Consider the following 64,791-nt stretch of genomic DNA (forward strand, 5'->3'; position numbering starts at 1 on the left):
GTGAAACTTACCTCTAAAACTTTTCAATCAAGTTGAATATGTTATGGTTGATAAAGTCGACAACAACTAGGAAGGTGGACAGACATTAGTATAAAAGAGTTGATTAGGGGTATTTTATTTTTTTTCCTTGTTATCTAACTTTACAAAAATATTACTTCATTTTTCTTTAGGGTTCGGTCTGTTCGGTTTGGGCGGTTTCTAGAAACTCAAATCGAAGCCAAACCAGACCGAATTAGATTTGATCGGTTTTTCGGCCGAACCGAGTCGAACGGTGATCGGTTCGGCCCAAAAACCGATCGGTGCGGTTCGACTTGGTTTGGTTCGACTAATTGGTTCGGTTTTTGCTCACCCCTAGTATTTTCTTTTCCTTTTCACGATGATATTCTTCACTAATAGTTTATCAATCATGGTATTCACTAATAGTTTCTCAACTTCTTTCTGAGTTTTTGAAGGTATTAATATTTCTGGAAATTGAGAATTGAGAGTTTCTTCTAATAGATTGGTTTCATATTTGGATTTGATTGTAAGTGAGAGGTTTGATGAATACAAGAATCAAAAAGGTTTGGTTTCTTCATCTTCTTTCTTAATTACTTGTTCTTGTTGTATTACTTTTTCTACATTTGTTGTATATGTATGAATTTTTTGGTGAAGGTGAGAGATTTGTTTTAGGTTCGTTGATGTTCGTACCAATCTATTTGGTGAGAGTTATGAATGTAGCACTCTCACCCAAGGATGCTGCCGCTTAGAATGTATGTGACGTTGATCCTCAACTAAACTGCATAAAAAGGGTATAACTTCATCTTTGGCTTTTTTTATTCTTAACAATCTGGCGCAGCGAAGGAAAAACAGGTTTAATTTTTTTCTTATCAAAGTTGTTACATCGTTATCTGATTTCGATATTTTTAGTTCAACTTTTTTAAGTCGTCCGGTCTGATATTTAGGTGGGAGATCTTCAATTTTCATTTATTTCACTTTGTTGAGGCCTTTGGTAATTTCTCGGCCTCTCCATCTACTTGCAACTGTGGTGAGTTGTACTTCTATAGCTTTGATATCCATTTTTTGCTTTTTCTTCTTTACCTGAAGATCATATACTTGCAAATAGTTGCGGATTCTTTTTTATTTAAGACAAAATTGAATTTTTGCTTAATATCCCATTGAAGTTTGTTGATCTAAGTTTGCATTTCAGGGCTTATTCCTCGAAAAATATAAAACCCTTACTTTTATATAAACAACCCTTTGACTGATTATAAGTAAGTCCCATCTTGACCGTAAATAGGGAATATTTGGTTCAATCTGCGTTTTTTTCGATCTTTTTTTTTTCTACTTACAGTAATTGAGATATTTGTTTTTATTTGTTCTTTTTTTTGTTGTTGAAATATTTTATTTGTTCTTTTTTTTTGTAAATGTGAACGAATTTCTATTTAAGTCTATGAACAATGTCAATTTTCTTGCTTTATCAATCTAATCCTAAATGAATTTATTGTTTGATGATTTTGATCTCCCAAATGTGCTTTTGGTGGTAAAATATCGTATCAGATATTGCTAACGAGTTATATATCATATCAGATCAGATAGTGCAAAGATTCATCTAGATAAATTGTAATTGAACTCTTTATAATGCTCCCTGTTTCTAACTAAAGACTGTAAAATATCATATCAGATATTACCACTGAGTCATATATAAACCATAAAAATACATTATGCAAAACTTGAATAAACCAAGGAAAAGTGAGCGAACATATGCAATCTAAAGTAAATTATAAAACCATCAAGATTAGAAAACGAAACGTCCACCTCTTTATTTCCAATTTTCTATTCTCTTATCAAATGCTAAGTAAAAATTGATGTACAATCCACTATCCATCCCTTAGCAATGCATGAGAACTTCGTTTTAACTTTGATCTCCGTCTACCGTTGGATTTACAAAATTAGCAAATTCTCATAGACTAATCCCAGGAAAGAAAGAAAGTCCACATTTGTTGTGGACTCATGGCCCTTGACATGTAAAGTTAGTTTTTTTTTTGTTGAAAGGAGATGTAAAGTTAGTTACTCAATCTTCTTCTTATTCCTCGAAATCATTAACCACAGTAACCCATTATTGTTTAATTTGGAGACCTAGATCATCTAGTTTGGTTCAACTATGCACTCCCCTACCAGTATCTCAAGACCTAATAGTAAGTTATTTGTGTCAACTAGGAGAAAAACTGTCTCAAAATTCAAGCATAGATTTAAGAGTAACTTATTTGTTTACACTTGACTTAATTTAAGCCTAAATATAGCTCCTCTATTAAAGGGTTTATGTAAAACATGAGTTTCATCATAAATGAGGACGGTTTTCTATGAACATTGGTAAGTTAAGCATTTTCCACAAAAAAGATTGCTAAGTTTTAGGGCATTCATTAGCCTCTAAACAATAACCGGTTAGTGTGGTTACCATATTTAAATCATTGCAGTCTTGCAGACAATGGGTTAGTTAGTAAATGAGGTAATTCAAAACCACATATAAACATAACTAAACGGCATATACATAATACTTATTTATAGAAAGAAAATAAAATGGAGAAAATATCTGAGTCCCGACATATCAAAATAGTAACAAAAAACTAACGGCTAAAGCGAACTCTAAAACGGCAGAACCAAGGTAGTCAGTAAAAGGATTTTCCCTTTTCCTTTCTTCGTTATCTCTCTTTCTCAGCTATAATTATTGAACTACTATATTAGTAGTCTATGTAGGAAATGTGAAAAGAACTCTTTTGTAATGGTTTATGTAAATTCGATTATATATTGACATTTGATTGAATATTCCTTCATCCATGAAAATATGCAACTATTATCTTCAACTCAAACCTAACCCCATAAGTTTGATATCAAAAATCAAAAAGCTTTTAGAAACTTAAAAGAAGTGTAAAAGGTTAACTTTGAGAAAAGGACCTCACACACTAACCTCGTACACAAACTGTCAGAGTCTAGAGCTATGTAGGTCTGCAATATCCATAAATGTCAAGGGTATTTTGGTCCTTATAATTGTGGGGATCATTTTTGCAAAATATAACCGTTGAAGTGGCGCTAATAGATAATCAATAGGGTCCCATACCCAAAGAGGGAAACCTGAATCTGGTTTTTCCAACCAAAAACTTTTTATATTTTGTCTATCAAAAACTAGCCGTTAGGTTCAAATCTTGTAGAGCCTCTGAAAGTCTGAACCAACCCACCTGACTCCTGTCCCCAATTTATGTACCCAAAACCCTAGATTCCTCTCTCTCACTACAAAACCCTCTCTTGCTCAGATTTCTTACCAGTTTCATTATCCCTCTCCAAAGCTGGAGAAATCTAGTTTCTCTCTCTTCAATCCTTCCAGTTCTTCAATTCTGCAGCTTCACTAGTAGCTATGGTGGATATCTTTGCTGGGTTTTACGAAGACCCATTTCAGTTTCTGAGATTTATGAAAGAAATAGGAGCTCAAGGGCATCGAAATTCGACAAATAAGAAGGAAAAATGGAAGAATCAGTTATATAAGAATAACCCATTTTGGTTTTTTGGCTATCTAAACAAATCTTTGATTACTAATTACCTACTTGTGCTTCTTCAGTTACTTCTTTTCGCTTTTCAATCGGTTTCGAGCCAGCAATGGGATGGGATTATTGTAACTGAAGCTGATTATCAATCACTTCAAGCTTTCAAACACGATTTAATTGATCCGAAAGGGTTTCTAAAGAGCTGGAATGACAGTGGTTATGGAGCTTGTTCAGGTGGTTGGCAAGGAATCAAATGTGCTAAAGGTCAAGTTATTATAATCCAACTTCCATGGAAAGGATTGGGTGGAAGAATCTCGGAGAAAATCGGACAACTTCAAGGACTTCGAAAGCTTAGTCTTCATGATAATTTCATTACTGGTATGGTTCCTTCATCTTTGGGTTTCCTCCCAAATCTCAGAGGACTTCAACTTTACAACAATCATCTTTCAGGTTCAATCCCACCTTCAATTGGTTCTTGTCCTCTGCTCCAAAATATTAATCTAAGTAACAATTCACTCACAGGATCGATACCGATTAGTCTAGCTAACTCTACTAAGCTTTATATAGTTGATCTAAGCTTTAATGGGTTGTCTGGTTTAGTTCCAATTAGTCTCACTCAGTCTCCATCTCTCACTTTTCTTTCTCTTCAACACAATAACCTCTCTGGATCTATTCCTGATACTTGGGGTGGAACAGGAAATAAAAACTCTTATCAACTTCAATCCCTAATCCTTGACCGCAACTCCTTCTCTGGGAGAATTCCTGTTTCATTTAGCAATTTGGGTAAGCTCCAAGAGATTTCTCTTGGGTATAATCAAATCAATGGGACCATACCGAAAGAACTCGGCCAACTAAAAATGCTTGAAAAGTTAGATTTATCTCACAATGCCATTAATGGAAGCATTCCTACTTCAATTGCTGATTTATCCAATCTCAAATTTTTCAATGTTTCTTACAATAACCTGTCTGGTTCTGTTCCTGTTCTTCTTTTGAAGAAATTCAACTCAAGCTCATTTATAGGGAATCTTCACCTATGTGGATACAGTTCTTCAACTCCATGTCCTCCATCTCTCTCGCCTGAAGTATCGGGACCGACCCATCATCGACATAAACTGAAAACCAAAGACATCATTCTCATAGCTGCAGGATCTCTCCTTGCAGTACTACTTCTGCTATGTTGTATTCTACTTATCTGTTTGATCAGAAGAAAATCTGCTACAAAATCGAAGGACGGAGAAGCTGGAGCAGGAAGAACTGCAGCAACAAGAGGAGAAAAGGGTGCAGCTGAAATGGGAACTGAAGTTGAAACTGGAGGTGAATCTGGAGGGAAGTTAGTACACTTCGATGGACCATTAACATTTACGGCCGATGATCTTTTATGTGCCACGGCAGAGATAATGGGAAAGAGTACTTATGGGACTGTTTACAAGGCGACGTTGGAAGATGGAAGTCAAATTGCTGTGAAGAGATTGAGAGAAAAAATTGCAAAAAATCAGAAGGAATTCGAGGTAGAAGTTAATGCGCTTGGCAAGATTCGACATCCAAATCTCTTAGCTCTTCGAGCTTACTATTTAGGCCCCAAGGGAGAGAAGCTTCTTGTGTTCGATTTCATGCCTAAAGGAAGTCTTGCAGCTTTCCTTCATGGTAAACCTTTCTAATTCAACTAACTCTTTTATGTTCTTTCTTCTTAACTAAAATTTGAATTTGTTTCTTCAACGACTAGTTTTAGATATATTATGTCATTGAGCTAATTTTGGATCCATTTATGCAGCCCGCGGGCCTGATACACCTATCAATTGGCGGACAAGGATGAACATTGCAATCGGAGCAGCCCGTGGTCTGTGCTACCTTCACACCAATGAAAACATGGTTCACGGGAACTTAACTTCGGGAAACATCTTACTAGACGAACAAACAAATGCTAAGATCGGAGATTACGGATTGTCAAAACTCATGACTACTGCTGCTAATTCGAATGTGATAGCAACTGCGGCTGCTCTCGGTTACCGAGCTCCGGAGCTTTCAAAACTCAAGAAGGCAAACACAAAAACTGATGTTTACAGTTTAGGAGTGGTCATATTGGAGCTTTTAACAGGGAAAACTCCAGGAGAAGCTATGAATGGAGTTGATTTACCACAATGGGTAGCTTCAATTGTGAAAGAAGAATGGACTAATGAAGTGTTTGATGTTGAATTAATGAGAGATGCTTCAACAACCGGAGATGAATTGCTTAATACATTAAAATTAGCCCTAAATTGTGTTGATCCTTCGCCTTCAGCACGGCCGGAAGTTCTGCAGGTACTTCAGCAACTCGAAGAAATCAAACCAGAAGTTGCTTCCGCTTCTAGTGATGATGGAGTCCGTGGCGGAGACGATGCGACAGTTCCCGGTACTAGTGGGGTTCCATCTACAAGTGATTGAGAATAAACTTTGATCATCATATCACTTTTGTGGTTGGTGTATGTTGTTGTTATAATAGAGTAAGCATTGAGAGAGAAGGAGAGCAGAAGTTAGTTAAACCCTAGAGATTAAATTCTTTTATTCTTGAAGTTTTGTGCTTGTTTCAGTCTCTGTAAATACAAGTTTACCTCAGAGCTGATGAATGCTTAAATATGGGTTTTGTCATTGAATTGTGAATGCTTTACAAAACTCAGCTCCCTTCTGCCTTGTTTAAATCTGAATCACTTGTACTTGACTTGTTTTCCTATGAAACATAATAGTCATTTGAAGTTATTTCAGATGGTCTCTTGACTACGAAAATCCGATTCAAGTCAATTCTGATCTCTAGCAACATTTCATATTTCGCTTTGACAAAAAACAAAGACAACCTTAGCGACAGCTCTAAAGAAAGACCATCCATATAGTAAGTTTCACTTAATCCACATTCTATATTATAATAAAATATCATTTATATGTTAATTTAATTGACTAACCTTATATATTACTATAATCATATTAAGCAAATGATGGGTGAAAGTAGTTCCATTTGAATTTTATACATAAAGAAAAGAAACAAGCATTTTATTAGTGTTTTGAGTTTACACTAATCATTATGAAATGGAACTTTTTGTTCATCTAGGATTAAGATGATAGTTGGGGATTTTCTTTGACATATGTACCTCAAAAGAGATGGATTAAATTGTCATTTGATGTTAAAATGATCTGACGTTTCCTAATAGTATACACAAACTGAAATATGAAAAACTCACTCCTAAAAAAAAGAGAGACAAAACCGAAAAAAAAAACAAAATTTTATAGTTCGGCTTTTCTGTATCCATTTGTCTCTTCTGCAACATTTTCCCACACTTTCGCTACCTTTTCCGCATACACAACCTGTAATGATGCACAAGTTCATCAGGATTACTCGAGACAGAGAGTACAAACCCATGGAAGAACGGGTTTAACTAGTTTTGCCTTTTCTACTTTCGTGAACAAGTATTTCTACTGAAGTTTGAAAGGAAACAAATAGTCATTATTAGAGCCCTAAATACAGAATTCTCCTGTAGCTACACTTTTTTTGTTTTGCATTACTCCTGTAGCTACACTTAGGTGATACTTTCTAGCATTCTTAGATAATTGAACTACTTCACTAACATGTTAATCCCTGTATGGAATACAATGTCTGATAACCGTAAAATTGCTAGTACGAATATGGAGAACAGTTAGAAATTTATACTTCTTCAACAATTCAACTATCTTCAATGCAATTGGAAGAAATAATACCTGATTAGATACAAATCCTTTCAACATCTCCACGAAGTCATCTTGTCTTTCTCTATCAAACCTTTCGAGTTCAGTCCTGTTGTTTTCCTGCAAAACTTCTCGTCATCAGTTCATTTTCTGTACATATTTGCTGTAATTTCTGTACAGGTTTCTTCCACATAAAGGTTCAAACAAAAAATATTCCTGTTGCTGTGCTTCTTATTGACTACATATTTTGTTGGATATCACACATCATTCAGAAGTCCAGGGAAGACAATGCAAATCATAATCAATCAAAAGAAAGTGTGCACCAACAATAAATAGTCTTCAAAGATTTAAGTGAAGAACAGAAACACTATATACGAGGAATTAGCCTCAATTTTTTATCCAAGGTAAACGTTTGAAACCAATATAATTTTGGTGAACCCTGATAAGGAACGGTACAAGACAGATATAATAATCTTTAGAAAATAATTCTCCATGCAAACTGAAAAACTACAATAATGATAATAAACAAAATATAAACGTAAATATGAAACGTGAACACGTGATGAAAGAGAAGGCAACAAGAAAGGCAAGTGTATTGAAGTCAAAAGTTCATCATGATCTACTATAGACATGCGGCACCTACCATATTTAATGAAGATGACATTTCTTGCAAAATACGATTCCAACACTAAGAAACTGTATCTTTATCTATCATGCCACGAGTTTTGTTTTCGGAAACTCATATCATGATTCAAACAAAATGGATATTTAAGGTAGTCTCCACGAACTAATCCATCTTCAAGATCCTGATCGTGCATGGCCATTAATTAAAAATGTATTAATCTACGCAACCAACGTAACTAACACTTCTTGTATGGTAATTAATTGTCTCCATGTTCTAAAAGAAAGTTTATTGCTTGAGGTGGTTTGCTCTGTGAGGCGGCACCAAAGCAAGGCATAAGCCTCATTAAAAGCTAACACAACCTAATAAATAACTTCAGAACTTTAAAACTCCTTTTCATTTATATCCTATCGTAAATAGCTTCATGGTGTTGCACTTAAAACATGACGAGAACATAATAAAAAAGCTCCAATTAAAAAACAACTAAATAGAGAAAAAACTACAACGTAACAGACATATCAAGGAGATATGAGGCGCTAGCGTCAATGAGTATAGTGACAAATAGCTTCAAGGGTCGAGGCAAGCCTTGTTGTGTATGCCTTAACACCTTTGTACACATTTGCTACGATCATGTATAAAGCTTGAAAACCTAATGCGGTACAGCAATGTACACGAAAACGAGCTTAAATGGAAACACACCTAGAAGGGGCAAAGTATAAACCGGAAGTGAAAAAACTGTGTCCTGAACGATATGTACAACTTTTAAAACATCTTTAACCTGTTTTATAGTGCCATGAGATTTTTAAATAGCACTAGTATCAGGGGTTCACTGGGAAAGATGAAAGAAAATTGTTACCTTGATCCGTTCATATTCTCTAACAGCACAAGTTTTGGCACTTTCAGTAACTCTGATGGTTTCTTTCAGCTCTTCCAATTTGCGACTCCTAGTCTTGTCACCGCCAAATATTTTGGATGACGCAACTTGAAGTTTTTCAGCTTTTGAATTCATAGAGTCTAATTCTGATAGAAGAGTCTGTACAGTTAATAAAGCACTTGAACGGTCTGAGAATGCTCCATGAGCAGCTAATATTAATCCAAGATATTCATGAAATGGTTCCTGCAAATCATTAAGATAAACTGTGAAACAATTCACTTCAAAGCTTGATTACCTGTAACTTTTATTAACTATTATGTAACTTCAACAACTAGATTTGAGCTAAAATTGTTGGCAAATAAACAATATAATCATAAAGAAAACCCTGAACTTCATTAAAGAGCAGAAATCTCATAACTTACCAAATGTTTGACAGTTTGCGCATTTGCTTCTCGATGAAGTCTACTTGCTTTAACAGCAGCAGTAGCCAATCGTTTCATATCAGCAGCTCGTATTCTCTGGGTATTATACATTGCCCCTTCGGTCTCAAATTTTGTCAATTTAATGAATGCTAATCCTAATTCTCCAAGTGTTTCAGCATACCCATGTTGAGATTTCACAAGTGATTCAGCCTAAACATCAAATAAACAACAAAATAGTTACTACATTAATGTGATTACCAAAACTATCTGTCCTAAATGTTTCGAGATTGCCGAGCACACATTAGGCAAACTAAGGAAAGAATAGCTCTATGTTTTAACATTAAGCGTAATAATGGACACCAGATAGGTTTTACCTGTTGAGATGAATTAGAAAGTTGCTGCTCAAGATAACCCAACTTCTCTTTCTTCTCTAAAAACTCTTTATCTTCCTCAATAACAGCGGGTTTCGATCCACCCCAATCATTCGCCACTGACTGTTTCAATTCCTTGAAAATTCTTAAAAGATCTCTTCCCCCTTTCGCCGGTTGAACAGCTTCATGTGGTGGAATAACATTTACAGATTCACCAAATAATTGTTTAGGGAGATTTACAGCTCCATCAAGCATTCTTGAAGCAACATCAGTAGTTGAAGGTAATGGAAGCTTACCCTGAACCTGTAAAAACACCTTCAATTCTTCACTCTTCTTGATTACTGGATGTGATGCCAATCTACACAAATATTTCTCCAACGCCATTCTTCTCTGCTCCACAAATTCTTGCTTTTGCATGACTTGACTCTCAACCACATTCTTGTCCGGCCGGATCGGTATGAAAATTCCTCTATAAGATTCCGATAATCGATCAGCTAATGTAACCACATCTTTGAATCGTCTTCGAACAACGAAATCTGATCTACCAAATTCAAGCATGTTCGTTCTTGTTGTGATTTGATAGGTTACGTAAGTGTTTCCACCTGGAACTAAAGAACTTGAGATTTCTTGCTCTTTTTGTGGATTTGAAACTGAAATTTTCAAGTACTCAGAACTCGATGAATCCGATCTCGATAAAGATGAAGATAAACTCTCTGTGTCCATCATAGATTCATATTTAGGGCTTTCATTGTCACTAGAATCTCCATTTCCAATTCCAATTCCGAGTGGACTGATAATTACATCAGAATATTCTGGAGGTTCTAGGTAAGAATTATTACCTGATAAATTAGGGTTTTTATGGTCATTAAATGACGGTTTTGAAGAAAGTAAAGGATCTTCAGTGGCGGAGACGCTAATCACAGGAGACGATAACGGATGATAAGTATCAGAGAGAGGAGAAGAAGACATGGCGGTTCGATAATCTGAGAAAGAATTTGAGTTCCCATTATTGTTGTTATTAGAAGATTCATCAATGAGCATTTTTTCTTGAGATGCGTATAAATGAGCTTCATCAAAGCTCTGATTCTCAGAGCCCATCATCTTGATCTCAATTACCAGAACAGAAACCCTAGAAATGAAAATTGAAGTAACAAAAAATGAAGAAGAACAGTGGTGGATGAAGACGATGGATGAACTGAACACGACAAAGCTTCTTCGATTAGATTTGTGACTTTGAATGGTAGGTCAGAAACCTGAAATCGACTGTATATATTATGTATTTCGGTGCATTGTTTTAAATTGTATACGTCTAAAATGAACGGTCAGATCTATATGTTAAGACTAGGATTGTTTGATATTTGGAGAAGTAACGATTGAGATTTCAGAAGTTAGAATGTATATACGGAGAGCAAGACGATGTTATAAAATTTGTTGACTTTTCCAATTGCTGGTTTTGTTTTATACTGTGTACTGTGAATGTGAAGTTTTATCACCCACCATTTCTAATCTAGTTTCTCTCTATAGACCGGTTTTAAAGGCGCATTCTCAAAACAAATTTGTGAGGAATAAAAGCGTCTATAGCACTTAGGCGCCTATAAAACTTTCCATGGATATTGATGCGTACTTTTTTTTTTTTTGAACATTGACTACAATAGTACAATAGATTACAAAGACATTTTTACATCGATACGGTGTGATAAGCACGAGTATATGCACTTACCAACTGGGCTACTAGTTGTTGGCTAAGGGTGGGAATCGGTCCGGATCGGGTCGGTCGGGTTCATGTCATATATCGAGTCGAGCCGGTTGGACTTTGAAACTTTCGGTCCACTCGGGCTTTCGGGTTTGATCGGACGGGTTATTTAAAAAATCCTAAAACTCGTCCAAGTTTGTCAAGCACTTCGGATTTCTCGGGTATCAGGCGGTCGAGTATCGGGTTTTCACCAAAGTTTCAAATCTTAGTCGAAATGACCAAAATATTTCTATTTCGATGGTATCGAAACTAAAATTTAATGAAGTTTCTCTTAACAATGTTGTGTCAAAGGCACTCCGCACTTGAACATCTATATATATATATATATATATATGTCATACATGCATACATATAAGCAAGCATACATATAATGTGCATAGGTATATCGTATAAATGGATGACATTATTAAGCGGGTTATGTCGGGTAAAGATTATCGGGGGGCTCGGGCGGGATGCCAGGTAGCACTTCAAAACCCATACCCGACCCGTTGATTTCATCGGGTCGGTCAGGCTAAACCTGCCTTCGGGTTTCGGGTACCCGCGAGCTCTCACGGACTCGAGTACCCGTGACGAGTTTCAGGTTTGCGGACTTTTTCCCAGCCCTATTGTTGGCTTGGCCTACTTCTTGTGACATGATTGAAGGATGTTTCCTCAGATCTTCCACTCCACGCACCACCGCTACTTCCAACCACCTTTTCTTTTTTCTATCTCTCAATCCTTATTGTTAAGGCGAAAGACAAGGGGTTCCTTCGCCAGAACCCCTTTATCTGAGACAAAAGACAAAGGCTTGAGGGCTTGAGGAGTGTTATAGTTTACAACCCTCCTTACCGTCATATGATTCACGTGAAACCCTTCGCTTTTTTCTCGGACGAAGAGAATTCCGACGAAAGAAAGGATTGTCGACGATGACCGTCCGCCAATGATGTAAGCCCGCACCACACACCTTATTTAAACACTTCATTTTGGCTAAACGGATTATTGTATTTTTCCAGAGAATATATTAATAAGTTAAAGACCTGGAAATAAGAAAACATATCAAAATATTTGATTGAACTAAACATCAATAGTTTTAGAGAGAAATTATCATATAACAAACGGAAAGAACCTGCAGAATAACATTAATGATTGGTGCCGATTGACCTGGAAATAAGCTCAGCACCTCCTAACAATCCTTAGAAACATACAGGAACTAACATTATATATACAGATTACAGAGGATTATGTGAAATGACATGCTTCTAACAGTAACCCATCAGTACAATGATACAAAGTTTTGCAGTTCTAGCATATACAAGAGCAAGGCAGACACAATAACTCCCATGAACTGCTTCTGTCATGAGCTCCTCATAAATTACATCAACACTAAACAACGCTCATTCTAGTTAGAGATTGGCACGGACACATTGAAATGAATTATATATACATAGTTGGATCGCGCGAGCGAAGGGTTCTGATTAGTATTTTGTTTTTACCGTCCGCTGAGAGTGTAGTCCAGCTCAGTAGTGGTTAGAAGTGCGAAAATATAGTTGAATAGGCAATTCTATGCATGAACTTGAGATCTTCCTAAGAAGAGGTATATATTTCGCTCTCGTGCTTGTTCAAGAGATCAACGAGCAACTCGATGTTTATCACTTTGAGTATGTGTTCATTACCTTGATCAGAAAGTTTGAATTCTTCAAGGCGTTTCATTTACTTTTCTGCTCTGTCTGGGACCAAACCGCTTTCCATGGTCCTTGCTTACTGCTCAGCCTAGAAACACCACAGATATTGTGATATCAAAATACCGCTTGGAGAGTTGGAGGAAGTCCCAGAGACTCGGCTACAAGTGCGAGCTCAAGAGCAGTGAGTCTCGAGGACTTGGGGTGGCCTCGTGGGGCATTCAGCTAGAAGTAAAACCCTGTACTCGTAGGGCTTGGCCTTAGGTGGCAAATGCAAGGACAATATCGGTAATTGTTGAGGCTTCGGTCGTCACAGATTGTATGATAGCCAGCAAGGGCTTCTATCCAAAGGTAGTAGAATGTGATATCTTGGTAGAGTGTCGCTGCACTGGGATCTAGGTGTTCCCAGACACAAAAACCCGATACCCATAGTTAGTCTTATACTATTTTGTCTATGCTACTAGTAGGCTCACCGACGAACGGACAAGAGAAAGCTAATAATTTAATTATCGCATTTCCTCTTCGGTCATTTCTATTGAAGTCCGCTATACACAATAAATATTAGATGAGAAAGTCCCCGAGTTTAAGAATCAAGATTTAGTGTACCTCCACAATCCAGCAACTACACGTAAGCTCATGAAAATAAACAGTCCCATCCATACTCCACCGAGACCATAAACGGGAACAGCCACCAACAAGAACAATGAGGAAATCAGTCCAATCAACACCTGAGCAGAATGATCCCATTATCTACTATTAGATTATTTATTTTTTTTGTATTCCTATTAACAATTAAGAGTTTACAAAGAAGAAAACACCATTTTTGATTAATGGCATGATCGAGTAACATACCATTGAGTATGCTGCGAAGGCGAAGTCCGAAACCCCATAGTATAGCCCATCAAGAACAAATGCAATGGCATTCACTGGCTGAGATCCAGCAACAAACTGCAAATTTGTTATGTTACTATTCCAAATTTCAACATGTATGCAAGTTGTTCTCTACCCAAATTAGGATTTTAGTTTTCAGGGACTTTCTAGAAGTTTTATTTCTTTTTACAAAATTCAGTTTTGAAGTCTCTGTTTTACTGCCCCAAATCATCTATCTTTCAGTAGTTTCAGTATTCCAATCACTCAATGAAATAAGTTACGGTTGTTTAGTCGTTTACCAGGATGCCAGATGAGGCGATTTCTAGAACAGCAGCATCTGTGCTAAATAAGCCAGAAAGTGAGTTAAACCCAAGGAACAAGATTATAGACAAGATGACTCCAGTTCCTAAGCCAATCTGATAACAAATAAATATAAGTATGCATAACAACTTTTGCCAAAAATACTCAGAACAAGCGGCAAAACTAATATCAATAAGAACTACTACAGCAGTGTGGACGTTATCGACCTGTAAAATGCTGTAAATCACATCTCGTGCCCGCCCATAATTCCCTTGAGAGTAACAACCAGCAAGAAGAGCCTGTGGAGGAAACAAATCAATAAGTACGTGATTAACTGATTATAATAGTTAAGCATAAGTTAGAAGCAAAACATACGAGAACCTTCAGAATTTTCTTACCTGACCAGCTAATGCTAAAGCATCAGTAAGAAGAGACACTGCCAACCAAACTTCTAAACAAATTTGATAACCAGCCATTGGAATAGGACCCTCTCTGGCAGCTATTGATGTTGCTAGTGTCATGGTTACAAGAACTGCGATGGTTCTGCCAATTAAAAGACCACCTGCGAGATATGGATAGTTTAATTACTATTTAAGTAAATTCATATTTAAAAAGAAAATATAAAGTGTTGTTTCTTCCGCGATTTTCCTTAGTTAATACGGGTATGCTTCCTGGGGTTCTCTTGTTTAAATTCTTTTTGGAACAAAACCATTATCTTAGCATCTGAACTCATCTAAGTATTGCATCTAGTTCCCAAAAAAATCTTAGTCCATGAAAATATCATTCTTTTAGCTCATAAATGTTTAAAAGTTTCTTAGAGAAAGATGGATAAGAGAGAAGAAGTTTATTTTTGTTACATGAAAAAGAGTTCATCTGCGAAACGATAAATTCCAGAAAAAACGTTTTTCAACAATCTCACATAGCAAAAGTTGTCTCCTAATATAAGATAATCAGAATAAAAAAATATGCACCACAAACTTTGATTAGATTGAATATCAAAAGCATACCAGATTTCAGATATCGACCAACTCCCCTCACAACAATACTTGGAGCAGCAAGAACTACTCTCTCATTCAACTTCCACCCAAGGATAAACAAAATCAAATATCTGAAAGGAAAAACAGATAAAACATGTAAGCCATGTAACTATTTTATGACAAGATCCACGGGAAAGCCTATCGATATGACATTATAGTTACTGAATGACATACTCAGAAATCACTGTAGAAATAGCAGCTCCACTGATGCCTAGCCCACATAAAAATATCAAAATCGGGTCCAATATTGCATTCAGTAGGTTTCCTGCACCTGATGATCTAACACAGCAATTTAATACACTAAATGGATAATTCATTATGATTCGTAGCAGAAATAGAGAAAAGCATTAGCATAGAAAACCCCAAACAGAAGCTCAGATGAAGAGTCAATGACAGTTTGTAAATGCTTCATTCGAACATATGGTTCGTTAGCTATACAAGTAATCAATATTGCAATAGAAGGTTACGCCTTTGGGGATGGGAAACTTACTTATAGCATAAAGAGGAGTTTTTGTATCCTTAAGTCCACGAAATGTTCCCTGAGCGGCAAGTGCAATTACTACTGCTGGGGCACCGATAGCCCTTGAAGTAAGAAACTCCTCGGCTGGTGATAGCATTGGTGAATCCTGTAAAGAAACACCTTAATGAATATTTACAAACACTATTACCGAAATAAGACATTTCCGTGCTCATTGTGCAGAATATATTCATGAAAGTCAAGAATCCATCTCTTTGGTTACGTGGCTCAGAATGTTATGGGATTTCGGACTTATGACTGGCTCCTCCGCTTGAACTATGATTCTGATTTAATCGAGTATCTAACTCTAGACTGAAGCAAAAAAAAAGTTATTAACACGAAGGACTTTCTAAGATGGAAAAGCCGTCACCCAAAGACTTTCCACTTTAAGAATCCATTGCTCCAAAAAGAGCCAAATTTTGTTTTTGGAAATTGAAGATAATATCTTGAATTACGTACAGCAGGTATACCCATGATATTCATTAAGAACCCCGAACCGAAGGATAGTGCAATAGCTTCTGCTACGCCAAGGCCAGCTGCCAAAGCCAAAGAAGTTGAAACTGCAGGTACAAGCTTCTTGGATTGCTTCTTACCATTGGATTCTTGAAGCATAAAGTCAGGAGTGCTACCTTTATCATCAAAATAGAAGACCAGTTAGACTAAACCCTTATAAAATTGTGAATGCCACTACGACGATACAATATCCTAAATTCTATAAAAGAACTTAAACTAAAAATAAAAGAGATTAAATTTTTAGGTCATACTTGTGTTTCTAGTTAGATCTTGATTATTACCATCAGTACTCAGTGCTTGTTCTTCAGCAACGAAAGAAGTAGTAATGTTAAGCAATGGAACATTAAACAATTTAGACACCAAATTGAACACCGAAATTGATACCCCAACTGCTGCCAATTCAACCGAACCTAAAACACGAAGTAAATTGAGAGTCAACTACATTCATTGTGAACAGAAGAAGAAAAAATAAATAAAACAAAATCTAGACTACTGGAGTAGCATTTAGATGACCTAATTTTCATTATCTTGTTTCTCTAGCACTAGTCCATTAACTATACTCCAATTTAAGACCCTCTCATGGATTAAATATCTAGGGTTCCAGATTATTGAGTCTAAACACAGGACCAAATCAAGATTTTTCACAAACCTAGATGACCAACAAATGCAGTATCAACAAGTGAAGTAATTGGATCAGCAGCAAGAGCCAATGCAGCAGGCAATGCGATTGACAAAATTTCCAATCCAAGTTCATCAAGTTTAAACCCATTCCTGTATAAAAAAAACATTCCCCTATAATTAGGTTATCAAATCAAACAAAATAATGACCCAGAACTTCTTAATCAAATTAAATACCTTAATTGGCGAAGAGTGGGGGAAATCGAATTGGGAAACGAGGGTTTCACTGGTTCAGGACTTTGAGGTGAACTTTTAAGAAGCTTTAGTTCTTCTTCAGTTGAATTTTGTAAGGAAGTATTAGGGTTTTTTGGGGGTAAAGATTTAGGAAGAAGGGTCCAATTTGAGTGTCTTGTTGTTTTGAGTTTGGGTTGTCTAGAAGAAGTTAAGTAGCAATAGTATAAGGGATTGTGATTTTGATGAAGGATTGAAGAACAAAGGGTAGGTTGAGAAAAACAAGTCATCATTCGATACTTCCTTAATGTCCGGAAGAGAGAGATCCAGTTAGAGAGAGAGAGATCTAGTTAGAGAGAGAGAGAGAGAGAGAGAAGGTTGGAGGAGTGACAGGGGAACCATACATTTTGTTCAACAGATATAACTGACGATGACACTGAAGTTACCACGAACTTGAGCCATTTCGTTAAAGGCACCATCGTCTTAATTACTACAACTTTGAGCAATGTAGGGAGGGGACTCACTCTTACAAATCTCAAACCCATCCGTCTTGAGTCTTGACTAACAACCTACCTAAAGTAAGCCCTCTTGGCACTCGAACCCACGACCTCTTGGTGTTTTAGGGATGCACAATAACTTGACTACAAACTTGTGTGCTTATATAAAGGTTTTTGTTATAAATCTTTGATTTATGGTGGATGACCACACACTTTGTAACTCCCACCACCATAAGTTCACCACTATTTGTATTCAAGCACCATTGATTACATGTAACTCTCGTATTAGATGTGTATCTCTTCAAAGGCCTATATAAGGAGGTCTCTAGCTAATGTGTGAATGTACCAACCTAATGTGTACCAAATACCAATGTACCAAAGTAGAGAATCTCTCTACAAATATAAGAATACAAATCTAGTTCTTCTTGTCTACAATCTCTTGGTTAATATATTTTCATTGTCTTTCTTCTTCCCTCCTTTATTTTTCACAACAGTTTTGTGTTTTTTTCTTTTTTCTTTTTTCTTTTTTCTTTTTTCTTTTTGAGGAAACACAATCGTATAGATCAAAAGGATTACAGATGATTCCAAAGAAAAAAAATAAGACTAATCCAACAAGGATCAATGTATAAAATTAACAACAATAAAAGCTCCCCACTAACGTTGTGAAGGCAGTTGATGTAGGGCTTGAGAAGCAAGTTCGTGCACCAGGTGGTTAGCCTCACGACGCAGAACGTGTAAGAGATGTTAAAAGATGACGCGCGTCCTTTAAGTTCCTCGAGATGCGGTAAAAGCCTCCATGGCACCGTTGAATCTCCATAAGTGCTAAATAAAATCCTAGAGTCTGTTTCCATTATAAAGTCTTCAACATAAATGTTTTGTGTTGTAGTCTTATATATAAGGTTTTAAGCCCTAAGATCTCATGTTCGGGACACAAACACTTCACTTTTGTTCAAAAAAAAAGGTTTTTTGAGTTTACCTCATCAATACTAATTAGTAATTGAGTTTACCACTCTCAATAACTGGTAATTGAGTTTACTTTGTTGGATTTACTACTTTTGTTAGAACACTAAGACAATGTTTGACGTGTGGACAAAGAATATGACTACCACGAATAATGATCGGGTAATGTAGTTTTAGTAATAGTAATACTCAGAATTTAGTGTTAGGTTTAGTCAAGAATATGATTTGTCTTTATTGTGCTACCGATACTGAAACTATCAACCATCTTTTTTAAGAATGTTCGGCGTTTCAACTACTATTAGCATTTTTAAAATTACCTCGCCACCATATATATATATATAATAATGGTTTTTTGATTAAGGATGAAAGACAACTTCTCCACTTTTAATGGAGTTTGTATTCTATGGTCCGAATTTTAGAACTGTCCCAACAAATTGATCATTATTGGTCTCATGATATGTCTTACTATAGAGGATGATACCAAAGATCTTTATTTGTTTATAAACTCTCCTGGGGGATGGGTAACACCCGGAAAATCTCTATCATTGTGTCTCCAATTTATTGTTTGGTCTACACAAAGGAAATAAGGGTTTCTTCGTTAATCTACTCTCACATGTTACACAAAGTCCTCGATGGATTGGAAGGAAATAAATACCCCCGCTGAAGTTTCTTCATGATCAACAACCTTTAACTTTAAGTGGTCTATTCGTCTGAAAGACCAAATTGCACGGCAGTGATTTGTAATAAACAATGAGAATTTTTGGGTGGCACAACATATATAGATACTTAACTTAGGAGATCAAGGTCTTCTCCAAGGTTCATGAGATTATAAGATTATTTATTGGCATAGAGGAGTCAATATTTTGTTTTTGTATTTCAAAACTTTAGTTCTTCAAAAGCCACCCTCTTATTTGAGTAGGTCTTTATCAACTGGCAATGAAAATTAATTGTTAGCGTACATGAGAGGTCAAGTTATCAATCCACTTATGGAAAGAACATTGAGATAAAAGTTGGGGGCACATGAAGGAATCTATTCAAAGATTTTGATAATCAAGAACCCCCTGCCAAAAAGTAACTTAAAAGTTAGGATCAAGAAAATCACTTCAAATACCAAATCCAACTGGCCAATAGAAAATGGACATGTTTGTTTGTGCAAGATACATGTGACATTGTTTAACTTTGAAACCTCCTAGTGAGTCTTAACAAATTTACATCTTAGATTGGGTTCATCTAGAGGATGTCAAAACAAATCTCTATCTATATGTCTTGTTATTCATATTACTACAAGAAGGCTCTTAACAAAATAGGAGATTTCTTTTAGTGTCTTAAATTCATACATCGACCAAGAGATTATACTCAGAGCGTGACAATGTAACTGACTTTTTCTAGTAATAAGTTTTTGGTTATGCAACTCAAATCATTTGACAGTGAGATAGAGCATCTCCAATGCAAGACTCAAAAAACACTCTAAAAATTCTATGTGTCAAGTGTGAAAAATTAATCTCTAAATGTTCCCTTTCCTATTTGGTAATTTAGAGACACTCTATTGCAAAACTTTCTCCAATGCAACACTCAAGAGAAACTCTAAAAACCTATATTTTGGTTTAAAAGTAATTGATTTGCTTATGTAGCACTAGAGTGTCCTCTTCAGGATCTCTAAAATAAATCTTGACACATCGTCTTGACACATCATGTTGAGTTTTGTATTGGAGATGGATTAAAAAAACTCTAAAAAAATCCTATGTGGCACTTTAAGATTTAGAGTTTGAGTGTTGCATTGGAGATGCTCTTAGATGACCTAGATATTAAAGAGTTTGTAGCATCATCAAACCAATATTTTTTGAATGGCATAGTCTTTCTTTTTATAGAAAACCATGAATGAGTACCAAAAAGTTGGATTCGATCCTCCCACGAAAGAGAAAGATATGTAGTTATGATGTAATCGAAACCGACTTGATGAATACAACTACTATGTTCTTCTGTTTCTTTCAAAAATGGGTAGAGAGTTTAACCTAAACACATTTTGAATCTCATGAATGTCGTCGATAGTTGGCCGGTAGCTGGCGACCACTTTTTAAACATAGGAGAAAAGAGAAGAAACATATGATAATCAATTTTTAGAGGAAAGATAATTTGAGTAACAAAAATCAGTTATTAAAGTCAACTAAAAAACGATTATTTTCTGAATTTGTGAAAAAATATGAGAACAAAAAGGAAGTTCGTAACAAATTAACTAGGCGGCCAAAAATAAGGTAATTTTTTTCATTTTCAATTATCAGGGGTCGAACAAAAGTCAAAATCTCATAGACAAACACGATGTAACACTAATACCAAAATCGTCATCTTCAATTTGTGAGTATTGATTTTGTTTCGATCATCAGAACAAGCAGCGAAAAATCAATGAAGTCTATTACAGAGGGCATGAGAGACAATGAAGGACAGCTAGAAGGAGAGTGAAAATGAATCTAATAAACCTAATTTAGTTTTTCTATATACGGTAGAATAGTTATGCCATCATAAATACTCCCTCCGTCCTAAATTGAATGACCTAATTTCGCTTTTGGGTTGTCCCATTTTAGTGTCCTATTTCTAAAAATAAAGAAAAGAACTTTTCGCTCCTTCCAATAATACCCATTACTATAAATTTAATGACAACTTTATTTAAAAGTAAGTTCAACTTTTTCATTGTAAATTAATAAAATTTATGAGGATACAATTGGAAAAACAATGTTATTTTTGAAAGTCAAACTCTAATTAATGATGTTCCCTTAAAAAGTTGGGGTTTCAAAATAGGTCATTTATTTTGGGACTGAGGGAGTATACAAAAAATTGTTCACCCTTGAATGACAAACTTGATATTGTAGAGTCAACACTTGCTTGTCCAAGTGATTGATATAAACTCGAAAATCTTGAAAGTTCCAGGTTCCATTCCCAAAGAGGGTGAAAAACTCCTAGTTTATTGCACTTGAGTTATTACAGTTGTAAATAATGCATTAAATTTGTCGGATTTTAGGCCTCTTTCACGTTGTCGGGTTTTAAGCCTCTTTCATTAATGTTGAACTTAGTCAGTTTTCGTGATCCAGTCGATTTCTCAAAAGAAAAAAAAAGTTGATATTGTAGACTTGTAGTGCATTTTAGGTGTTATACAAACGAAATTGTTTTTGATCGCTTGAAAAAGTGAGTTTATATATCAATAGTCTAATTAAAGATATGAAAGCTATCATCAAAAAAAAAAATTAAAGATATGAAAGAGTGTAACGTGAAAAGCATTCAAATGTGAATAAGAGACAACTCGTTATCACAAAAAGTCATATCTAAACAACCCACTTGCAAGCCAACTTGGTGAACCAGCCAATCAAAAAAAAAAAAACTTGGTGAACCAGCCAATCACACAAAATTAAAAATAAGAACAATTAACCCAAAAGCGACTCTATCTCTCTCCTATCTGCAACTTGCATATAGTCGTTTCTTCTTTTTTATTATAGTCTCGACAAGTTGAGTATTTATCAAGTTGCAGAGAAGTAGTTGGTTGATTCTTCCATAAAACAATATCTTTTCTTTATTTTAATCACCCCAACATGCAACTCTGACCCCCCTAGTACCCTTCCTCTCTCTCCCTCTCTCTCTCTCTCTCTCTCTCTCTCTCTCTATAGATATGGTCCATAAGGACCATAACCCATTACATAAATTCACCAAAACAATCTCTATGTGCTCAATAAATAGTATTATTATTTCAACATCGACATTTTTCACCAATGACTACGTATACAACAAATATTTAAAATTAAAACAAAGTACTTCATTGGTTCACCAGCTAAGTATTAGTTTTCAGATACATTAATAATACCAGGGCGTGGACGATTCTTAAATCTCCAATTTTGATACATTTGAATAAACGAGATTTTTCCTTTCAAACATATTTAGTTGGAGTGAGATTAAAAAGCATCGAAGTCTCAAGATGATACGTTTTTAGTAGATTTATGATTTTATATCTGTTAGAAACATTAAACTGGATTAATATTTTGTGTAAAGATTGTAAGTTCTGTGTACTACTCTTTTCATTTCTAATTGTTTGAAGTTGACAATAAAATTAAACATATCAATACGGTCTATATTACTATTAAATTCAATGCATAAAAGATTTCTAAATATGTTTTTAAAATTTATCGTTCACACGAAGTTTCATTAAAATATAACCAAGATTACCCTTCTTATTTGCGTCGATACTTTAATAAATTGTAACTTACAAAACAAATCCTCGAAACTATTTCACAAAATTTTATAATATCTTTTACAAATTAATTTTCGAAAATCCAACATCAAAGTAATACAAATATGCATATTTGTACAAATAAACCATTCATTCCATTATTCTAAATGTCTTAGAAGAGAGTTAAATATTGCTCCAAAAAACTGAATTACAAATAAAGTGAAGGCTATTTTCGTCAAGTTTATTAATAATTAACTGCTCTTCCTTTTGCATTTCTAAAGGAAACACAAAAACTGGCGGAATTCACAATGATGGAAATCACTAAATGATATTCTTATTACCAAAAAGCCCTCTAAAAGGGCAAAAAAACTAAAAAAAAATGATAATAAAAATTTCGGGTACAGAAAAAACAGATACAATCTATAGCTTCCGAGAAATCGTCAAGTATTACCGTTACCTTCAATCTCAATAAAATATCCAAGAAGGAAACATCAAACGTCGAAATTGAACGGTGTGGATGATTCAATCTTGATGATTATCACAACAAACACGAGAATCGATGAATTCGACCAAGAATACGGAGTAATTCGATCCTTTTTCAATTCAAGTGGATGACCGGTTAGGACCGGTTAAATTCTCAGCAATATGAGCCAAAGATTGAAGATTACACCGGACGATCGTGTCAACAAAAACACAAGTATCATCTTTAGTATTACCAGGTGGAATATCGACGACGTACGATTCAACAACAACGGTTTCTAAACCGTTAGATGATGATTGATGAAGAGTTGTAACAGATCTATAATTAGCAAGTCTATGATCTCCCCCTACAACACTAAAACTAATAACATGACTTTCTTCATCAAGTATTTCAAGTCGTTCTGTGCTCGTAGCAGCTGGTAAACCCGATACGACATGAACTTGTCGTAACGTTCCGACATTTCCGTCACCGAAAAGTACGTCACAACTTTTAACAAAATGTTTATAAGCTTGTGGGTTGTCGAAACGGCGAACGACGGACCATACGGTGGAGACAGGGGCGGCGATTTGTTGAATCACGGCGGAGCAACATTGATTTAAACCGATTGAATGAGTGTGGTGACGTGAGACTGATTCAGGTATGGGTGTAGGGGAAGAAATTAATGGGATGTGATGGAGTTGGGTAAGGTTATGTGGTTGTTGGTAGAAAATAGTTGTAGGGTTAGTTGTGTTGATTCTATGGAGTTGGATTGAGGATTTTGGTGTTGATATCATTTTTTTTTCTTCTTCTTGTTCTTTTGATCTGGATCTTTGGGTTTGGGATTGAGGAGATTATTGAGTTGAAGAATTGAAGAGAAAAGAGAGATCCAGAAGTTAGAAAGAGAGAGGGGTTGGCTTTTGAAGGGAAAAATGAGGAGAGAGAGAGAGTTGATGATCGTTTCATGTGGGATGGGGAAAATAAAGTACGTCTAGTTGTTGGGAGTGAATTTCCTAAAAAGCCCTTGGATTTGTATTGAGTGGAATAATGAGTTACGGGATTCGTTCTACAGAAAGGTTGAAATGACGAAAATGGACAGTTTCCTCGTACGGCTCAACCGGGTGCACTGTTCGATAACAAAGTAAAATAAGATAATCCTGTCAGTCGGATTAACCATCCCACTGTGAACTAGGGTAAAGCAAAAGGGAGCCATAGGCCCGTCCCTATCTTCCTACTCTCTTAGAGCGACTCCAACGTTGGGGGGGCTGGGGCTCCCAATTCAAATTTTGGGAGCCCCAGCCCCAGCCCCAGCCCTCCAACCCGGGAGCCCCGGGGCTGGGCTCCCGGTGGGGCTGGGAGCCCCAAGCTCCCGGGCTCCCAAATGGGAGCCCGGGCTGGGGGGCTCCCAGCCCCAAATATAGCCGTTGGGGGTCTCCCAACGGCTATTTTGGGGTGGATCTCCTAAAAAGGGGATCCACCCCACCTTATTTTATTTTTTTTTAATTTTTTTTTTAAACTAATTTTTTTTTTAATATTCTTATTATTTTAAATACTACTTTTTTAAGTATTTTTCTCTAATTTTTATTTTTGTGTTTATCTTTTTGAAATTATCTCTCTCGAATAATATCACATTTTAATTCATAGTCGAAATCTAATAATTTATAGTCGAAATTTAAAATCAAAATTTCGCACACATACTTCGCACACGTATAATATATTGATTTGGGAGCCCCGGTTAGGAGCCCAACGTTGGAGTTGCTCTAAGCCCCGGGGCTCCCAAAATTCAGGGGCTCCCAAAATTGGGAGCCCGAGCCCCACGTTGGAGTTGCTCTTAGGACTATGTGGCCGGCACTCGGTTTGGTCCGAGTACGTTGAAGTCCAACACAGATTAAGTCCAGTCCGAGTGTCTTCGGACTGCCTAGTCTGGAGAGGGGCGAACTTTGTTAATTAATTTGGCTTCAGTTTAAGTGCTTTTTTTTTAATGGATTAGACGAACTAACCGTTTTGTCTTTGATATGTAGATAAAATCACATTTCACTAGCATTATTATTTTTGTAATGACAATATTGTTTGAGAATAAAAATAAAATAAGCAATTGGGTGAATTTATGGTAGGATCAAACGAACTTCTATAACAATTTAGAATGATTAATATTTTGAATTGATTTAACTGATTTAACTCAAACCAAACTAGACCAAACTTAATTAGATAAAAGTTCGATTAGTTTGACTTCGGTGGACCCAAATATGATTGATAACTAACTGATGCACATCAACTGTCCCTGTACAAATCCACTTGAACTGGTCGAGATTTGTGAATGTTGGATTAGTTCTTAGGGGAAGACTCCTCGATTTACATTTCCAAACTAATTGTAGGCTAGTAGGACCAGTAATGTCTAAAACATTAGCAATTATCGTTGTTGTCCCCATTTTTAACAGCGAAGTTTAAATGCAACGAGTACTTGATTTTTTTCTTAGAATATGTTCTACAAGTCCACTCAAGGGGTCTCAACATTTACTAAGTTTGGGCATGTTCATATAACGTAGGCTACAGACGTTCTCGCCAGCGATATGAGCCTCCAACAATCTCCTACAATTGGAAACTATTTAGCCTCAACTCTAATACCATCTGTAACGCCCCACGCCTTAGTAGCTATGTTTTTGTCTTTTACACTCTGTCCCCACCTAACATTTGTGAGACTTTGTCTTTATGAAGCTCCACAAGCCCACCCACATAACTTTTACACATACTAAATCTGGACCATCTTCTGTGGATTTTACTTTTCACGATCATGCAAGTAATTAAGTTGCACCAAAAAACCCACTAGTCCTAAATCCAAGCCGGTGGACAAAAAAAGAAGATAATGCAACATTATGGTCTTGGTAGAAACCAAACTTCAAATAGATTAGCAGCTTGGGAACTCCAAAAGCCCTCACCATTGAAGCAACAACTAAATTGGTTTCAAGGTAGGCTATCTGCCTCTAACCTATCTTCGAAAGCGGCTAGGTCAGTCTCCTCAATCCAAATTCATTGTTGAGTGCGTAGCTAAGAAACTTGCCCTTGGAAGAAGCATTTCCTATCCAAACGTGGTAGATTAATCCTTATTAGATATATCCTTGTCACTTCCACTTTTACCTCTTATCAATTTTTTCTTATCCTAATAAAAAAAAATGCAAGAAAGATAGAAAAACTGATCAAAGAAATAAGAGAAACAAGGAGAAAATGTACTGGCTATCGTGGAACAGAGTTACGAAACCAAAGTGTCATCATAGTTTAGGAATTAGGAAATCACATAAACAAATTTTTCTATTTTCACAAAATGGATATGAAAATAAAGAGGTGGACCAATGATGTAGAGAAATTGGTCGAAAAATACATGGAAGAAATTGATGAGGCCAAATATAAAAGGTGACAGAGACTCAAACGACCAAAATCAAAACTAGACAAAATTTTCAGGGATGGTACGAAATAACCTTTCGATCATTCTTTGTTGCTTTGCCACGATCGTTCCATGGTTTAGACCCTCAAAACAGGTTCTTAGTAGTTCTTACTATTTCTAGAAAGTGTTCTTAGTTTAGGTAGTTTCTTATTTTCTGGAGATTCTAGTATTTTATTTTCTTAGAAGTTGGTATTTTAAATTTGATTAGGTTTAGAAAACTGTAAGACTATATAAAAGGGATCTAGTAGTTGTTTTATTCATGCAATTTATTAATAAAAAAATTAATATTTAGGTTAATCTTGTTAGTTTCGGTTTTCTAAGCTTTAGACGAAGATTTATGATTTTTTTTAAATTTTTCGCTGCGTCAACTAAGAACTCTTTGGACTAAAATGATAAGAGAAAATTACAAAATTAATTCAAAGTGGTGGTATCCCAAAGAAATTGACATAGGTCAGGAGGTCCGTGGAAATAAATCCTTACCATCTTCAAAATGGTAAAAGAAAAACTCTGTTGTCTATATCAAAGTGGTACTCCCCTTGTTCAACAAAAAAAAAATGGTACTCCCCTAAAAGTTGACTTTTATCGGATTTGGAAATTCTCCAAAAATTAAAGTTCACTCCATTTCTAAGGTTAGAACGGATAACATTAAGAATTTTAACTCTTTAGATTGGGATTTTGTTTTTTCTCGTACATGTATTTTTCTTTTGAAATACTAAATGTAATTCATCAGAATCAGTTGACGCTTCACACCTTCTCCTCAGGATATCAAACTTTCTAAATCAACTCGATCAAGAAAGCTCAACTATGGAACAGCCTCCTAACAAATCTGGTGATTTTTCAGCGGGCTCTTTTTACCACCATCCACTAGTCTTCAATTTCCCCACTAACAAAGCAACTTCCCAGTATGATTCGGATGACTTTTTTGATGACTAGAACGCTTTCTCTGACAATGGGACACTGGGAGAGTTTGAATTTGGCTAATTGTGTTCGATGGCTAGGTTTTTGAATGTGTTGAAAAATTGAATGGATCATACCTCGCCTTTCGAAATGTTCCAAAGTATTGATGCTTTTTTTTTTGTTAAGTAGATTAGATTAAATTAAAAAACCAAAGTGTTATTACAGTACAAAGGAATTAAAAAGAAGGGGATTCTACTCCAAGATTCAGATTTATTCTTCTTCCTCGCTCGTTTCGCAAGCCTATCTGCTGGCATGTTAAATTTCCGATTAATATAGTTGAAATTCACTCTATTGAATTTATTTTTGCTTTCCTGGATTTTCTTGATGTGTACTCGTGATTGCCACTGAATTTCATGCTTGGGATTCTGGATATGTTTAATGATATTCATATTATCACTTTCTAAGATGATATCTTTGTACTTATGGTCATCCGCCCATATAAGGCCGTTAAGGATAGCAATTGTCTCCCCTTCTTCACTATTCCTGCTCCTGGTTGTTGAAGTATGTGCTTCTACGAAATTAGCTCCAGCATCATGTATAATTAAACTAATACCTGTCATTTCATTCACGTTAATAAAAGATGCGTCTACATTTATTTTCAGCCAAGAAGTTTCTGGGGGATTCCATTTAGTGTGCATGGGTTTGATGTTTTTATTTTGTGGTAGTGAATGTTTAGGGAATTTGTAGATCATTTTGATGATTTGTGATAGTTCAGTAATTTCGTGTTGAAAGCAATGATCACATCTAGTTTTCCATAAAGTATTGATGCTAGTAAAGCTATCTAATCTCGGTCCTTAAATGAAATGTTAACTTTCACGCCACTAATTATTGTTTAAAACACGTAATGTTATCCATAATGATATAAAAATGAAACCATACATTTCTAGCATAACAACAATGTAAAAAATGTGTTCTAAAGTTTCAACATGATTATGACAAAAATACATATATTCACTTTTTATTATATACGGCATACATTTATTTTCTATTATGAACCAAAAATATTACAACAACCCACCAAAAAAAATTCAATTGTATATACCTTCTCAACAAATTGATTGATTTCTGACCACATGGAACTAGAGGCTATTGGCGGAACAACACCTTGAGAGAAAAGAAAACTTATTACGAGGGTGTTATTGTCATTTTAAATTTTGTAACGGAGATAGACTGTTCCAACTTCTTATCGGGTGTGTCATCGAAAGAGACGAAAGTGTTAGTCATTTTGTTTGTTAAGGAACAAAAGTGTTAGTCATGGTAATAAAAAACCGACAAGAAGGCTGATATTTTTGTTAGAGGTTTCCTTTTTCTTTTTTCTCCTTCAAATTAAAGTGTCCTATTGGCCGACCGACTTCCAATAGCAACTTGGAGGAGATAATTTAACTCTGATAAAAGCTGATGAAAGTCATTAAAAACAAAAGCACATTGTTCAACCAACTTCACTATCTTGAGGTTTAATTCTTGACGGCCAAGACTAGCGTACTTAGATGGTGGGTTCGGTCCCGGCAAAACTACAAGTTTTTTGTGCAAAGTTCGCCATGGATATCAGCCTGCAACAGATAGACGGGTTTCGAGCGGGCTGAGTTTCGAGTCATTAGTCAAAAATAAATATTGAATAAAATATACAGATACAAAATTAAAAATCTAAATTAATCATTATCATATAATTCAAAGATACAAAGTAATGTAGATAGTTGCGGAAGCGTAAAAGTAATGGAATCCATCATTGTTATTAAACTAAACTAATGAAATAAAGCTGACAAAATAACGATTAAACGATAAATAAACGAAGAACAACTGAAATAATTAAAGAAGAAGATGCAATCAAAGTTGATTTGTATTTGATGATTCAATTCAATGCTTAACAAGACAGACTGGACTTCTCTTATATAGAGATTGTACTTTCCTAGATAGAATCTGTGACGCCCCAAGCCTCCAGGCAGTTAACGATATTGTCTCCCCTTTTTGCACCACGCACGGGTAGAGGGTTTTGTTCTTGGCGAAGACTCCACGAGTCCCCCGAAAAGGCCTCGCCACTTACCAAGCTTGAGCGTACACCTATAGCCCAGGCTCTGAACACTCTCGTGAGCAATGTGGGACTATTACATCCCCCCACCCTCAGCGAAGAGCCGTCCTCGACTCTGATACCACTTGTGACGCCCCAAGCCTCCAGGCAGTTAACGATATTGTCCCCCCCTTTTTGCACCACACACACGGGCAGAGGGTTTTGTTCTTGGCGAAGACTCCACGAGTCCCCCCAACAGGCCTCGCCACTTACCAAGCTTAAGCGTACACCTATAGCTCAGGCTCTGGACACTCTCGTGAGCGATGTGGGACTATTACATAATCAAATAAAGAGAGAAGATAATTATTAAAGGGTACTTTCCTTAATTGTTAAGATACTAAAATACTAAAAAATGAAAACCCTAAATACTCAAACCGGTAACTATACTAATGCGGGCTTAGGCGACGACTTGGTCGTTAGGCCTACTAGTACTTTGGCCGAGAGGCCCACTAGAATGATGGCCGCCATCATACTCCCCCGCTGAGAAAAAACTTGCCCCCAAGTTGGTGTCTTCATAAAGCGGATCGTCCAGGTAATGCGAATATATATCAGCGATGTGGAAGGTAATTTTCGTGAAGATTTTGAAGGCAATCCTTAGTTCCCACTTTGCGCGAGATTTGTCGAAAATTTGAAAAAGACAAATATAGACCAAATCATTAGTGATGGGCCTAGATGGTTACCCTAAATAGGTCACCACCCGCAAGTATACGGGTGTCAAGTAGTAAAAACCCGATAAGACCGGGGTCGATCCGCAGAGACTGAGTCAATCTATTCTAAATCCTATAACTAATAAGCTTTTCTTTTGAAATTGATTTTTGTGATGAGATGATAAAAATAACAAACTTGATTAAAACAACGGAAATATAATTTGTGAAAAACTTATGAAGAGAGAACCTAGGGTTTTGGAATCCGCCTTAACATATATGACAAACGACCTAATAACTCAAATCTTTCTTATAACTCAAGAATTGGTAACTGATCGTACCAAACCTCGGAAAATCTTTACTTGTTAAAACAAAACCAATAATGATTTAATTTTATAACAATGATAGAGAAGATAATCTAACTATTAGCTATCAAACCTTAAGCATGAAACATTAAAGGCAATGGGTCTAAACATGAAACATCAAAATGTAAGAATAACAAATGAAAGATAAATCCAGAATCAAATGTGTAGAAATTAAACCCTGCAACGTTAAATCACGAAAAAAAATACTATGATTAGAGGTCATCTGTTCATATAGAATTAAGGGTTCATCCTAACCCTATACAAGAAGTTAGTTACACATAGTCAAACCAAAATTGAGATTCAGAGATAAATGAAAATAAACCCACATGGTTTGGAATGCTGAAATCCCACGGAAAGTTATTTTCCCTTGACTGCCAAACACACCCCTTAAGAAGGATAGTTTTACAGGAGAAATTCAAGAACCAAACAGCCCCTTTCTTCTCCAAAAGAAAATCTGGTTAAGTGAAACTTTTTCTCTCTCTCTCTCTCTGTAACTTCAATTCTAAAAGAAAGATGACCAATGATGGTGAATACGTCTGTTTATTAATGAATTTGTCTCTCTTTGTCTCTCTACATATACTCTCTAAAACAGTAAAGAAGAAATCAAATTAACTCAACTCTCCCTTTCCTCTTACTCTCTCTCACTAAAAGTAAAAGAAAAATGATAATGATTTCTTAATTTCTATTTCAATTCTCCACCGAGAGATACCCCCCCTGGTTCAGTTTCTTCTTTCTTATATATAGAGATGAAGAAGAATTAAAATCCAATCCCCTCAATCACAGCTATTTCTCTGTTCATATCTTCTTTATCTTTACTGTTTTTATAACAAGAAAGGAAGAATTCTCTCTCTATAGCAATAATATCAATTGAATCAAATCCGGCTGTCATCAATCTTTCATTCTTGCCTGAAAATATCTCTCCTATTTATGTAAAATCTCTTTCTCTGTTATCAAAATCTTTCTCAATACCTCTTATTCCCATTTCTATTATCTTTCCATCTTCAACACCCTCCTCTTTCCTTCACTGGTAATACTCAATATTTAAAACCAAAATCCTTCTCTGTTTTAAGAGAAATAAATCTCTTTGTACTATTGAGGTATATGAGGAAGGAATATAGGAAATATTTTGCTTTTAAACAGTGAATAGAGAAAAAGAAGGAAATCAATATGAGATGCCCAATGAACGTGTATGTTGCTGGAAAGACGGATGCTACGGTGTATCGCGGACCAATCAAAGGAAAGTAATTATATGGTTGTTGATGGACCTGTTATGCACGTGCTTCATCCACGTTCGTTGGATAGTGAGTGGAGCATCATAATATCGTTGTTGTGGTACATCGAATTGACTCCTAGAGAGAATCCTGAAATAATCCCATGTGTACTTACCACTGTACCGAAACTTAGCCCTCGCCATCAGATTGCACGCCACGTGTCTAGAATCTAATTTGGTCCACTAATTTTGACTCAAACCTTGACTTGGTCTAATTTGCTCTCTCGAACTCCGATTTGACTTCTGTTTTCGGCGTTGGGTTCCTCTCTGACTCTACTTTCACCCGAGCATCAAAAATTTCCAGAACACCCTTATCTCTAAATGACCGAAATGCCCCTTTTGTGTGTCAATCTTTCGTTTTTAACCACTTGCCGTGCTCAATTCCATAGATGACACCTGGACAAGAGAAACACACAATTCATGAGAGTAACTGCTCGAACTGGACTAACTAACCCGAGTTAAGAGATTCAGGTGGGACATTTTCATGTCTCATCAATTAGCATCAATTTGAAGCTCATATTGCGATCCTCGCAACATTAATTTGAATGAATAAACACTATTGGTCTTTCCATCTTCGCATGATAGACTTTTCCACTTAACAATATTCAAGAAGGTGTGAAGTAACATGAACAAGCGTGAAGAAAGATTGATTGTAGCAATTCCCAAAAATTCTTCACCAAGAGTCGAAGTATCAACGAAACCAACTCTAATTACGGTATCTGTATGGAAATATGTAGCTTCGTTATGACACTCAAAAACTACCTTACCACGTTCACCTTCATGAAGTTTGTAAATCATAACTCTATCATAAATTTTAAAGTGAGGTAATATCGTAGCCAAATCATCATAGAAAATTCGTGTTGCAGCTGAAATATATTGTGTAGCAATAACCATTATTTATGTACTTCTTTCCGGACACGAAATACTCTAGTAGGTGAACAACCTATTTCCTGAACAATCTCTGAAGCTTTCTCTTCATATTTTCGAGACCACTAATGTCTTCCCAGCTGACGTTTGACACTTCAACTATTGATTTACGTGGAGTTGAGGGGTTGCTCGTTCTTAGAGAAGTTTCGAAGTGCTCATCTGTAACATTCATTGAATTCAGAATCTCAACAAATATTGTCTCATCTTCGAAGTGTATCACATCCGTCTTTTCTCTTACCCACTGAATTGTAGCTTCAGTACATAAGGTAACAAAATCTGCGCCAACATAACCATGAGTATCCTCAGCAATCCTTTCCAAATTAACGTCTTCGGAAAGCTTCATGTTTGTTGTGTGAATTCGGAGAACCTCAATACGCCCAACTTCATCTGAGACGCCAATGGCAATTTCTAGATCAAAGTTGACAAACCTCCTCGAAGAAATATCAATACGGTTTGGTTGGTTTGTAGCTCTTATAGTAATTACATGGGCAGTTAAACCATCCCTAAGTTTCAAGAGTTGGCAAACAATTCCTTTTGGTCACTTTACACCAATTGACGTGAATAGTTGTTGATGTCTTCCTGGCAACACCACCAACTCTTGGACGTCAGCCATTTTCTTTTGAAAACCACCAACATCATCATAACCCACTTCATCCAACCTAGCCTCGTCTTCCTTCGTTACTAGATCGCCCTCACAAAAGATTTCAATGTCTGGGCCAACCACACTGTACTTTGTTGGGTTAGTTTCGACAATTGTAAACTCAACAATCTTCGTTCCACCTCTAGGGTTTATTTGATTTGTCGGATATGAAGCCCATGAAGACACGAATCGATGCGAAAGCTTATAAAAAAAAATTTAAGATTTTTTCCACGTTCATCTTCGTGAAGCTTATAAACCAAAACTTCATCATAAATTGTCAAGTTTAGAACCAGCTTAGCCAATACATCACAAAAATTTAGTTTTGCAGTAGAAGTATTTTGTGAAGCAAGAACCAGTGTCCTATTAACTTCTTCCTTGAATGGAAACAATCGAGTAGGTGAAACCCCATCAAGGGGCATTGTATCGAACATGTGATCGGTATATTCCAATTGGTTCCATGAATAAAACCTAAAACTTGTAATAAACTCATGATAATGAGGAGGTAACACCAATGAGGACACAATTTGATGTGGAAGGATTTTGTGATTCAAAACAAGGATTTCTTCTCCCGGAATTGCATATGAATCAAATATTTGGCTTGGACATGATTTGTTTAAAGCACGACTAGAGTTCAGGTCCGATGAAGGAAAATTACTTCCGTCTTCTTCCTTCACCATTGAAAGAATTTTGTTCCCTTTTTCAAGAACTTCTTCTTCAATATCATCGATCGCGGTGACCAGAGTAACATTGGAGAACTGTCTACTTGATTCAATCTTTGTTTCTGCATATGCCAAATATTCATTCAAGGGACGAAAAACATACCTGAAGATACTGTTCAATGTGGTCCAATCGTCTATGAATTTTTTGCCTTCGTCAATTAGTCTTCCTTGCATTGCATTGATCAGTTCATAAATTCTTTCGAACATATGTTGTTCCACGACAAAAACCTTATCTTCGACATGTACATCTTGTTTTATGAACCAATCCTCCATCTGTTGAATCCAAAAATCTATATGATATTGACCGTCGAATAGAGGAATTTTGGAAACGGTATTAATTTTTCTTAATCTTTTCGATCAACGTAGAATTGTTTTGAATCTCGAAAGGGATCCCAACCTAAACGTGGAAAAAATTTCCATCATTCAAGGGGAGATGTATCCATAAAAAATAATCATCTTTTGTTCCCAGAATCTTTAAGCTCTGAATACCAACTGATGTAGATAGTTGCGGAAGCGTAAAAGTAATGGAATCCACCATTGTTATTAAACTAAACAAATGAAATAAAGCTGACGAAATAACGATTAAACGATAAATAAACGAAGAACAACTGAAATAATTAAAGAAGAAGATGTAATCAAAGTTGATTTGTATTTGATGATTCAATTCAATGCTTAACAAGACAGACCCGACTTCTCTTATATAGATTCCTAGATAGACTCAAATAAAGAAAGAAGATAATTATTGAAGAATACTTTCCTTGATTGCTAAGATACTGAAATACTAAAACATGGAAACCCTAAATACTCAAACCGGTAACTATACTAATGCGGGCTTAGGCGACGACTTGGCCGTTATGCCTACTAGTACTTTGGCCGAGAGGGCCACTAGAATGATGGCCGCCATCACAAAGTTATGGATCTGAAACGATCACCATAGTATATTAAGAATTTCTTTTTTATAGATCTAAGATACAAACATAAAAAGAATTTGATGAATGAGAAAGATCTAGGAGTTTGATGAATGAAAGATCATCATCACCATCATCGTCATTTAATGAATGAAAGAAAAGTTACATATCCAGAATCAACATTATCATAATCATCGAATACAATGGGTGCAATGTCGATTCCTCGAGAAGAGAGACACTATATATTGATGTCGTAAAACTTGAACTGATATATAACCCTAAATGATTCAACTCAGGCATTTGTAGTTGTATCTCTCACACAACTTTGAAAAAGTTCTAACAGTTTTGTTGTAAGTTTGAAGACTTGTCTTTTACTTTTGTTGGTGAAAAAATTCAATGTCTTTTACTTTTGTTGGTGAAAAAATTCAATCTTGCGGCAGATGTCCTAGCTCGAACTGCCTGAGCTAATTCTCTTAGTGTTTGGAATTCTATCCCACTTTTTCTTCAGACATGGTGATCTTTTCTTAGATCTGCTAAAAAGAGAGAGAAAGTGAGAGGTTAGGGAGAGAAAAGAAGAAGAAATAAAAAATTATCTCATGAAAATTGTTGGTTGTTGGTCAGTATCCTGTCGCTGACGACCACTTCTCAGGCATCAGAGAAGAGAGAAGGGATATATGAGAATGGTCTTTGGTTTAGGGACCTTGCTTAGGTGTATCGCGACATGGATTGTAAAAGCTTTGGCATTTTTAGTAAGTAGACATTAGCTTACAAACAAGTCCATCAAAATATTTCATATTTATTTAAAAAACCTTTGTAAATAAAAATAAGTCTTCAATTAAAAATTTTAGGACCAACAATATCTAAAACCCTAAATCCCTTTCTTCAGCTTCTGTGTAAACCGAGTTCCCTCTCTGTCTTCCTCTAAATCAGGTGAGAAACTGAGTTCCTCAAACCGAACTTCTCCTAGTCTTCTTTCACATTTTCGAAACCTTCACCGTTATTACAGATATTTGGCTATATAAAACAAAACAAACGAATAATTACAAACAATCTTTGGAAAAGAAAAAAAATCGACCAACTAACAGAATTTCGACCACAGTTGTCGACATTTATCATCTTCACCAATTAAAAAGGTGCTCGAAATTATGTCAAAGAAAAGATAACCTAAGAACTCAATTTTCTTCAATTAAATATCAAATAATTTCTTACCTCTTGCGACAAGTGTTCACCAACATTGACACTTATTGATTGTATTAATTTATTAGATTGAGAAAAACCATTTTGTATTAATGAGACATCATTGTCCTTTAATGAAGTATCATCTTCCATCCATGAAACATCATATTTCATTGATAAGGATCATCTATGTCTTGAGACATATTAAACGCCTTAAATACGAATAAACAAGGTTACAGTGGTGATTGTATGTTGTTGAAAAGGTAAAAGTAGAGTTTTATGGTGGAGTTTGTAAGGTTTAAGAAAGATGAACAATGAGACAAAAAATTTTGATATATTTTTCTATTGCTAATTTTAATTTAATTTTGAATCCCTATATTTATTTATTTATTTTAATCATTAAAAGCAATGTCCCTTTACCAAATTAGAAAAGGGACTTAAAATATGAAAAAGTTGATTTTTAAGAAGGTCCCAATACTATTTAACTATGTCCCTTTACCAAAGACCATGAGAATTAATTTTATAGGAAGATTAATTAAGGAAACAAAAAGGAAATCAATTATTAAAGTTGACTAAAGTTTTTAAAATAGAACATTGCTTGATTTATAGAAAATATGGGTCTAAAAAGGAAGATGGCCACAAATTAAGGGCCCAAAAAAGAAATAACCGAGTTATTTAATGGTTAGGTGTTTAGTATACGAAGAACAATATCTTCTATACGTAACGCATAAAAAGAGAGAGCGGTTCTTTTAGTATAGGGAACAATATTTCTATGCGTTTATAAAAGTTATTTCCTAAATAGTCCATAGTTTATGACCAATTTCCCGCTCACCTCCTAGTTTATTGAAAATACTCAAATGATCCCTTTTTGTAGTTAACGCCAAAAACTTGTTAACTTTATATTTTCTCTCTCAAAATTACCCTTCTTTTAATTCTCTGACATACTCAACTCTCCCTCTCATCATTTCTTTCTTTTTCCATTAACTCTCTTTCTCTAATATCTTTTCAGAGAGAAAAATGAAAGACAAACCCCAAAATCTCTCATTCTTCTCTCTCTCACTCGATACAAGTCAGAGAATCCAGCTATTACAGAGACTTCAGATCATCATCATCACCATCGCGACAACAACATCACAAAATTGATCGACCTAGTGCTTCAACAGTATACTACTTCTGTTCACACAGGTGCGTTACTGATGAGAATCTGGAAAACCATTTTTCTTCTTCTTGTTCTTCTTCCACATATTGAAATAGATCCATGATATCCAAGCGAAGAATATTTGTATGAGGAGTAAAATGTTTATGACACAAACACAGGTGCAGGTGCGTGTTCTTCAGATCTCGATCAAAACAGAATATGACAAAGAAGATGATGACAATTCGGCAGAAGATATCCAAAAAATCAGATTTCTGAATTTCTAGGATTTCACGAGAATTGGATATTTCAAATCCTTATGTGCCGAACTTCGACATCTCTGATGAATCCAACAACGAATAATGGAAATCAAGTCATACAATTAAGATGAAGATCGAGCTTTGAGTGCTGATTGATCCGATTTTAGGGTTATCAGAATTTTTTTCTATGGTTTATCTTCTTCTTGATATATCACTCTCTCACTGTTCCAGGTCTTGTTGTTCATCTTCTTCGATTTGGCCTGGTCTAGATTTTGATGATTTTGTGGATATTGATGATTTTGATAATTTATTTGATGTTGTTGATTATTTTTGGGATTAAATCCCTAAAGTTTTTTTTTGTTGTTGATGATGAATTTTTATGATCATGATGAAATTCCGATGATAGTTATCTGATGATGATGAAATTTGATGATGACTTTGGAACCCTAAAAAAATGTGAAGATGAATATAGAACTCTTCTTGGTATAATTTTCACTTTACTTCTTTCTCTCAAATGGTTTTAAAAAGGGAGTTAAAAAAAATGATGAGAGAGAGGGATAAAGAGACTTCAGTATGTCAAAGAATTAAAAGAAGGGTAATATTGGAAGAGAAAATATAAAGATAATGACCTTTTGACGTTAATGACAAAATGAGGGTCATGTGGGTGTTTTCGATAAACTAGGGGATTATGCGGGACGCTGATCATAAATTTGGGGTCCATTTGAGAAATAATCCTATTTACAAATGGGGTATTTCCCAAATGGCCCCTAACTTTGTGACCAGCTTCCTGCCTGGCCCCCTTACTTTAGCAAAAATACCCATATGTCCTCCTTTTTCAATTACCGTTAACTTTCCGTTAACCAGTCATAATTTCTCTCTCTTCCATCTCATTACCTCTCTCTACCACCTCACGTTATCGCCAACTCATCATCTTCTCCGGCGAAGGACGCCGGCCGGCGACCTTCAAACATTAAAAAAATTTAAATTTTTATTTATTTTCTCTCTCCTCTCTCTCTCTAATTTTTTTTCTTTCCTCTCTCTAGAACAGATCTAGAGAGAGAGGTCTGTTCGTGTTCTAAAGAGAGAGAGAGAGAGGAAAGAAAAAAAATTTAGAGAGAGAGGAGAGAGAAAATAAAATAATTTTTTTTTTAATGTTTGAAGGTCGCCGACCGGAAAATTGCACGGCCGGCGACCTTCGCCGGAGAAGATTATGAGTTGGCGATGGAAGAGAGAGAAATGATGACTGGTTAACGGAAAGTTAACGGTAACTGAAAAAGGGAGTCATATGGGTATTTTTGCTAAAGTAGGGGGCTAGGCAGGAAGCTGGTCACAAAGTTGGGGGTCATTTGGGAAATAACCCTTTATAAATCAATCCATAAAATGATTGGGATAAACAAACTGTCATTCTTCCCTAAAACTATGTTTAACCAAAAAGAGGTTGGATAACACTTAACTTCAAATCGAGTCTAAGACATGACCAGTATTCCTTCATCTTTAACTAGCTTATTTGTGGATTCATCTTGACATCATCTCCATTAATAGTAATTTGAAGATGAATGAATTCTTTCGATTTCAGACACTATATTTGCCATTATCTCCATCTTCTCATTGTCTTCAAATTTTACATACTCATACTTAAGCTATTTGTTCATACTTCATTCATGAGATCTCGAGGCATCATTAAGAACTTGTAACTAAGTCAGCGATGATAATACACTTACGTATTTTGTAGTATTTGTTACTTTAGCGGTGGTAATTGACATTAAAGTTTGGGTTGTTAATGATAGAGAAACTACAAAAAGAACTGTGAAGTAGTATTAAGTTTATTGTTATGTTCTTTTATCAAATTTTTATAGTTTGAGTTATTTATTAAATGATCCCCATAAGACTCTCCTGGTCAAGTTGGCATAGGATGAGCAAGTTGACTCTTCAATGAACTCCCTCTTCTTCTACCAAAAACCATTAGAAAAGTCCGTGCTTAAACAGTAGCCATTGTAACCGTTGATTTCGAAAATGAAGCCTGATTGGATAATCATGACCACACGACCAGTAAAAGGAGCGGGAATTTGTAGAGAGGTAGGTGAAGACGTGAAGTGAATAGAAAGTTGGTAGTACTAGAGTCTAGATAGACGCGGAAGTCTACTCTCTCTCTCTCTCTCTCTCTCTCTCGTTTTGTTTGAAGAGTTCTGGAGGAAACAAAGTGGGAGAAGAGAAAGGCATTTTGACCTAATCGTTCTGAATTCCGAAGCTTCAAAATGGATCAGATTATGAACAAGGTTGGAAGCTACTGGTTAGGCAATAAAGCTAATAAGGAGATTGACTCTGTTGGAGACGACATCAATGTAAGATTTTTTTACCCAATCTGAAAATCTAGGGTTTTACTTTCGTATGTCGCCTCTAATTTAATTTGTTTCTCAATCAATTATTTTTTCTTTTTCACTCAGCATAGCTATTTTAATCTCGTATTAGATCGAATTAGTTACTTTAGGGCAAAATTCTCTGATATTAACTGATTATTGCGTTAAAACCTCCTGGGTGATGAACAAAAGTTTGAATTTTTAATTTCCCAATTTACTTAATAAGTTCGGTTAAACAACATTGATTACAACTAATAATTGATTAAAAATTTAAATCTACTTAAATACGACTAAACAACAATGATTATTAAAGATAGCTAGAAGGAGTTTCTTGGGTCTCGTGGAAGACCGGATAAATAAGCGTCTCGCGCTTCCTTAAGCATTCGTGTACCATCTTCGCGGAAAGTCCTACCATCAATCATCATTAAGTTCACGCCATATTGATCTCTGACATATTGCATTTTTCGGTTCTTGTATTCTCTCTCTGCTCGTATGTTTTCTTGTTGATCCAGTTGGGCTTCTTATTGAACCCGTAGAGCTTCTTCAAGTGTTTTTGCTCTCCGTTGGCCTTCTTCGTTTCTCTTTTCCCAATATCCCTCCATCAGAGGTTTTGAAGAACTACTGACTTCTTTGTTTTTGGCAGTAGAATGTGTGGAATTTTCTCCAACTCTTATATTAGCTTTGGCTTGTTTATGACCAATTGGTCTTTCCTCCGATAGATTGGTACTAGAATCTCTTTTGCCGGATGTTAACTTTCTTGACATGTCTGACATCCACTTGTTGTGTGTCATCCAAATTTTGTAAACATGTTAAAATGTAAAGCCTTTTCTTTTGTGATTTTTTTTATACATTTGAAGTGCTTTTTGTAACTGAAATAAACAAAATTTATTTTAAGCTTATATTATGAAGTCAAAAGATAAAAATAAAGGGATTAAAAGTTTGAATAGTTACCCGGTCATAATCGTTTTCCCCGTTTTTTGGAACTTTATCTCTAGCCTCAAAGTAGAGATAAAACTTTGACATTCAAAGTTTAGCTCACTGAAACGAGATTTAGAACTCCCGTGTATACATTGATGCTTTGCATGCTCATTATATTCTGCCGCTATTTTTTGCCAAAATACTTTATATTTCTGACAACCGCATCAAATCTGATTTTCAAAAAAGAATTAGTAAGTAAAATATCTTACACAGTTCCCGTTTAGTTATCTTGGTTGAAGTCGTGTCTTCTTGTCCACAATAATCATCAAAAGTTTCATCTAATGTCGAAGGAACGTGTGGAGATGTTTCTTCGTCATCATCATCTCCTAATTCAACCGACGAGAAAGAAGAAGACAACATTTCCATAAAACTTTTGCCGAACGTTCCGTTAACATCTCGGGAATCCATTATAGGAAGATCGAAATTAGAGATTGAATGGGAAAGATAGAAAAAAATTCGAAGAGATTAGAGAGAAAGAAATTGAAAGAGATAGAAAGATTGAGAGTGGGATGAGATGAATGAATGGGTTCAACCCCCCATTTATAGGGGTTGAACCCATTTCTAGCCGTCAGAGCAAATCTAACGGTTACCCTAAACCCCGGGTCGTCTGAAGAGATCGGTTGGTTGACCTGCTCTAATGTCTAGGTCCTCTCCACTTACAGCCAATTGATTTTGAGTTGGATGACCACAAACTTAACATGGTATGAGAGCTAGGACCACACATGCTCCATGTCACTCAAAATGAAAAAACACGTCGGACGACAAAGAACTTAACATACCTACAATGATTTGAACGGTCAACAGTTGGTAGCCCGAGTGGTTCCAAGGTGTTGACATAAACTCCAGAAAGCCCTGGAGATCCCAGGTTCGAATCCCAGAGAAGGTGGAATCTTTGGTTATTTGAATTGGGATTATGAGGGTATAAATAATGTTGTTGGGCTTCAGGCTATTGTCTTGTTGGGCTATAGGCCCGGTCTTGTTAGTGTTTGAGTGGGCGGTTATCGAGTTTATCACATCTATGATGTATCAAATGCCAAATATCACGACGTACGTAGATCGTAGTCGTCTTCCAAAAAAAAATACAATGATTTGAACGTGAAGTAGAGGATAAATTAGGCCTCAAGTTGGAATTTTGCAGATTGTCTCAGATCATAGTTAATTAGCAGAATTATGGACTTCTATTTGAAGATAAGCTGCTAATTAGAACTATTTATAATTGAAATTTGGACTAAGATAACCTGATGAAGGGTCTTTAGATGGTGAAACCATAATGGAGTGAGATGGGATTGTTTCCTCTAACCTAAAAGCAGGTTCCTAACAAAGAAAAGAGAGGGTGGTTTCAGATTGCACGTTTGGGTATTCATTGGTATCTTATTGGCAAAAACATACCAATGAGAGAAGGGATTTGAATCATCATTCTAATTTCTTTCTAATCTACATTTGTAGTGTTCTCTATATGGTGTGCGAACTGTATCACAAATTTTGGTTCGAATGACAGCAGGGATTTGTATTTTCCTATTTATTAATTTTTGTTCAATTTTTAGTAATTCTTGGATCCTTAGGGAGCCAAACAACATGACTGATTTTAAGGAGGTGTTTATGAGAACTTCAACTGTGTCTCAGTGGTTTGCAAACAGACTGCACATGTATGCTTGTGTTTGTCTCACTGCAGATAATGATTCAAGGATCTTCATTTGCTTAAACTCGAATTACTCATGGTTACATATGAGTAGGATAACTGGTGGAGTAAGCAAATGGCAAAACAATAAAATAATGATATCGTTTTCTTTGCCTTGATGAATTCATTCTTTTTCTGGTTCTTTCGACAAACAAACAATTACTAGTTATGTCTTTGACAATTTATTTTCTATGGTTTTAGTCGTTATCGTCCAGTATTGAAGGAGGAGCTAAATGGTTGGTTAATAAACTCAAAGGTGCATACTTATCCTTGGTTTAGTTTATGTTTTCTATAACTGTTTCTCACATTTTGTTGTCCTTGCCCAATACTAATCCAGGCCAGAAAGGTAAACTATTTGAAAATTCAACAAATTGGCCTTTTTCGTGCTACTAATATTTTTCATGTGGGTAGCTAATTGAATAATTACGCTGTCAATGTCACACACTTTCAGCTTTTAATGCTTGAATGTCTCAAATTGTTAACGCAAATTTGGAGCTTATGATATTAATCCATAATATGCTCATAATGTGATAGATTTCAGTGGGCAGTGGCCCCATCTAATGGACAATTATGATTAAATCTCGTACACAAAATTGAAGCCCTTGACCTTTGTTTCAGTGAAATAGTCTCTCTTGTTTTGTTTACTTTCCATTGGTGTCTTGTCGGGCTATATATTGGGTTCTGGTTCTCTTTACATTAAGTTAAGGTCTGCTGGTCGTTTGGTACTATTTGCCCGTGTTAGAAAAACGGGCACGGTGAAGATGCCTATAAAAATGTGTATCGGAATAATATATTTGTTAGTTGCAACCCTATAGTTGATTGGATGACTTATTTCAGTTCAATTGCCAAATTTGATGTCATTTTACGTTAATGGCTGACCAGCGCTTAGTTTGTGTATGTTTGAATTTTCCAAACCCCACCTTTTAAAGTTTATATTTGGGGCGCTTCTGATTTCGTACAAGCTTTTATTCACTGTTTAGAAAGGTTATCGCAGCTGTTAGATGAACTCCTATATTTGGATCACACAAATTTATTCTCCTTGCTTAATATATTCCTACAAGTTCTGACAAAACAGAGTTTTGTTATTCACAGGAAAGATGCAAAAGCCATTGCCGGAGTTGTTAAAAGAGTATGACTTGCCAGTGGGTATCTTCCCTCGAGATGCAACGAACTATGAGTTCAATGAAGAGACAAGAAAGATAATTGTGTTTATTCCATCCATTTGTGAAGTCGGATACAGAGATTCATCAGTCTTACGATTCTTTACCACTGTCACCGGTTACCTGGAAAAAGGAAAGCTAGTCGATATTGATGGAATTAAAACAAAAGTGATGATTTGGGCGAAAGTAACCTCAATCTCAGCCGCAGGATCGAAGGTCCATTTCATGACAGGCATCAAGAAAACCAGGAGTAGGGAAGCTTATGAGGTCCTCAGAGACGGGTTCACTGTTGAAAAGTTTTAGAAAGTTGGATGTGTATATACTTTTACGAAAATATCAGCCTAAAAAGCACTTGGAAATTTAAGAGAAATCTTTCAATACCTTCGTTTCTTCTCTGACGGGGAATGAATGGGCCATCAAGAGTCTGACAGTATTATCCTGCTTTGTGTTTTTTTTTAGCTGTAATCCTATTTCCAATATCGGAATCAGTATTTTTGTGCGGTATTTCAGAACCAGGTGTGTGTACTAGTTTGATGCATAATGATTTAAAGGCTTATCTTTTATAAGATTTTTATCTGTCTAATCTTTTTTGTAGACTTAATTGCTTCATTTGAAATCGTAAAACTAGTACCCTTATTCCAGATGAAATCAGTTAGGGTCATTATTTTTTTTTTTTTTTTTTTTGTTGAAGTCAGTTAGGGTCATTAGAAAAGAGAAAAAGAACATGAAAGAATCGAACCCGGGTCTGTACCGTGGCAGGGTACTATTCTACCACTAGACCACTGGTGCTGTTGTTGTACGTTAAACCACTGATACAATTTGAGTGGTAATATAGCGACATGAAATTGAAGTGTTACCCTTGATGATTTTGCTAAAAGAGTTTTGTTGTTGGGGGAAGATCTAACATTTTGCTACAAAAAACATGTGGTGGGGAAGTTTGGCTCCAAACGCTAGTCTTCGATAATGCGAAGTAGTTTTGTGGTAAAATCAAGTACTTCTAAGCCATAAGCTGGGCCGCTGGGGGTTGAGACAGAACCGAGTTATATTTCCCAAGTCATTCAAAGTAATGATAGACAGTGGTTTGGTTAAGGAACCCACTGGAGCTGTAGCGAAAACGAGTCTTCGTAGGCCAATTTCACTAATTACGCACCTACACCTGGTTGGTCTGTCGGCGACTAGGATGAAGTACGGGTGAGAGTAAGTAAAAGTCCGAACCGAGTTATGTTGAAAAATCATTGGATGAGCTGTGGTTATGGTCTTATGGATGAAAAGGATCTTGGACCCAGAGCTAGTTGGTTATCAGCAACATGCTTTGAGGCACAACATTTGATTGGACATCCAGGGTGAAGCATTGTTTCCATGCAAGCCCCAAAGTACTACCAAATCGACGCAAACTGTCCCATTTTGTGACTCACCTTATGATCTGTTATATAAATAAGCAAATGTTCTTTTCCACTATGAATATCAATTGGCTGGCCGATCATAGTGAGTATAGTGGTAGATCTTCGTGACCAAGTAACTATTAGTATTTCCTTTTCCCCTTCATGTTGAGCTTTTGAATTTTTCTAAATAAACGACTGGTTACCGAACGATTTTGTTAGTAAGCATGTCAAAACGAATTAGTCTTATTTTTTTTTCTTTTGTAAAGACGAAATAACACATTCTCGATCTTCTCTCATATTTACAGTGAAAAAACAAACTATCATTATATTATATTTGTATAGATATAGGATATGCTTGGAATAGGTTTATGATCGACGGCGTTGGCTGCGTCTGCAGGTGCAAGTGATGTGCCTAATCAACTTACATATCCCAACAAAAATATATTAAATCGTCAAAAGAAGATCTACATGAGCAATTCAACCCAGGAGTGGGGTCAGAGTAAAAAAAAAAAACACTTCATATCTGAGGAACTATTGAAGTTATAACCAATACAAATCATAGTAAAAGGTAAAAATTCTCAACCAAATGTATTCAACCACATCAATAGATATCTCATTCAAAACTAGTATGACTAAAAGATATCTCAGAATTTATACAAATACAAATAAATTTCTATCTAAATCGATCAAAACTAACACTAAAAGAAAAATCTCATATTGAAGAGATTGTGTGTATGCCATTCGCTTCGTTTTTCTCATCCGGGTCGCAGTTATTCTCTGTAGTCTTGATTATATATTATGTTATTTGTTTCTACAACAAGAACATCAGAAAGTATTTCTTTGCCTCTAAATCTTTTTTTCGTAGAAAATATTCTTACTTTTTGATATTTGTTTCGTGAAAGAAGGTTTTTGCTGCTTCGTAAGTAGACCAGCAGATAGCGGCAGCAGGAGCGTGGAAAAGCATTCTCGGTTTCCATCCTCTCATAAGTCCTTTATAACCATCTTTTCGAATTATGGTCCGGATAACATCCCTAATCGAACTATTAGTAAATCTGTCACATCCACATACACCCTGAGCAGAAGACCGAGAATAGTTGTTAGCTTAGTAGACTAAGTTATGAATAGAGGAAACAAATTCTACCACATTTTAAAGAAATAGCAAAGCATCGAAAACTAGTTGAACTGTCCAATTTCCTAACTAAAAGGGACCTCTGAGGCAGCAATAGGATTCACATGAAACCAACAAATTCTATATGATAAGTACTCTTTGCTTTCCTCACAACCCTGCTACGAAAGAAACTTCAATGTTAACTTGCTTGTTGAATGTGGACAATCTGGCCAACTATAAACCAATGTTTGAATAAAATTTAAAAATTCATGGCTGTAATTGCTTGTAAAACATCCATGGAAACCTTGAAAACAGATTGGAAGGTGTGAAAAGAGGAAAAAGACAGTAAAATTCGAACCTAAACCACTTTTAGAAATCATAGAAAATGATATCAAAAAAGGGATACACCATAGGACTCACCTTCTAATTCTAGGGCAGTGAACCATTTAACAGGGAATAGTCAAAACAATCACTATAGTACGACGACTAGATAACCTTGCAAATAAATGTCATGACTGAAATTCCACAACATTTGTCATTCAATCACTAGTCTATAGATATTCTCCAAACCCTACAACTGACAAGATATTTCCAAAAAATTTATCCTATCTATTCCCTTCGCAATCCCGAGTGCGGAACTTTCATCAACCTTTTCCTTTTGATGCATAAATCGGGAGTAACTCTATTTTATTGCTCGAGTTAAAGCAGACAATGGATTACTTATGTCTTCCATAGAAACCCTTCCGGAGTTCGATAGATAATTACGTGAACTCAACATATTAACTGAGTAAGACCCCAATAAACTTGATCTAAATTTGAGTTTGTTTTAAGCAATGAATCAAAATCAGGAGGGATATAACATTAAAGGACCTTGTAGTTTTTAACTAGACATTTAAAGGTCATCAATTCCCAATCTCAGTAAACCATAAGAATCAAATAGTAACCTAAGTAGTAAGTACCTTAAGATCGGAAGATGTCGAAACTAAGAACTCGAATAAAACATAGAAGTAACAATGATTGATTCAAACATGAGCTCGAAACTTCAAATCATTAATAGAATTAGTACCTGGCATTGCAATTGGGTTTTAACAACATCAAGTGGAGTTGTAACTGCAGCAGCCAAAGCTCCAGCAGCAGCACCAGCAGTAGCATGAACTATTAATCTTTCATCACTTGCACTATCTGGTGAGACTTCCATTAATCCAGTTTTTGAAGCTTCATAAGTAGCAAAATGAACAGCAGTAAAAGGGGCATTCATTAAAACTGTAGTTCTATAAGAAGCATAAAAAGCCCTAAATCCTTCTTCCTTTAAAACCCTTTTTGTACAATCTAATAAACCCTTATAATGACTACTACTTAATTGTAATCTCTGTTTTACCATATCCATTGGTGTAAAAATGGCATCACTTGCAATAGTAGCACAAACACCAGAAGAAGCATGAGCAATTGAATTATTAGGGTTTCCACCTGAAAATTGTTCTTTGCAGAATTCATAAACAGAGAAATAAACAGCATGAGCAGGACCAGCACCAAGACTCATAGCTCCAATTCCTCTGTAAAGTCCAAGGGGACCTTCTGTTTTAACGATTGATTGAAAAACTTGCCCTAATCCAACAGGTCGAGCTGGACAAGAAACTAGGGCTTGCATACGAGTTTTAAGAGTATCTACAGGGAACATAGCTGTATGTTCAACAACACCAGCAATTGATCCTGCTACCATGAATTGCCAAAATTGAAGTCCATCGTGGGTTGATGATGATACTGTGATTTCTCGATTTAAATCTAATGGTGGTGATGGTGATTGTTCTTTAGGGCTTGAACGGAACTCTGGGTTTTGGAATTTGGGTGATGCTTCAGTGGTAGCCATTAAGGGATTCAAAGAGAAGAGAGATCTAATTGGATAAAAATCTGACCTTTCTATTGTATTGGACTAGTTTTTCAAGTTATTTCCATGGACACCCATTTCTTTGGAGAGGGAATTTTTCAAGTCATAGGCGGTGATTAGAGAGAGAGAAGGAGGAGAGAGATTGGGGGATAAAAGTCCTAACCAGAGAGGGGGAAAGGATCAAAGCTAGAGATAGAAAGATTTAGAACCGAGAGAGGCCAAGAAGAAAAAGAGATTGAAGTTTACAAGCAACCGGGATTACATTATTTTTAGGGTTTTTCCCGAGATTGAAAAATGGCAGTTTTTTTTTATCTTATCTCCTTAGATCTTGGAAAATGACAAACAAATTCTAACAACTTACTGTATTCAAGACAAAATTTCTAGTGGGAACCTATTAACCGTCTATTCATGACGATGTAAATAGATCGACGATCTACATTTAACATCATAGATTTTGTCAGCCCAAATGGTTGATAGTGTTGACATAAACTCTAAAATCGTAGGGATCGTAGCTTCGAATTTTAGGTGAAAACCCTAATAATTCAATTGAATTTGGGTTATTAAGGTATAAATAATGTAATAATTTCGTCGGGCTTTGACCTCTTTCATGTTGTTAGGCTTTAGGCCTCTTTCATTATTGATTTAATTTAGACAGTTATTGTGTTTATCAAATCTTGATGATGTATCAATGACTTGTAACAACTAACATAAGTCATAGTCGATTTTTCAAGAACAAAGCATCATAAATTTTATTTTTTTGTTTAAATGGATTACAAGAGACATTATAAGGCATATTGATACATCATTAAGATGAAATAAAACTATAACTGCCTAATTTTAAACATCCTAAATCCTTAGGTCTGTTTGGCGCGCGAAAAATTGAATGTGATTCTTGTAAATCACATTCCCGTAACGTGATTCCTAAGAATCAAATTATTGTAGTTTGATGTTTGGTTTGACAAGAAATGAGAATTCAATTCCTGATGTATTCCTAACAAAAAGTATACTCAACCCCTCTCCTGGTAGTCCCACTTGAACCGCCTGTGAAACAACAAGGGTTTCTCTCTCCTCTCACATGTTCAGTCACGTGGAGAGAGAAATTCTTGTTTTTCTCATAGACGGTTCAAGTGGGAGTCCAAGGAGGCGGGTCATGTAGACTTGTCAGGTGTTTGGTTTGTACAAGAATAGGAATGTAAATTTTTGTAAAAATTTACTTAAGTACATAAATTACGCATTAACTTTATTATATATTTTAATCAATGTTATCTATTCACATTCATAGATATGAAATAGTAACGCGACACACCAAAGGGGTAGTATTTAAATATTTATTTAAAATAAATAAATGCCTTAATAAAAAATTATCTAAAATAAAATTAAGTTCATCAACCTACATAAAAGTTTATCTAAAATAAATTTTTTTTCATCAACCTACATAAAAGTTTATCTAAAATAAATATGTCAACCAAACCTACATAAAAACTTATCTAAAATAAAATTATGTTCATAAATCTAAAAATACTTATTAATAGCAAATCCCATAGAAAATAGTATTAAACTAAAAAACTTTTTATCTTTAGGTTTTATTTTTTAAAGTAATCTGACAACCCAACATAGTCGACATTGCAAACAAAAAATTTGTTTTCGAATAGTCACTATTGAGGATATCAGCTGCTTCGAGCATTTGTTCGTAATCCAATCTTGTCGGTAACTTGGATAGCATGGCTACCACTTTGGTTGCAGTTCCATTTTCTGGGTTATGGGGAAGAGCTACAAACATCTTCTCCATATATTTCATCGTTCCTTTAGCAATTTTTCAATCGCACTACCAATATTTTCCAAATTCGTTACGAATTCATTTGATTTTCGAAAATGTTTCCTCTTGTTAGAGTTTGAGGTTCTTGTTGTTGGAGTTGGACAGGGTTAGGGGTTTCTTCCTCATTACCAATTAATGCTTCATAATCACATTACCTATGATCCCAACATCAAATCCATCATCACCATCGACGGAGGAACAATTTTCATTTGCATCAAATTGTTCCTCCTTGTCAGCTGGTGCTCCTGCATCTTTCCTGTTTGCTTCTCTTTCAAAAATATATCAACTAACACAGTTACAGATCATAATGTGGGAATGACTTATTTTTAAGCCCTTTGACCGATTGATGAGTTTGAAATTTTTTTATTTAAGTGATAAAAAAAAAACTCAACATGCACAATAAATTCAATAAAAATAATAATAAATGACAATAATGGACTTGCCTTAACCCATTCATCAGAAATACACTTTTCACATATAACTATTTTTTCTTCCCCACTCTATGTAAACCCGCTTGTGTTTGACATAATATCTGAGATAGCTGATTTTTTTTAAAAAAATATTTTGATTAATATTTCGATGTCAGGCACCCCTTTAATATGCCATCCTCGTAATTTTTCTTCTATCATTTTCTCTAAATGAGTAAGATATCCAGATTGGAAACTATTTTCCACCTTCCAATATCCACCAATAGAAATTTCTATCAAACACTCGACCAGTTTGTCATCTTCCTTAGGTAGCCATATATGTTTGTTGGTTTGGAGCGACGTTGTAAATCAGTTGGAGAGGGCATCTGGATGTATAAGAAACAAATATATTACATATAATTAAAATAAATAACCAACATCAGTGAATAAACTTGCAATAAAACCAAGATTATTATAACTATTAATATTCAATGTAATTTGAAAAAGAAATAAACTAGTTCTTTTATTTAATATGAAATATTCTCAAGATAATAGTAAGAAGAAGGCACGAGATTAAGCATTCCTAGATGTCTGCCACTCATTGAATATTTTAGATGTTAATTCGTGTAGACATATCCTAAAGAATCAATGTACGATATTAGATCACCATGTGGTTGTGTATAATTGAACATATGTCGCTCAAATGCTTCTTCTAATGGATTTACTGGCATTTCTTGACGGACGAGATTGCACAAGAGACAACAAGCCATTATTATCCGATTATGCGTCTTAACGGGATAAATGAAGGACTTCTTAAGATGACCCATCTAAGTTTTATTAACCCAAAACGTCTTTTTGTCTTATTCCGAGCACTTGAATGTTTCATGTTAAAAAAATTTGCAGTAGTGGTAGGTGTCAGTTCGTTCTGTCACTCATTCATTTTCAAGCACATTAATTCTTACGTACGTCCCATCTAGAGCTCTCAAACAAATTATACTTTAAAGTTAATTTCTTATTCGATTAAGATGTATTTCTTACTTATTTCAACAAAAAAACTTTATTATGATAAGATGTATACCTTGAACCATTTCCATTTTGAATCAGTTGAATTCTCAGAGGCAGCTTGCAGGTTTTTCAACAAAACCGATTGTAACTGAATTACCCCGTTTAAAATGTTATTGAAACATGTACTAATAGTTTCTCTAGAACGAAAAAAAACCTTATTTTCATAGTTCTATTCTTCACATGGTGGGCAAGTATATGCAAAAACACCAATAATACGCACATTTTACACAATTTGGTAAAAGTATTTTTGTTTATCCGAAATTATTTTCTGCATACTAAATCACTATCCCACACCCAGACTATTCTCTCCATGTTCTCTTTATGTAATTTATTCAAAAAATTCGGTGATGACTTTAATATGTAAGGACTATAACAGTGTTCGATTTGCGTGATGACCATTACAAACAATAACGTCAACATATTTAATGATAGCTTTAAATTATTTAAAATAAACAAGACTTTTCGTTTTCTCAAGGTGGTTAGACGAGCCATAACCGCATATGAATTACATGTAAGGTAATTCAATTTACCATTCAATCTAAGTCATAAAAAAGATACCCGATGTAGATATTATAATATAAATAAAACACATTATTCAATTTGTTATTCTATGAATCAAATAAATCCTATAATATTGATCATAAGATATTAAACAAAGACATCATGTTGTATTGATCCTACAATATCAGATAAAGACATCCATTATTAGTAAGATGGGTGTACATTATCATGGGAACGATGAAGAGCAGAGAAGAACTAGCTCACTGACAACTTATTTTGTTGCATCTCATTTAAATTCATGCACTGGTAATTAAAAAAATAACTACAAGCCAAAAAACAAAGAGGGTTATATAAACACTTAACAAAGAAATCACAAAAGGACGAGAGATATTTCATGAATTAAAAGAAAAGAGTGGTAAGAGATGATCTTTGCCTAGAGATGGTGATTGAAGTCAAAGAAGAAATTACATGATGTTTTGATTGAAAAAAACTATGTCAGACACCCACAATTTATGACGCCACCACCCACTTCTTTCTAGTTGGACACCTACTATCAACTATTTTACAGTACTTGATATGTAGGTAAAACTAGCCAATTGCCAATTACATGCTTGATATGAAAAAAAAAATTAGAAAGAGAAAGAGATGGAACTTACCTTTGAGTTTTTGACTGAGGGAAAGTGGGAGAGAACTTCTGTGGTGTGGTGGCTTACAACCCTCATTTACTTGTGGATTTATATCAAACGTAATTTTTAAATTGGTAATTTTAATATTTTGTGAAGGACGTATTTCTCTCTAAACATTAGCATACGTGATTTCGGGCACGGGAAGTTGAAGCCCACCATTGACTGTCGGGCGGATCGGGGCGGACACTTGGCCACTTTCTCTTGCTTGCAGCATGCCCATGCTTGCCAGCCCCATCGAGCCACAACAGTCACGGGTTGAACGAGCTTGAGTTTGTTGCAAAAAATAATAATATTACAATTAACTTATCTCATTCATAAATACAACTTTTTTAACATTACAAAAAAAAAAACATAAAAAAGAAAATTACATAAATAAAAAACAAAAAATTGAATAACAAAAAACTGTTGCATTTTCCAAATCTTCAAGTCCCAACTTTCCCAACGGTTTATATCATCACCACCATGAAAAAAATTTTACAGATTCACATTAGATTATAGATCTATTCTGCTTCAGATAAGTTTACATCATCACCATGAACTAAGTTACATATTCACATCAGATTCGTTGCAGATAAGTTTTAGAATACAAATTTATTTCAGATCTGTTTCAGAATATACATGATAACAAAAAAAGTTGCAGAATATACATCATAAACATAGATTTGATTTCATTTATAATCTTCATCTAGAGAAAGCAAGAGTAGTCTCCATACCGTTTCTCTCTGTCTCTGCAAAACTTCTTCTTTTGATCTTCATCTAGACATTGAAAGCATTCGAGTCAATACTCTTTCTATCTCAAAGAGATATTAGAATCTTGATGATAGTATTGAACATATTCGAGTCACTACTCTCTCTCTAGACATTAAAATTATTCTGAAGGTTCCTCTTTCTCTCTCTAAAAAATCGTAAGGGATAATGAAGCTTTAGAAAAAACTACTTTATATACACAGTGGCCACTACCCTGACCCTAATAAATATAATGGGAGAATGTGTAGGATCTGATCAGTTGGATCATTGGATGTAATGAATCATATATCGGGAGGGTATAACGGGTCGGGACTCGGGTAGAAGCCCCTACCCGAGTCTTGCCGCTTGAACCCGAGTTCACGGGTCAGGTAAGCACGAGCCAAGCTTTTTTCAGTTGTCGGGTCCTCACGGATCAGACGGTTAGGATCGGGTCTCGGGTTTTCAGACCAATTTCTCAACCCTATTCATGGGGAAATAAGATTCCCACGCCATTCTCGCTATCCAAACAATGACCTAAATTGTGATTTGAAGGAATCACATGCAATTCTCACGCCATTCATTTGCGCCAAACATGACCTTAAAGTATATGATCCCGTAAATATCAACATTTGAGATCATAAACGCACACTATGCCAATTAATCAATTGGTGGGAGAATTTTTAGATAATGGACAAACATCCATTGTAAACGATATTTTTTTGAGCACCCAAAATAAAGAATTAAAATGAACTACGACCCATCTTTCATCAATGAATAATGAGTTAAAGCCAACATATACGAAGAACTGAGATGATGCAATAGGTTGTGTAGTAGGTAACTAGATTAATCACAAATGATAAAGGGTAGAAGAAATATGATAAAGGGTAGAAGAAATCAATACTCCTCTACCTGTCATGATTTGGTTATATGCAATATTTATATAGTAAAATTCTTGCAAACTGTTAGTTGTGCATTTGACAGAGCAAGAGGCATTATCGTGCTTCCCTCTTTCTGATTCTCTTACGGGGTAGAACATTCGTAGTCAGTATTTTAGATCCACGCCTCCTAATTGGCTTTCTTTTGACCTTATCACTATGTGACCGCCTCTAAGATCAAATCTTCCAGGAGCCCTAATTGTCTGCTTGATCCCTCACAACAAACCTCTTTGTCGACAAATTGAGATTTTGATCTCTGCTATACCCGATAATCCACACAACAATTTTCTGTAAAACAGATCTATTGGTCTTATGCGTTGATCCGTATTCTTCCTAATGGATCATTTATTTCACAAAACTCGGGCTTATTTATGGCAACCATTCCCCTTTTGTCCAAATTCTCTAATTCATCAGATTTTCTCCTTTTCACTCGTCTCATTGACTTTGATCTCCGTCCATGTCACTTGGTGGATTTTCCCTTTGTGATTATCATGGGGCGGGTATTCGCAGCATCATACTGAACTACTGAAAGAACCCATGCTAAATTTGAGAATCGTTGGAGAACTTATGCTAACTTAACTCGGCCTTCCGTTGACCTATCTTTGTCAAAGATTCTGCTTTTTTCCAGCATTAGTGGTAGTGGAAGAATTTACTTAGGAATATATATGTCCCCTCTTTTGTGTCTCCTTTATTTTTACTCCTGTTTCTTTTAGTAGGAATCGAAGTGGGTTTTAGAGGATGACCCTGTGCCGCTTAAGCTTTCGCAAAAGACAATCTGCATCACTATAATGTTTCGGTCAAACCATCTGTTCTTCGAAGGGTTTTTCGTCGGCTCTTCTCCTGCTCTCCTTCTTGCATGATTGGGCAGGTTTCCCAAATACTCGACGCTCTACTATTGGTTATTCTAAATATCCTATGTCTAATCTCGTGGGAGTGCTTGGAAACAATCAACAGTCTCTCGCTCGAGTTTAGAAATTCAATATCGAGCTTTAGCTACTTTTGATATTACTTGGGTTGGTTCGTTTTACGAGAGGTATGTGTTCACTAAACCCACAATCTTATATAGTGATTCAATTAAAGTGTGTTTTCTATGACGAAAAATCTATTTTTCCATGGTCGTTGGAAGCATATTAAGTTACATGATCACCTTGTTAGCCAGAAGCTTGTAGTTGGTTCCCTTCTTGTTAAGTTTGTTCATCCTCGTGATCAATTGGCAGATATCTTGACTAAAATATATCTCAGTTATGGTTTTGGAGATTTGTCCCAAACTGAACCTTCAACTTAATTTGGCGTTCAATTTGCAGGAAGGTGCTGAGGATATATGTGAGGTGAGCATCACTAAATCGAGACTAGCTCAGTTTGCCCCTTTCGGTTCTCTTTACCGATAGACCTAAGTCGACGTAGGCGACACCATTCTCCTAGTCCTCATGGTTATAGAGCCCTCATAATCAAGCCTTCTATTTTAGGGCACTAGGAAAGCTTTTTGTTTAGTAATTCATTTTCTTGTACAACAAGTTTTACTAATTTTTTTTTTTTTTGTAAATTTCTATTCTTTGTAATCTTTGCATAACATAAATACACATGGAAAGAAAGGTTATTCCTCACCCATAACCCAATCCTATTAGTCGTGAAGGTGGCGGTGAACACCGATGGATGGTGGTTCTAGGTAGAGTGGTAATGGAATTGGTTTAAGAGTTCCTATTAAGAACCATACCATTTTTGGTTCAATATCTCTTATTCTAAATAGAAATATAGGAAACCCCGTCATTTAACTGACACAAACTCCAATTTGCCTATTCTCACATGGTCCCAAAAAATAATTGTAGCAAAATAGATTAGTGATTGTCATTGTAGACTTTAAAGTGTGTTTTTGGTAGAACAAGAGTGTCCATACACGTTCAAAGCTTTACATTAAATTGGACTACCTAACAGGGTCACGTAGTATACAATGTCTCACTGGAAAGTTAGGCGACCCTATCTATTGTCCACTGGAGGTCCACAACAAAAATACAATTACTAGGGTTGTACATTGGATCGATAACCGACTTTTAGGCCTTATCCATAAGTTGGTCCGAAAGGCTCAGTTACCGGAGAACTCAATGCGAACCAAGCTATACCTGAACTGTTTAGTTTGGTTGGATAATCGAACCACATGATTAAACTTCAACAAGAACAAAATTTCGACTTTAGAACATAACTTAACCTTTAAATCTCTACCATGAACAAAAATTAGGGTTTGTTTGTTTTATTTTTTTATTTTCTTTTTAATATGTGAGTGTTTTGATGTTTTGAAGGAACTGACTTAACTATTAAATCTCCACCATTCATCATGATCATCATATATTTTTATATTCATAATATATAAAAGAAACCAATACATGGTTGGTTCGATGTTTTCGGTTATGCATTATACAACGATTATAGTCTTTCAATAACCGAGTCAATCCGGGTAACCCTTGGTTCGGTCCCCAAATCATCCAAATCCGTTTGGATAAAATTAGTTTAGTCGGTTCAGATACCAAGTGTACACCCTTAACAATTAGAGTTATTTCTTTTTTGGCCCCCTACTTTGTGACCAACTTTCTTTATGACCCCCTTGTTTTTCGTAAATTCAAATATGACCCCTATTGTTAACACCGTCCGTCAACTATTATGGTTAATTTTTTTGTTTCCATATTTGCCCTTCTTATAAAAATGATTTTGTAAATTCAAAATTTACCCCCTTATAAATTAGGGTCAATTCTCAAAATATTAAAGCTACTGTAGAACAAATTAGGGGGCCAAAATGGAATACATATAAAAAATTTAGAACACCTCATCGCCTCCCTCCTCCACATCATCTCTGGCCAAATCATCATCTTCTTCGGCGAAGGTCGCCGGCCGACCAAATTTTTCGGCGACCTTCCAACATATTTCTTTTTCAGATCTCTTCTTTTCCCTCTTAATTTTTTTGCTTCATCTCTCTCTAACCTCTATCTCTCGCTCTAATCTATCTCTCTATCCCCTCTCTCTATACGACTCCTGCGAAGTGGTTCCTCCCCTTCGCCAGAGTTGTATAGAGAGAAAGGTTAGAGAGAGAGAGAGATTAGAGAGAGATTAGAGAGAGATGCTAGAGAGAGAGAGATTAAAGAGAGATGCTAGAGAGAGAGAAATGCTAGAGAGAGAGAAATGCTAGAGAGAGAGAGATTAGAGAGAGAAAGAGGTTAAAGAAAGAGGGAGAGATTAGAGAGAGAGAGCAAGAGATGAGAGAGAGAAAGAGGTTAGAGAGAGAGATGAAGCAATACGAGGAAGAGATTTGAAAAAAAAATTATGTTTGAAGGTCGCCGGAAAATTTGGTCGGCCGCCGACCTTCATTGGAGAAGATGATGATGTGGCCAGAGATGATGTGGAGGAGAGAGGCGATGAGATGGAGGAGAGAGAGGGCGAGATGAGGTGTTGTTAATTGTTTAAATGTATTCCATTTTGGCCCCCTAGTTTGTTCTAAAGTAGATATAATTTTTTTTGGGAATTGATCTAAATTTAAAAGGGGATCAGTTTTGAATTTACAAAATCATTTTAATAAGAAGGGCAAATATGAAAACAAAAAAATTAACCATAAAAGTTGACCAACGGTGTTAACAATAAGAATAATATTTGAATTTACAAAAAACATGGAACTATAAAAGAAGCTATCTCTCTCGACAAAAAAAAAATAAAAATAAAAGAAGCTATCACAAAGTAGGGGGTCAAAAAGAAAATAACTCTAATAATTATGGTGGCTTTATAATAGATTGAACTTACATCTCATTTAAATGGAATTATTTAGAAAACGATAATATAAAGATATGTTCTTAAAAAGATATTTGTTGAAATAAATACCAAATTTTCAGTCATACAATTCTTTCTTGTTTGTGAATAATTTGTTTACAAGTCCATATCTTTGAATTTTCTTAGTCTTAGTTGGAAAGCAAAACATATTTTATGAAAATATTTTATTTCATATCATCCATCCTAAGTTTTCTTCTATGAAACTAGTTTTTAATTCAAAACATCCGATATTCTTTGCCTTCGCTTTTAGATTTATGAACTAAAGAAACTCGTAGGACAATATAAGAGATAAGCATTAACACGTAAGCCTTAACACGTTACTTCTAAATCATACTAAGCTAAAATTATCCATTAACTGGTAGGACTATATTATTTGGACCGACAAATATTTAAAATTATCCATTAAGAAAAAACTTTGTGTAGTTAGCATTAATAACATTTTTTTTTGAAACCATATTTCATTCATAAGTGAGTAAATCACAAGTTACATGGATAGAATTCTTATTTCTCTCGGTTCAGCAACATGAGAGTTACATAAGTAAATTATCAGAACTTCGAATGTAAAGTGCCTCATGAAGTGAGAGAAATTGACTAGACACTGACAAAAAGAAGAAAGATGAAAAGATCCTAAAGATCAAAGATGAAAAGACCCTAAAGGTCACCAAAATAACTAAGACTAAATACCTTAGCCGATTGAGTCACCTCCGCCATTACCAGGAAGTCGCCACCGCTACTGAAGAACCGCCAATTTTATTGTACTAAGTATATAGAAAAACAAAAAAACTCTCTCTTCTACCTTGCTCCGCATCACCATCGTTTCAGGGCAAATTAGGGCACCTTCTTCCAAATGAAGTTCCAAGAGAACATGATGAAATCTTTTCAAGAATGCGTCCGAATCAAGCATCGATGACTCCGATTCTTCTGGTAGATCTGCAAAACCCATAGTTTTTGCTGAAGGAGTTGAAGGAGATGTCCTTCGACCAAGGTGACAATGCGAACAATTTTTCGGATAGGACAATTGATGTGGAAGATCATCAAGTCCGATTGATTTAGGGATCGTAGAGTTGTAGCTAGAGACCAACTACGATCGTCGAATTACGAAGTAATTCGCGGCTAACTTCGATCGGATCCTACAACGGGTTACACATAAGAGTGACAAATTGATCTAGGATATGACTAGTGGGAGTGAGATATAATCATGGGAGTGTCCCATAAACATATCTCATAGGCCTAAAAAGGAATTAGGCAAAGATAGTACAAAAAGGCCAAAAACAGGGTTTTTGGGCCTAGACCGGTTCGGGTACTTCTAGGACTCGGATTGGGCTGAATTTTGGAGGGTTAGTTGCTGATATAATAAACATTATATATGCCAATTTTCGTGGTGTTTGGACACCTCCTCCTTAGGGAATTGAGAAAATACCAATAGTTGCTATTTTCGACTATTTCCCTAAATCTTATTCTAAAGGGTGTTTTAGGAAACCTAAAAGGAGGTGGATTCTTATTAGGGTTCTATATAAACACTCTTAGGGAAGAGAATAAGGTGTGTAATTTCTCTCTAAGCTTTCTTACTCTACCACATCAAGTAGAGAGGAGAAAGTGAGCTAATTCCCATTAACTATCAATCTAGTCAAAGAAGAAGGTGTTCTTCTTTTCCAACCACCATTGGTGTGCTAGCTATACAACAAGGTGGGAGATCAAATTGATTGCTCGTGTCCCAAGTAGAGGAGCTACACTTGAAGCTCTTGGTCTTCTTCAATCAATTCAACTAGTTCGAGGGAAAAGCGATTAAGGTAATCTACTATCTCCATTAGATTAATTACTAGTTTTGCATGTGATCCTGGGAATACTAGTGTAGACATTAGATGTCATATTTCCGCTATAAACACTAGTAGAAGGGTGTAAATCCCTACAGTGGCGTCAGAGCCTCTTGCTATTAACTAGTTTTTGCTAAGAATCGAACTAATTCATATGCTTGATAGTTTGAAAATTGAGTTTATAAAAGTATTTTAAAAGGTGTTTTAAAAGGTATTTTTAACTCATAATTTGATAGGATTCAATAAATTTTCAAATTGAGAATCACATTGATAATTAAAAGTGTTTTAAAAGTCTCAATGTGATTGAATTTCAAACTAATCCATGCTTGATTAAATTGATAGTTATGTTTAAAAAGATTTTAAAACATAAAATTTGATTAATTTTGAATTGGATTCAAAGATTTTTCAAAATTGATTTCAAAATTGTTCTTTGAAAAATTTCAAAAACCTAGATTTTGATCCAAAATTGGTTTGATTAAGAGTTGTTTTTAAGTTTTGGAAACTTTTGAAAAACAAAATTTTGGAATTTTAGAATTTTAGAAGTGTTCTAAAAAGAGTAGTTTTGACTTTAGGAAGCTCTCAAAACAAATTTGGAAAAATTTAAAAGTTTCTAAAAGTTTTAAAAAAAATTTTTAGAAGTGTTCTAAAAGGAATTTCAAAAATTTAAGAAAAGTTTTAAAATTGGAAAATAGCAACTTAGAGTTGCATAAGAAATTTTTTTTTTTCTTTTTGGAAACTAGGGTTTTGAAAAACCCTAGTGTCCGGCCAGGAAGCTTCCTGGCCGGACCAGAAGCTCCTGGATGCGTCCTCTGGACGCGTCTTTGAGACGCGTCCAGAGCAGCTACTAAGGACGCGTCTTGAAGACGCGTCCAGGTCGCGTCTAAGACGCGACCAGCAGCTGCGAAGGAGCTTCCTGGACGCGTCTAGGACGCGTCCAGAGCACTCGACTAGACACGTCTTGGAGACGCGTCTGGGAGGTTCTGGGTGTCTCGGACTAGTCCGAGACACCTAGTGCTGGTCCGGTCCAGTACCAGACACGTCTAGGACGCGTCTGGTACATGGACTAGCGTCCTGGCTCCGGCCAGGACGAGACCAGGCCTTGATAGGCCTCGGCCAGGACATGCCGGCCCTATGGGCCGTGCTATGTCCGGACCTTGTCCGAGCCCTTTTTTGGGCTTGGGCCGGGACTTGTCTAGGACTTGTCCCGGGCTTTTTCGAGGCTTTTCGGACCACGAAAAGGGATCATCATTCGAGTGGGAGTTTTTGCCAAAAATTATTTTCCGATTCCAACCAAATAATTCCAAAATCAATCCGGGCCATCCAATAGCCCAAAACGGATTTCTCTTTAAATTGATTTATGAAATCATTAAGAATCGAACCAACATTTTTTCCGAAATTGACCCGGGCTTTCTCGAGCCCAAAACGGAGTTTTTCTTAAAGATGATTTTAGAAATCATAAAAGATAAAACCGGAAAGCACCACTAGTAGAATTCTTCGAATTTAGACTTAAGGTCCGTAATGTGACATGTGATGTCAACAAAAGTATCTCCCAAGATAATCATGCATATATAATTCTTAGCCTTGATATATTATATGATTGCATGTGATGTGAATGCGGGAAACTAGTATGGCCATAGATTTATTTCTTTATTCTTGTTTTAAGCACGGATGGGTGCATGCTTTGTAATTAATTTTAATTTCAAGTTTATACGATCTGCGAATCGTTAGAGTCTTGTAATTAGAGTTTAGGGTCTATGAGTCCATTGAAGAAACTCGAGGATGAAATCCAAAGGCGAGTGGGAGAAATCAATGGAGTTTCAAAGATGGCGATCTAAGACGAACCAAAATGCGAAACAAGAAGAAAACCAAGGGTGATTAGATCTTCTAGGTTAGGGGCCATACTAGGATCCATGCCTGCTTGATTTACTTTCTCGCGCGCATTTACTTACTTATTTACGCTTTATGTCGTGGATGTTAGTTAGGCTAAATAGTTCACTATAACAAACGCCAGACTAGCGTAAAAGTCCCCAAAAGTAATCTTGAGTAATCGCCTATCCAGATTAAGACACTCGTTGCGCCCTTGTTCGAGGAAGGTGGGTCGGCCTTCGCAGAGTACCTCCTCTACCTTGGGACAATGCGGGTAGGTCTATAGAAGAGGCCTACACGTCTAAATGGTTCTACTCAACGAGATCAGCAAGAGAGTTTTGGATACTCGAGGCAAAAGGATAGATTAGTCATTCATTAATGAAATCTATTAACCAAGAGTCATAAGGTATGATCAGTGAAGGAATTCACTCACCCGGAACGACGGAGTCAAAGGGTAGGGCCTTCGTCCGCTTTACTTCGAAGAACTGGGGTCTTGGAATCACTTATTCAATCGGGGACGATTTTTATTGAATAATGTGGGAAAACTAATGTTTTTCAAAAACGATAACGAGTTTTAAAACTTTGCCATTTCTTTATGTAGTTTTAAGATGACACAAACGATTTCAACATTGAATCACACCTAAGGGAGGTGCTGATCCACTTCCTAGAATGGAAGAATGAATCCGAGAATAATTCTCAGATTCAAAAGGAAGGTCACTAGAATACCCAATCCCAATGTTGACTCATACAAGAGAAGGTCAAAAGCCATTTGCAAGCAATCGTATAACATTCTCTTTGGAAGAATAATGAATGCTAGCATAACCATTAAGACAAACTGAGGAAGAATTTCCCACAGAAGTCATAAATGGAGAGGTACGAAACCTCCAAGGCAATCTGAAAGTCATCCTAACGGAAGACAACAGAATACATCTATCACCCAATTCAATATTGATTGAACAAAGATAGATAAGACCTTAGATGAGTCACTCAGGTTGTTACAAACAAACTGAGCAGAACATACGGGAATATCCAGTCTAAGAAAGGTTCTTGAGATTTGGTACAAAGAATCTAAGAAATAGATTCAAAAGGGCAAAAGGATCAGTCAAGTGAGACAAACATTTGATCAAAGAAAAGCAGCTACCGAGTACATGATCAAGAGTATTTCTCATTACTGTGAATTTTTCTGAACAATGGCTAGACCATTTAAAAGGAAACTACCTTTAGCACCTGGAGGACAAAAGGAATGGAATTATGAATTCCGATTCCGTATCCTTGTTAACAAAGTTAAAAACAAGTATCGTAAAATTCCTTCATCAGGTATTTAAGACCAGATGAGCGGCTCAGTGGGAGCTCAAGGAAATCACATACTTGACTAAAAGAAGTAAAGATCCAAGAGGGAGCAGAAGCAGTAATGCTAGGGATGCTGAAAGGGATCGAAGTCTTCTTTTAGACACTGATCTAGCTTAGAACTTAATAGTGATTATTTTGTTCTTCTAGAAACGTCTGATGTTTTAAACCAGTGATAAAATTAACTGAAGGTTAACATTGATAATGGCTAAAATCAAGAGATTCAAACTCATTAAACTTCAGCATTGTCAATTGGGTCTTAAGGACTAATTGACAAAGTCACCCTTTTCAAAAGGCATAAAGACTAGTAATCTATTAGGACTCATACGGTGTTATGCAGACCTATAAGTTTACTTGCAGAAGCTAGCGAGAGAAACTTCAAATACGTACTCTGACAACTTCATGAAGTATGAAAACGTACAAATCATAAAGTATAAGTCAGAATGTTTGAAAGGTTCAAACAAAGTACAAACCGAAGTAAATAATCACTTTGACAGGATAGTGAAAACTTGAGTCAAACACTTGATAACCATCAAAGGAGTTGAGAAACAGTTTCCCAACTCTGCTCCATGGAACACATCCGACGGATGGTGGATTCAGTGGGAGCAATCGAACATTGCTATGCATAATTCGATCAAAGATGGGTTTAAGCCAGTCTTCCGAATATTTTGGGACATATTCTATAAACGATTGTTTTCACACTTACCAAAATTCCGTCTAAAGCTAAATTTGTAAAAGCATTACAAAACTAGCTAATATCTGACGCAATTTCTTTTTTAAAAAGAAATTTGGGCTTCTTCCATAACCAATCAAGAGAACAAAGTGTTTGTTGCTCATGATAGTATTCTTCTAATAATTAGCACACCTAGTAGTCTGGGAGAAAACACTAATTATTACAAGAATAAGTGGGAGAAAAGTACAAGTCGATTTAATTCGATCATGAGAAAAATCATGGAGGGTCATGAAGAACAATCATGAAACTTGTACAAGTCGATTAAATTCGACCAAGAGCAACAAACTGCGACTCCTTGGAAAAGGAAAGGTTAAAGATATAATCTTATAAACCCACCGCACAAAAGCGAATGTCATTCGCCGGAGAACTCTCAAAACAAGTGAAAGTGTCTCTAAAGGAATATCTTAAAGTAATTGAGAAAATTCCAAATTGTTGTTCAAAAGCCCTAAAAGGTCAAATCTCAAAGACACAGAAAATAAAGGTTATTTCTGAAGAGATAAAAGACCTGCGCAGAAACGGAAACTGACTCTAGATTTTGGCTAGAACCCAAAATCATCGTGGAATCCATATCTCGTCAAGACATGAAGCTTGATAATTTAAGTCAACAAAAGACCTAAATTGGTTTTCCAAAATAGAAAACTGAGAAGGATGGAAACATTCGTGTTTCCCGAAACGAGACAAGAAGAATAAAGATTCTTCCAATCAAGTTATGTCCACAAGCATGCTTCAGAAATCTATCGACGGATTAAAAGCACGCAAGAGTTAGAATCTTCGATTCAAAAGGCAATCAGAGAAGTTTGATTCCTGGAGAATGAAGAAAATCTTGAATCACGAGTTTCAAGAAGGTAAGTGGGAGTAAACAAACCTTCCGGGTCCGTATGCAGACTACATACAAAAGATTGAGTACGACATAAGGTGTT

General features: G+C 35.7%; 6 protein-coding genes across 7 annotated transcripts; 2 read left to right on the top strand and 4 right to left on the bottom strand.

Annotated features, from left to right (window-relative positions):
* The first annotated feature begins 3,101 nt into the window (after positions 1-3,101).
* On the top strand, positions 3,102-6,140 carry LOC147549943 (putative leucine-rich repeat receptor-like protein kinase IMK3). The gene is made up of 2 exons (XM_086667179.1): positions 3,102-5,159; positions 5,287-6,140. Exons 1-2 carry the CDS (start codon positions 3,389-3,391, stop codon positions 5,934-5,936), a joined length of 2,421 nt encoding a protein of 806 aa, XP_086523305.1. The 5' UTR covers positions 3,102-3,388; the 3' UTR covers positions 5,937-6,140.
* A 491-nt stretch (positions 6,141-6,631) lies between these two features.
* Positions 6,632-10,984, bottom strand: LOC147549944 (sorting nexin 2B-like). Its single transcript, XM_086667180.1, has 5 exons — positions 9,498-10,984; positions 9,124-9,333; positions 8,684-8,944; positions 7,239-7,325; positions 6,632-6,848 (listed from the first exon to the last, which is right to left on the bottom strand). Exons 1-5 carry the CDS (start codon positions 10,593-10,595, stop codon positions 6,768-6,770), a joined length of 1,737 nt encoding a protein of 578 aa, XP_086523306.1. The 5' UTR covers positions 10,596-10,984; the 3' UTR covers positions 6,632-6,767.
* Positions 10,985-12,314: 1,330 nt separating this feature from the next.
* Positions 12,315-17,495, bottom strand: LOC147549945 (MATE efflux family protein). Of its 2 annotated transcripts, none has more exons than XM_086669001.1 (13): positions 16,998-17,495; positions 16,792-16,913; positions 16,424-16,552; positions 16,089-16,258; positions 15,603-15,738; positions 15,287-15,383; positions 15,083-15,183; positions 14,474-14,637; positions 14,303-14,374; positions 14,075-14,191; positions 13,758-13,853; positions 13,512-13,633; positions 12,315-12,996 (listed from the first exon to the last, which is right to left on the bottom strand). In XM_086669001.1, exons 1-13 carry the CDS (start codon positions 17,282-17,284, stop codon positions 12,933-12,935), a joined length of 1,677 nt encoding a protein of 558 aa, XP_086525127.1. In that variant the 5' UTR covers positions 17,285-17,495; the 3' UTR covers positions 12,315-12,932. The 2 variants fall into 2 exon arrangements, with proteins under 2 accessions (XP_086525127.1, XP_086525126.1); XM_086669000.1 differs by having other exon boundaries at positions 16,394-16,552; positions 16,998-17,447.
* A 5,378-nt stretch (positions 17,496-22,873) lies between these two features.
* On the bottom strand, positions 22,874-24,074 carry PYL4 (PYR1-like 4). The gene has a single exon (XM_086671728.1). It carries the CDS (start codon positions 23,910-23,912, stop codon positions 23,262-23,264), a length of 651 nt encoding a protein of 216 aa, XP_086527854.1. The 5' UTR covers positions 23,913-24,074; the 3' UTR covers positions 22,874-23,261.
* Positions 24,075-39,519: 15,445 nt separating this feature from the next.
* LOC147549947 (uncharacterized protein At5g01610-like) lies at positions 39,520-44,376 on the top strand. Its single transcript, XM_086671456.1, has 3 exons — positions 39,520-39,962; positions 42,835-42,889; positions 43,726-44,376. Exons 1-3 carry the CDS (start codon positions 39,876-39,878, stop codon positions 44,094-44,096), a joined length of 513 nt encoding a protein of 170 aa, XP_086527582.1. The 5' UTR covers positions 39,520-39,875; the 3' UTR covers positions 44,097-44,376.
* A 1,300-nt stretch (positions 44,377-45,676) lies between these two features.
* Positions 45,677-48,486, bottom strand: LOC147549948 (uncharacterized). The gene is made up of 2 exons (XM_086671268.1): positions 47,350-48,486; positions 45,677-46,247 (listed from the first exon to the last, which is right to left on the bottom strand). The coding sequence occupies exons 1-2, from the start codon at positions 48,148-48,150 to the stop codon at positions 46,050-46,052; spliced, it is 999 nt and encodes a 332-aa protein (XP_086527394.1). The 5' UTR covers positions 48,151-48,486; the 3' UTR covers positions 45,677-46,049.
* Positions 48,487-64,791: the final 16,305 nt, after the last annotated feature.

This window comes from Eschscholzia californica, unplaced genomic scaffold, assembly GCF_041429995.1.
Source record: "Eschscholzia californica isolate CP2 unplaced genomic scaffold, dmEscCali1.0.p SCAF_3, whole genome shotgun sequence".
In the NCBI taxonomy this organism is placed as follows: domain Eukaryota; kingdom Viridiplantae; phylum Streptophyta; class Magnoliopsida; order Ranunculales; family Papaveraceae; genus Eschscholzia; species Eschscholzia californica.

Excerpts from the sequence above, each read along its gene's own strand:
- LOC147549948 (XM_086671268.1), bottom strand. The coding sequence starts at position 48,150 with ATGGCTACCACTGAAGCATCACCCAAATTCCAAAACCCAGAGTTCCGT. Across the intron at positions 46,248-47,349 it reads AAACCCAATTGCAATGCCAG|GGTGTATGTGGATGTGACAG; the intron begins GTACTAATTCTA and ends TCTTCTGCTCAG.
- PYL4 (XM_086671728.1), bottom strand. The coding sequence starts at position 23,912 with ATGATATCAACACCAAAATCCTCAATCCAACTCCATAGAATCAACACA.
- LOC147549943 (XM_086667179.1), top strand. The coding sequence starts at position 3,389 with ATGGTGGATATCTTTGCTGGGTTTTACGAAGACCCATTTCAGTTTCTG. Across the intron at positions 5,160-5,286 it reads TCTTGCAGCTTTCCTTCATG|CCCGCGGGCCTGATACACCT; the intron begins GTAAACCTTTCT and ends CCATTTATGCAG.
- LOC147549944 (XM_086667180.1), bottom strand. The coding sequence starts at position 10,595 with ATGATGGGCTCTGAGAATCAGAGCTTTGATGAAGCTCATTTATACGCA. Across the intron at positions 8,945-9,123 it reads CGCAAACTGTCAAACATTTG|GAACCATTTCATGAATATCT; the intron begins GTAAGTTATGAG and ends AATGATTTGCAG. Across the intron at positions 6,849-7,238 it reads AAGGATTTGTATCTAATCAG|GTTGTGTATGCGGAAAAGGT; the intron begins GTATTATTTCTT and ends GCATCATTACAG.
- LOC147549947 (XM_086671456.1), top strand. The coding sequence starts at position 39,876 with ATGGATCAGATTATGAACAAGGTTGGAAGCTACTGGTTAGGCAATAAA. Across the intron at positions 39,963-42,834 it reads CTGTTGGAGACGACATCAAT|TCGTTATCGTCCAGTATTGA; the intron begins GTAAGATTTTTT and ends CTATGGTTTTAG. Across the intron at positions 42,890-43,725 it reads GTTGGTTAATAAACTCAAAG|GAAAGATGCAAAAGCCATTG; the intron begins GTGCATACTTAT and ends TGTTATTCACAG.
- LOC147549945 (XM_086669000.1), bottom strand. The coding sequence starts at position 17,284 with ATGATGACTTGTTTTTCTCAACCTACCCTTTGTTCTTCAATCCTTCAT. Across the intron at positions 15,184-15,286 it reads ATTTCTACAGTGATTTCTGA|ATATTTGATTTTGTTTATCC; the intron begins GTATGTCATTCA and ends TTTTCCTTTCAG. Across the intron at positions 13,854-14,074 it reads TCGCCTCATCTGGCATCCTG|TTTGTTGCTGGATCTCAGCC; the intron begins GTAAACGACTAA and ends ACAAATTTGCAG.